At 37.1% G+C, this 72,089-nt stretch overlaps 1 protein-coding gene across 15 annotated transcripts; it reads left to right on the plus strand.

Annotated features, from left to right (window-relative positions):
• The first annotated feature begins 32,356 nt into the window (after positions 1–32,356).
• pax6a (paired box 6a) lies at positions 32,357–50,405 on the plus strand. Of its 15 annotated transcripts, XM_084094395.1 has the most exons (15): positions 32,396–32,746; positions 36,676–36,821; positions 38,983–39,054; positions 39,277–39,330; positions 40,146–40,169; positions 42,324–42,454; positions 42,815–42,856; positions 42,947–43,162; positions 43,461–43,626; positions 47,455–47,613; positions 47,742–47,824; positions 48,363–48,513; positions 48,639–48,751; positions 48,947–49,088; positions 49,537–50,405. In XM_084094395.1, the coding sequence occupies exons 4-15, from the start codon at positions 39,318–39,320 to the stop codon at positions 49,620–49,622; spliced, it is 1,326 nt and encodes a 441-aa protein (XP_083950521.1). In that variant the 5' UTR covers positions 32,396–32,746; positions 36,676–36,821; positions 38,983–39,054; positions 39,277–39,317; the 3' UTR covers positions 49,623–50,405. The 15 variants fall into 15 exon arrangements, with proteins under 15 accessions (XP_083950513.1, XP_083950518.1, XP_083950511.1 ...); XM_084094385.1 differs by lacking the exon at positions 38,983–39,054 and having other exon boundaries at positions 32,375–32,746; XM_084094398.1 differs by lacking the exon at positions 40,146–40,169.
• The last annotated feature ends 21,684 nt before the right edge of the window (positions 50,406–72,089 follow it).

Genomic DNA, 72,089 nt, shown 5'->3' on the forward strand with positions numbered 1-72,089 from the left:
CCACCCCTCTTAGGCCTTGCCGGGAGATATCGGCCTGAATCAGAAAGAGAAAGAAAAAGAGAGAATAAAAGACTGTAATAGGATTACATCTGTTAACATCATGTAGATAAGAGTTTGAGCGAGGGCTGAGCTCAAGGGGACCCCCCTCCCCCAGTTTCATCTCTCCTTCTTCCTCCATCCTTGCCGATGGGTAGCAGACACAGAGAGAGGGGCGGCTGGGGAAGAGAGGGACGAAGCCTTCTGGCAGTGGCCTCATGTGTGGAAAAAAGCCTGTCTTAGAACAGAGAGAGAGAGAGAGAGAGAGAGAGAGAGAGAGCGAGAGCTGGTCTCCTGAGACTAGTCAGATCCCTGAGCTCATTGTCATGCGGACTTAATGAAAATGTTTGGCTTGCTCTCTTAATTAAAGATCATTTCCATTTCCATTTGGAAATCATGTGATCCATACACTCAAAGAGCTCTCAGAAAATCATCCTTTAATGGCATTAATATTTGATCACTTAATGTCCTGTGTAATTATTCAGCTCTTTCAGTCTGGCTAGTGAACAAACAAGTTTCCGTTTGTGTTGAGCTGCAGTTTTTAGTTTTATGTTTTGGAGTCTTTTAAATGGGTCAAAGAAAGTGATGCAGATCTATTAAGTTCCATTGTATAAATTTTTGTATAAATATATGAATACAAATGTATCATATTTTTGTGCAGCTTAAGCTTTATATATATATATATATATATATATACAATTGTACAGGTCAAATTGACAATTTCATGATATTTGTAATGATAATAAAGATAAATACAGTTAAAAACACAATAAGTACAGATTAAGGACACTTACATATTTTAGTATACACTTGTATTACACACATTCTTTTAACGTAAAGGTTAAAAAGCTTGACGTTTTTAAAATCATTTCTTCATAAAACAAACATTGTCAAACGTTACATATATTCCATTTCTAAGAACTTGTCGTCAATTGCATTTCAAACAGATTTTCGAAGATTTTTCTATTTGTATCATCTCAAACATCTTTATTTGTTGCTTAAAACAAAGAAAGGCTCATTTTCATACGGACGTTTGTGCAGCTTTCAAATGGCTTTGTGACATCACAATGCTGATATGCCGAATATTCAAATTAAAATGAGCTCTTCTCGTTTTTGTCTGCTTAAAGCTCATTAAATAATATTGTTAAAGAAAAACAATAGCTGAGCTAATCATGCTCACTGCATGAGAGAGGAGATTTCCCAAGGGAAAAGGGTATGAATTTTACCAACACGGTAATTCAGTCCGTTAATCAGCTTCTGAAAAGGCCTTGCAAATGGACGGGTGATGTAAAACCATTTGATATCAAATCAAACCCTCACTAGCGTCTCTAAATTGGCTTTCTTCCCTAAAGATGGTAAAAGTTAATTAAGCACTCAACGGGTTTATGGTGTTTAAATTAAAATATATCGCTCTCATTGTGTAGCTATCACGGGAAAAGACGCCTGGGCGGCTAATGGCTGGATGAAAATGCATAATGTAAGACAAAAAGGCTTGTTCTGCATGCCGGTGAGTTCGTGTCCCTCAAATGAGCGCCTGTCATTGCTATTTCTGGTCTATAGGAGGAGTGGAGGGTCAATGAGAGCAACCTTTATTCAAATGATGAGGGAGAAATTAAAGATTCATGCAAGACTTCAAGTCTCTCTGTCACACACGCATTCGTGGAGAAGCGCACAAACTCTCTCACACACTACAAGGCTATTTATTAGCATATACATGGATTGCAGAGTCCAGAATATACCTTTACAAAGTACATTTTAAATCTGATCCAGAACTCATATTGTTGGTTTAACTTAAAAAAGTAAGTTACCTGAACATTTTGAGTTCATTGAAATAAAAGGGTGTAAAAAGGGTGTAAAAATGTTGTTACAGCATGGTCATTTTAATGAACATATTTATGTGGAAAAAAACATGAGCGCTAAATCCTCACAGATGTAGATGCACTTAAATATTACATTTCAGTAATACGTAAAATAGAGAATTTCAGCAAGTGTTTCACCAAGAGTAAGTTTTAGGTGGAACAAGGTGGCTGATGTGATATGCAAATGCCGCTAAAAAAGCATTAATATGATTCAGTGTTGTGAACGAGTTAATATTTTACTCTGCAGGGCCACGAGGGGTGAGAACCACTCTGCTTCGCCACTGTCCGTCATTCACTCGGGGTGGGGAAATGCAAATCAATTAAGATTAAGGACAGTTACGATCAGCTCACATGAAATTTATGTCTTAAAACCCTCTACGCCTCTATTAATATTGTGAATGCCCAACATACAGTCTAAAATGGAATATCTAACACTTTGTCTGCTGCAAGCAAATGATCTTCACTTGTGGTGTAAATGGGGTGTAATTATGTATATGTGGATGTTTTGTGATGTTGGTTTATTAAATAAAAACAGGAGCATCAAATATATTTAAAGGGACAGTTCATCCAAAAATGTAAACTCTGTCATCATTTACTCACCCCCATGTTTGTCCAAAAAAACACAAAAAACAACAAAAAAAAACTAAAAAACTTTAAAATAAAGCCAAATTGTTAATATTTAATATTGTTAATATTTCAAGACAAACACTTACTAGACTGAAGCAACCTAAGTTTACTTGTGAATCCATATATACTTTTTTATTTCTAGAAAAATCATGTTAAAATGCGAGTACATCAGGCATAATAAAAATGCAAACTTTAGATTTTAAAAAATATATATTTTTAGTAGATTTTTCAGACCATCATATGTCAGCCTTTACAGAGTTAATACAATTGACTTTCATTGAATGGATACATTTTCACAGACTTTTAGGTGAACTGTCCCTTTAAACATAAGAATGAAACGGTTTTCCAGTTTGTAGCGGTCTTACCCTTTGGATTTACTCCAATCCAATTTGTTTAAATCCTTTATTGGATATGTTTTTAATATTATATTTAAAAAACAGGCTATTTAAATGACAAATAAACGTAAAGTTACAGCCCTTTTGCCCAATTCATCTAAGTCTCCATGCTAGTTTTTGCACAGAACAGCAGTTTTCACCTATTCATGAATTCAGATCTTTGGAATGGGCTTTTAATGTGACCACATGGCGAATCTGTAATTAAAACACCTTAGTTATCAATGTGTGTAAACAGTCTCGCTCATGCCTCCCCAGAAAATGCTTTGTAAGGACTTTCTCTCGCTTTTTTTCCCATTTAGTCAATTGACCTTGACTGTGCCAGCACATTCCTGGCAATATTACACCCTCCACCCCTCTACCTCTCTTTCTCCATCACTCGTTCTCTGATCATCCTCTCTCTGAGCTTTAAAGTCCCATCAACAAAATTATCCCCATATCCTGATTATACCAGAAACTGGCTGATATGGAAGCTGCCACATTCAAATATTAATATTCAAATTAAAATATAATTTATTACATTATCTCGCTTCTCAGACCGACTCTGTAATTTTTATTGGAGGCACATAATTTACATAGACGTTCGCATAAGACCTGTCCACAGCCATTAAATTAGCCTTGCCTGAATAATTAGATACTCATCTTAAACTGAGAGAGCCTGTGTAAAAGATAAGCGTATGGTGAACTGTGGAAGACCTCTACGATTCACACATACACACACACACACATTCCCAGTCACATGTGACAAAGTACATATGCTCGCAGTGGAGATGTGGAAGGAAGTCTTTTAGTACCAATTAACACTGCTGGCCTGCTAACGAACACAAATGGATTACACAGAGAAATAACACAGGCCTTAGGCGTCATTAAATGAACGTGCACACATTTGATCAACATCGCCAATGGACTGTGCTTAAATATAAATGTACACAAAGCCCAAAGTAGTTTTCAGAAATCTCAGGAAGTCAATGTGACATATAAATAGAAAAGTTTTTTACTGAATTTCACACTGCTAATTTGTATTTTAACAGTTGGAATTTGCATGTTAATAAGTCTATTTATAATTTATTGTTTAATAAATGATAATAAATAATCTATATATTTTGTTTTATTTTAATAAAAAACATTTGTTTTAATTTATTTTTATATTAATTTGACATAATATTATGAAATAGTTTCAGTGGACAAATTCAAGCAGTTCAGTCCAGCACACGTTTGTGAGACGTGCCGTCATGTTGACCGAGTCCAACTCCATACCGAGAAAGACATACTCTGCACAGATGTAGTAAAGCCCCAGATGGCAGAGGTTCCGGAGCACCAGGTCCCTGTGTTCGCAAAACTGATCTCGCGAGTGGGCCAGAATGAGCCATTTATCGAGATAGTTGAGGATGTGAATACCCACTTCCCTTCGTGGGGCAAGGGCAGCCTCCGCGACCTTCGCGAAGACGCGGGGCGACAGGGACAGCTCGAAGGGGAGGACCTTGTACTGATATGCCCGCCCCTCGAACGCAAAGAGCAGAAACGGTCTGTGTCTAGGTAGGATTGAGACATGAATGTACGTGTCCTTCAGGTTGATTGCTGCAAACCAGTCTGCGAGGGTTGCGTTTCTGCATTAGCTTCTTGAATGGAAGGGTGAACGGCATGTGAAGGGCCCGATTCAAGACACGAAGATCCAAGATCGGCCGTAACTCACGCCTTTCTTGGATACTATGAAGTATGGGTTGTAAAACCCTGACCTCATTTAGGCTGTAGGGACCGGCTGTATTGCGTCCATTCTGTAGTAGAGGTCGTGAGTGTGGTGTAACACTTACCTGGCTCCACGGTTACCGCGAGGGAGTGGCTGGAGATGCGTGAGGAGGCGTCGCGTCGTTGGGGCGTAAGCCTTGGATGGGAGGCGCGAGTGACCCCACCAGATGGTGTTGGAGAATTTTCCCTTGATTCGTGTCTAAGTATGATGCAATGAAAATGACAAGCATGAAAAAATAGGTCTGAAAAAGGATGAGAGAATGGAAAATAACCAGTATGCATAAGCAATGCAAAGTGTCAAAATACTGTATGAAACAAAGCACCATTATGTGAGGTTTGACCAATAGAGAAGACATTTCTAACTGTGTCAAGGTCACCAGGCGTGACAGAGGGGAAGAGATAGATTTGAGGGTATCCATTGGAGACTTGATGATATGAAAAAGGTATAAAAAAATGAGTGCTGGATGTTGTAACTTCAGAATGACCAGCTGGCTTCTCCTTTATTGTTTGTACAATAAAGTTAATTCTTCTGACCTGGAACCTCGACTCTGAGAAACTTCTTTGAGACCTTCTTTGATCTCCTCGTAACCTTTGATGGCCCCACCATCGAGGGTAATGAGAGTGGAGGAGTCAGCGGAGCGGCTTCGGCCAGAAAAAGGATCCTTCCATGACTTTGTGACCTCCTCATGCACCTTCAGGAAGAAAGGAACCAGGTAGGGACACTAGTGTTTAGCATGCCCCACGCCGAGAAACCAATCATCCAACCGTGAGCGTTCAGGACAAGGTGGAGGGTTCGCTTGTTCCTGACGTTTGCGGTTGCCCAGGAAAGCATGGCAGTCAACTCTGGGTCAGACTCGAACAACGCTACTCTCCCAGAAGGGGGCAGCGCAGCCAAGTCTTCATCCCCAGAGATCTCCAGCCCGCCTTCCCATGCATCGATTGACATCTGGCCCTCCATGGGAGCCCCGAATAAGACGCTCGGTCCCCCATGAGAAGGAACAGAAGCCTTACCAGGTAGCTCTACAGGCTGCGATGTGAAAGAAGACTGTGAGGGCTGCGGGGACTGACCTGGTGGGAGAGCTCCTACTCTTACCCTCAGATCACCCTATGTATTAACTGAAGTAGTCCTCTGCGGGGCAGAGAAACCATTGTGTTGGTCATCTACCCACAGTGGGTACAAGACTCTTCAATGATCACTACCTCAGCTTGCTTGCAGCCCAAACACGTGAGGCAGTGATCGTAGCAGTCAGATGGGGCCAGGAAACGACAGCATCCAGAAACACATGGATGAAATGACATCTTAAAAAAGACACAACGTCACACTCGTGTTTGCTCTTTTAGGGAAATGCTCTTTCAGTGCTAAAGTGCACAGGGTAAAAGGTCACTGTACAGTTATTGTGCAAATGCTCTTTTTTTCACCATCACGCCATTACACCAGAACTTCTTCCCTCTTGTTCTCAACACGAACGATGATTGACAGAGCAAGTAATCAGATGACTGCTCGGCTCCTAAGCGACAGCTTAACTGTGTGAGTGTTGCATGCTGCCTGATATACCCGAATGTACGGGGAGTGGCTTGCGATGCAAATCTCACTCGTCAATGTGCATTGGCTTGTTTTGTTACCACTCGAAGGTGATTGGGCTCTCAGGCGAGATCCAAATACATCAGTCACTTGTGACTTAACGTCGAACTTGATTGACTAATGATTGACTAAATGAATTAACATCTGTCATACAATTATATTAAAATGTAAATTTTATGACTGAGTAAAGTTAGGGTTAAACTATTGGCACTAACCTGCATCTGTTTACACAATTAACCAACATAATACAGTTGTAATGAAATGTATGTAATTTCTATCTCAGTTTGAACATGAGGAGTGTGATCGGAGGGCTTCTCACAGGGCCGTCTCATCTCTTGCACACATACCTTTCTGTCCTGCTGCCGACCAAATTTAGTGCCACTCTGGCTGGGTTCAATTAAGCGTGAGTTTTTAACCTTTCCTCCTCTGAATCGGCCTGCCTAAAAGGTCGGCTCTCTTTGGGCCTCCACATGCCCATCTGAAAGCACTTTGACTATGCATTATTCATAGGACAGAAACTCTTACTGTATATATACTGCACTGCATGAAAACACCATTTTGGGTCATTTGGCTTGGTGGCACTCATGCAGGGAGTCAGAGCACCTTTTTGAGGGGTTCCAGTGCTAGTCCTAAATACTTAACTTGTAGTACTACTAACACTTAGTAGTGCTTCTTTTAAAAGGAATGTAGTCTAGTTTTAAGTGAGGACATACAAATTGATCTCTCTCTCTCTCTACATAAATACATTTATATTTTAAAATACATAAAGTGCTGCTTGAAAGTTTGTGAACCCCTTGCAATAATCTGTGAAAATGTGAATAAATTTAACAAAATAAGAAGGATCATGCAAAATGCATCCTATTTTGGTCCCATCCTATTTTGATCCATATCTGTTTTGTTTTTGTTTTTTTGTTTTTTGATGTTTTTTTTCCCCTCTTGAGTCCCTTGTTTGTCCTGTTAAATACAACTATTAAAAAACCTTTGAACAGGATGAAGATGTCCAAATTTTTCTTATTTTGTTTAAATATAATTGTTTTTCATTTAGCAGTAGCCCTTCGGAAGCAACAGAACACACTTACATGTTCCCCAAAAAGTTCTCTCTCTCTCTCTCTCTATATATATAAAGATAAAAAATATTATGATATGAAGAAGTTTGTGAAACACATAAGATATGTTAAGTAATTTAAATGTATAATTACACTGACACAAGTATAATTACACTGCAACAAACATAATTACACTGCAACAAACATGTAAAGACATTGTAACAAATGTATAATTAGTGTAATAAATGTATAATGACACTGTAATAAATGTATATTTACATTGTAATAAACATATAATTACAATGTAATTAATGTATATTTACAGTGCAATTATAAGTACAGTGTAATAAATGTATAATAACACTGTAATAAACATAATTACATTATAATAAACAAATAATTTCATTGTAATAAATGTATAAAAACACTAACAAATGTATGATTACAATCTCGAAAAGAATCGCTACATTTCTTCAAATGAATCACTACATTTCTCAAAAAGAATCCTTACATTTTTCAAAAAGAATCGCTACATAAAACTGTAGCAAATGTATAATTACAATGTAATAAATGTATTACATTGTTTTAAATGTATAATAACACTAATAAAATCTAATCTTGAATGAAATAAAATCTTGAAAATAATCGCTACATTTCTCAGAAAGAATCACTACATTTCTCGAAAAGAATCGCTACATTTCTTGAAAATAATCGCTACATTTCTAATAAAGAATCACTACATTTCTTGAAAAGAATCGCTACATTTCTAATAAAGAATCACTATATTTCTCGAAAAGAATCGCTACATTTCTTGAAAAGAATCGCTACATTTCTCAGAAAGAATCACTACATTTCTCGAAAAGAATCGCTACATTTCTTGAAAAGAATCTCTACATTTCTCGAAAAGAATCGCTACATTTCTTGAAAAGAATCTCTACATTTCTAATAAAGAATCACTACATTTCTCGAAAAGAATCGCTACATTTCTTGAAAAGAATCGCTACATTTCTCAGAAAGAATCGCTACATTTCTCGAAAAGAATCGCTATATTTCCTGAAAACAATCGCTACATTTCTCAAAAAGAACCACTACATTTCCTGAAATGAATCGCTACATTTCTCAGGAAGAATCACTACATTTCTCGAAAAAAATCGCTACATTTCCTGAAAACAATCGCTACATTTTTTGAAAAGAATCTTTTTTGAAAAGAATTTGAATTTCTTCAAATGAATCACTACATTTGTATAATTACACTGTAATAAACGTATAACTACACTGTAATAAATGTATAATTACACTTTAATAAACGTATAATTACACTGTATTAAATGAATAAAAACACTGTAATAAACGTATAATTACAGTATATTAAGTGTATAATAACATTGTTATAAACGTATAATTACATTGTAATAAATGTATAATTACACTGTAATAAACAATCACACTGTAAATGTCTACTTACACTGTAACAAATGTGTAATTACATTGTAACAAACATGAATACACTAACAAATGTATAATTACACTTGACACACTGTAACAAACGTATAATTACACTAACAAATGTATAATTTGCATTAGACAGATAGATATATAATCACTAAAATCCATCCTCTCCACAATGAGGTCCAGAGTTCCTGTTAATTCCTAAATTTCTTCCGTGCTACTTGAGCGCTCATCTCCTCATCATCATCCCGGCACATTTCCGACACATACAGCCCCTTCCCTCAAGAGAGCACCAACATGAGCTGATGGCTACCAGGCCCAACCCGGTCCAGCCTCCAGGCGAGGAAGACAGAGACTCACCACGCTATAACAAACGCTGACAACTACCCGGTAATTATCAGAAGGTAATTTCACTCAATGGACCTTAATTACAGACCGGGAAAGTGTACTCCTCCATTGTGTTGCTAGCTCATGGAGAGCGTTCCAAATCGGCCATCTTAAATTGTGGCCTGACGTGCTGGGCTTGAGGAGCTGTCATCATTTCTCCTCCTTCTGTAGTTAGCCTCCTGGGGTCATTACCAGGTAACTCTTAATCACTTACCTGCAGCAAGCTATTAATTGTAATCCTGCAAATTAAAGATAATCTTAATTAGGTGGCAGGGAGGAAATAACTCAGAACTGGGAGACATAGGAGGTGAATGTGAGAATAAAGCGATGAGGGTGCTTTGACACGACATCCTCAATCTATCTACTGGAGATTCAAAACACACCGAAAGAGCACTAATCATTAATGCTGCACACAGAAGAAGGCTAAAACAGGACTGTTTGCATCTCGCTCACTTAAATGCTCTTTAAATCCATTAGAAGCTGGTAATTTTCCTCCTACTGCAACTTAAGAGAGTTTAACTGGTGATAATAAAATGGATAAGTGATTTACGACTAAACAGAGGAGACAAATTTAACGGTACATTCAAGTATAAGATACCTCCATCAACTACCCCTTCATGTCCTTATGAGCTAATTATATTATTCTTAAATTTAAAGTTGTCATGAAACAGAAGTTGCAATAGTCTTTTCTTCCCTATTGTAATACATTTCCAACTGAAACGGCTTCTCGAACAAGAAAACGTAGGCCGGGACTTGGTTTTGTTATCAATCATTTGTAACAAAAACGGCAATATTCCATAAAAAGACAAGGGTTTCCACTTTTGATTTCATGGTTACTTTAACAATAATGTAAATCTAGAGCTGCAAGCAACATCTAAGCAATAAATATATTATATTATACTTTCTAAATGACAAATTTAAAAAAGAGGAACTAAAAATATTTCACCTCAAAAAGGCAAAAAGAAGAGAAAACTATCTCAAAAAGATAATTTCCCCTCCGCTTTGATGTCACTACGTGTGGGCGGGGCCTCGTCTCATGGTTCCCATATTAAAACAAATAAACAGTGCAAACACATTTAAACATAGATACCTTTAAGTTCAGCCAATACCATAGTTGTTATGGTTTTGAATTGGCTAATATTGGTTTATTTTTAGAATAGTTTTAGTAATTATAAAAGCATTAAAAGGATAGTTTACCTAAAAATGAAAATTCTGTCATCATTTACTTCTGTCTCAAACCTGTTCTGTTGAACAGAAAAGAAGATATTTTGAAGAATGTCAGTAACCAAACAGTTGATGGGCTCCATTGACTTCAATAGTATTTTTTCCCCATACTATAAGTCAATGGGGCACATCAAGTCTTTGGTTACCGACATTCTTCAAAATATATTCTTTTGTGTTCAGCAGAAGAAAGAAATTCATGCATGTTTGGAACAACTTTAATTTTTGGGTAAACTATCCCTTTACATTGTCCCCTTAAACCACCTAGTCCAAACTTCTCATTGATAAATGAAATGAAGGGCTCGACGTTATGACATCTTTCTCTTAGTACACAAACCCAACGTTACAGACTTGTCAAAATAGCCTGAATATTTAATGGAGATCACGCTTTCATAGACTTGAATCTGTCTGAACTTACTCTGGTCTCTGTGAACACTTTAGCTCAAACGAGGGGAGCTGTTTTATCATGGAGTGAATACTGGAGCAATAATCTTGCTTTTTTGTGTAACATGTTTTCACCGATATGAATAATTAAGACGTTAAAGAGGGTTCTGCAGTTTTTATGAAATCTGAAGTCAGAGTGCATTAGTCCAGAACATGACACGCAGCCTCAAACCCTGACCAGATATCTGTGAGATATAACCCAATTGACATGCAATTCAAGAGAAAAACTACAAAAATGATTGCACTCTAACACCTTCCCAATGTTTAAAACAGATTTACATTACATCAAGTACAATACTCCACAATAAATACTTAAATACATTTAGTCACCCTGATGTCGTTCCAATTCTTTATGACATATTTTGAAAAATGGTGGTACTAAATCACTTGATCCATACTGTAGATATATAATGTATATTTAAGTTCAAAATATGATTGATTGACTTTCATTTCATGCACAAGATTAAACATTCTTCAAAATATCTTCTCTTAGACAGAGATAAACATTAAGTTGACCATATTTGACAGAAAAATCTAGCTAGCATTAGCTAACCCAATATGTTTAAGTGAACACTGCAGTGACGTTCACGCTTGACTATATTAGTGCAAAAAACAAATTGATTTGAGACATAAATATTTCCTAAACCTGCCCAGGGTGACCTCTTCTGCTCTGGGAGTACCTGTCTCCCGCAAGCCCATCACATCCTCTGACACAGTCCTTTACTTTAGCTTGAGCCGATGCTAGCGGCGCCTAAATGGGCTTAGGTACATGGACCTAAATATCTCCATCTCCTCTGGGTGGAACAAGGTTCTTCACGGATGACTGCCACACAGAGCTGATCAGCCCTATACGCACACTACACTGACAAAAAAGTGACAGTGAAATACAACTATTTATTACGTTTGATAAACAACAAAGGAAAAGATAACCGCGTCGCACGTTAACATGCGTTCATATGCGTGTGCACGAAATGAAACGCGCACTTTCCAGCAAAACATCTGTGGGGACCAGTACAATATGGGCTTATTATAGACGCACATACTGTGTGGCAATGGAAAATGGTTTACATGGCTCATGGGTCAGTTAGGAGGGCCCCTTAACAGAATTTTGCTTAGGGCCCCAGGGAGGTCAGGATCGGCTCTGCTGCCACACTATCATCAAGGTCACAGTATCACTAAGTTTTCCCCTTTACTCCTCATGTTTAGGGCTGACAGGTTGTACCGTTGGGATGTTGGATCATGGGGAATCTTGAAAGACTGTCACCACTTCAGGACTGGTTTCAACCATTTTCTACACTAAGACATGACATAACTTCACGTCTGAAGATATTATACGTTTTTTTTGCTAGCTATTTCACAAAACATGGCATTTATATGATCACTTCTGTTTAATTTCGTGGCGGCACATTCCTCAAGCCACAGAAAATGTTACTTTATGAATGAACGCAGACTTTTAAATGGTCAATTTACATCAGGTTACAAGAAAAGAAAGACACAGAGGTAATATTCCTTGTCTGAACGGAGCTAGCATAATTAAAAGATTGTATAATCTCTGCTGTTTTAATTTGATTCAGGCCTATCTCATTTGGCCGTCCAATCTAATCCAGTTCACTTGCGCTGGCTGTCAAACAGACGAACGATATGACATAAAATGTCGCTAATCACCTTTAGCGGGGGGACAGCAGAGGTTGAGCGATGAACAGAAATGAAGGAAATACTGTATCGCTATCAGAAGCTATAATTAAGAGGTTGACATCAGACAATAGCAGCAATGACATGATGTTAGCAGCCTGGATAAATGTGTTCTTTTCAACATGAATATTTCAGGGTGAGAGCGGGGAGGGGTGATGAGGGGGGCTGGGCGGAAGGAGTGTGTGATTCCGCTAGAGAGGAGAACACTGTAAATCAGTGATTTAATTAAGTGAAAAGTTGTGTTTAGAGAGCAGAGTGGCTTCTATTTGGAGCAGTGTGGTGTTTTCACGTGTCACTTTAGGATCAGGTTCACGCTGGGATCGTTTGGACGCAACATATGTCCAGGGTTTTTGGGGAAAGCGCAGATGTAGCCTATTGAAAGTGCTACTGTGAAAGGAATGCTGGAGTTTTTCTTGATTTAGACACTCTTGGCAGAGACAACTGAAGAACACTGATTAACTGTCCACAGTTAATCAGTAACAAAGCAATTACAAACTAACACCAACAACAAGAAGCAGTGGCTAATAGGGATGTAAAATTGCTGACAATAATCATTCAAAGTAAATTTGATTCAGTGATTACAGAATTTAATTATCAAATATAATTAATATATTACCCAATATATGCATTCATTTGGAAGCTACTGTGAAACTACAGCTACAATCTAATCATAATTTAGCAACTGTTTTGAAAAAAAGAAAAGTTAACAGCATGCTACAAGCTACAAACTATCATAAGAGGGCTTTAAAAAAGCATTTATATATAAGGGTGTAAGGGTTTTCTGTAAAAAAAATCAAACATACCGTTCTCCACCCACGGTTTGGCACGCACTTGCACTGCAGTTCATCTTAAATCTGGTGAAGCATCTATTATATGGTTTGTTTAAAATAACAACTCGTAAAACAGACAGACAGAGTTTGGCTAATGTATGTTTCTGTCGATAGATACACATTCTGGCTTCCCAATAAAAAAAATAAAAAACGTGGACTGTTTTAGTCACTCTTTGTAAAATTTGTCCGATGCGTGAGACCTGAACAGCACACGTTGCTATCTTTGTTTAAACTAAACTCATTTAAACCTTGCCAATTTAAACATTCAAGCACAAGAAGACGCGAAAGAGATCTCAGGCATGCTGTAAGAAGATTTTTGTGTGCACTCATCCAAGGAAGTGTGCAAATATTGAGTTCTCTTTCAAGTCTTGACTGGACAAATTCACACAGAAATTATGTCAACATTCCCATTGAGCCGAGATTGATGATGAGCGACACCTGCGCGACGCACCGGTCTCGTATCTCTCACGGAGGAGCTTCGGAAGCATAAAAAGAGGAGCGACGACCGTGAAGGACGAGAGAGGACCAGGCCTGGACTATTTATGTTATGTTTTGTTTATATGTGGCCGCAGTTGTCCATGAGGGGCTGCCGCCTTTACTTTCGTTTTGTGTTTGTTTATTTTATCATTAAAAGTTTGTTGGAATGTTCACTGGTTCCCGCCTCCTTCTTCCCATAACAACTAACCTCGTTACACCTGTCTTGGCGAGTATCCTAGCAAACAGTTGGTTATGACTTAAGTCAAGAAAGACAACGTATGTGTAACAGTATAAGTATTATGGATCAGTGCATTGTTTTAAAGTGACAGCAGCCTAATATTCCTGCTGTCTCTGTTTTTAATGTTAATCAAACAACAAAAGACTTGAATGATCAATTTCACTTAAGACGACAGCAGGCCTTTCAAAACTGGACAGGTATGTATACTAAAAATACAACAAAAAATACAATTACATGGCTTAGAAAACGGCATAGGATTGCAACTCGAATCTGTTCATTTTACATGAACCCTGCAAAACAAACCGACCAACGAGAATCAGACTTTCCAACGATACATTTGATAGAAAGAACCAAATAAGGATGAATCGATTCGCTGGAATGAATCAAACTTTGCAATACTAGATATGAGAGGTCAGTTTTGAATGAACTGATTTGAATGAATCAAACTTTCCAACGATAAGAGAAAAAACATATGAGGACCAAATGATAACTCAAACTTTCTAACATTACATATAAGAGAGGTCTGTTTAGGACGAACCGATTCACTAGAATGAATCGGACTTTCCGACACTACTTACGAGAGAGAGCGTGTTTGATTCTTCTCTACTGCAGATAGCCTATTAAAAACAGCATTTGCTCAGGGTAAACCGCTACTTGTTGGAAAAAGCAGCTCATTACCAGAAAAGCAAAAATACTCTGAAAACAGCAAACAACTGTCACACTACTGAAATATCTAGCTTGCATCCCTAGATACAGCAGCAAAAACAATTGATGAAAATATCTGGAATATTATATAGTTGATTTCACGACAGCTATGAACGCACATAATTGCACATCAACACATGCTAAAACACTTTTGAAAGTCACCCAATAATAATCTTAAGAGGAATGATTTAACCCACAGTAGCATTACAATACTTGGATTCATAATTTATTGCTCGTAAAAGTTGATATATCCAAATGTTATTGGTACTGGAGATGCCCTAACCTGGCCCCTTACCAGATCTTCAAATAATAAGCAGATCAATTCCGTTTGACGCATATGTTGATTAAATGGACTGAACTCAATATAATTTGTGCCATAAAACATGTAATCGGGCTTGTGGGGTAGGGCTGGGGAGGTCAGAAGGACATGCTGAGTTGACGTGTTTATTGGATGGTATAAATTAGGTCTGGTCAAGCACGTTTTACCTGCCAGAAGGCTGACATGAACCATGAGGCCATTCCACTTGATGTGATACTTCATTGAATAACTTAAGCAAGTGGGCCAATGCTGTCAACGCTGCAGAGAAAAAAGACTAGATTGTTACATGCAAAGCCAAATTACTATATTAAATTTTACGTGTTTTTTCAGACAAGATTCTCAGAAACAAACATTAAAGTGCCCATATTATGCTTTTTTGAATAGTACCTTTCATGTAGTGTGTAATATAGCTGTTTGTGAATGTAAAAGGTCTGCTGAAACGAGTCATCAGCAATTCCAATCATGCTTCCTGGTATACCTACGTGACAATGTAATAAATTTGCATGTTGCCAGCCTATGGTCTTTATTGGTTGCCCTGGGTCTAATTTGACCCGCTCTCAAACACTCTAGTTGTATCAGAGGCCTTTGGTTCATGTTGTTGGCATGTTAATGTTGATGCTGTTTTCAGGGCTGCAAATCCACTTTGTATGCACATCAAAAGGATGAGGACGCGCTGGAACTGAAAATCCGATGCCATCGTTACTGTTCGTATCACTGTGTATCAAGTGCTGGGGAAGCCACCGGAGCTAAAATTCAGATATGGTAATAGGCGTTTTGTTTCCGACACACACTGTAAAAGATAGACCAATCACAACAGACTGGGTCATCTGACCAATCAGAGCAGAGTAGGCTCTCGGGAAAAGTGGGGCTTAGAGAGACTAAATCCGGCCAATACTGAGCCGGCGTTCTGACGTAGAACCTGGAAGCGCTGATTTACCCTTTTAACCCTTTAATGCAGATGAAAATAAGGCTGTGAGATATAGAAGTACAGTCTTTACAATGGCACGCACTGTATAAAGGTCCTAGATCACGTCATTTTCATAACACACAACTTTTAAAACGGTTTTATGGATTTTTTTCCCCGGAATGACATGTATTCTATCCTTCACAGCCTCATTTTCAATCCTGTCAAAAATTACATATGGCGCTAACCTGGCTAAGTTCTATGAGTAGCAAACTTTATGACATTAAAGTCTTGACTGTATAAGATTACAAATGATAACGTAGAAGCAACCTATTGCCAATTATTAATTTATTCTGCTCAAGTAAATAATATTTTGGCTGGGCCCCAGTGTAGTGACTCATTCCATGTAAAATCATTTAAAAAAATATTTCTTTGTGTAAAACTTTTTAATTAAAAATGACTTTTCCTATATCAAGAGCCCCTTCTTCATCTGTTTCCTCCCCCCATCTTTCCACATTTCTAACCACTGTCCCGTCCTACTCATTTGAGAAATGTTAATGAACTTCTCTTCAAAACTCCACTTCTGGTTTAATCGCTATAGTAAAAACTGCAGTAATCAAGGGCCGTCCTCCTCGTGACATTTTCAAGCTTCCCCATGCTATCGGCTCCACTTGTGGGAAACAAATGGCAGCCGTGTGTGCGCTATCGAGATTGAGTTTCTCCCCCTCCGACTCATTACTTCTGTCAGCGGCGGCCATTTCTAAATTGAAAAATCTGAAACAATAAATGATAGCGACGCCGTTAATAACTGTTAAGAAATCGCATTTGGAAAATTGCGTTTAAGCAATAACCTTTTCTCCCTGTAATTAAATGACAGAAAGGTCCCAGCTTTTAATTAAGTCAGCAATTTACAGTTATGAAGCTATACTTCACTATGCAGATTAGTGGATGATAGGTCACCGAACACCCTGCCTGCATTTTTAGCAGAGCTGATCTGGTAATTACTCCCCTGTTTCGGCAGTGACCACGTTGAACCCGGACCGCCGCTTGCGCACTCATTTAACTCAGAAAAACAGAGACTGAGAAATTAAGGACAGGGATGAGAGAGAAAGAGAGAGAGTCCTTTACTCTGATGTATAGCGAACCAACATTAGTCACTCTTCCGCTGTTGGCATGTCAAGCATCTTTAAATTGAAATAGATTTGAAAAGAGGGGCATCAATGGAGGGAATAATGTTTGAGGAAGAGTGTGTGCGTGTTGGGATGAATGGCCCGATGGGTAGCGGGGGAATATATCATTGTCCTACTGGGGTTTTATTCCTCGGGTCCTGACTGCGGTCGGCTGCAGATTTATGGGGAAGTAAAATCCTAATGCCGGAGTATTTATAAACATATGATAGCGTTTCATCTCTAATTCATCCCATTTCGATGAATTATGTCGCACATGAAAAAGAGATTAAACAGTTTTGAACAGTGTCGGGGGTTCATTTATACCACCCTCGCAATTTATTTGACTAACCTCTCTCAACTCCTACAAAACACTGATTATCCAGTTGTAACTTTATACTTGTGGAAAAATTAGGCTTGAGGGTTTATGTGGCCTGAATGTGACGTTGTTTAAAAAATTGGCAAATGTGCAATATTTTGGTACTCTCTTGGAACACAAGACTCATAAAACTATATGCACAAATCTGTCTAATAGATCTTATTCAGAGCAACGCCAATATGAAAGTAAGCCTGTGAGGGATAGACTCACTGTGTTTTCAATGGCATCCACTGTGAAAATCTGTATAAAGCTCCTAGATCACATAACTTTTCACAGCTCATGTTGTCTGGAGTTTTTTGTCAATGAAATTTCTTGAAATTTTTGCAGTGTTTTGTCAGCAGAACAATCCAAAAACATTAAATAACAGTTCAAACCACTGAAGAGATGTATGTCTATCCCTCACAGCCTTGCTTTCATTCCCTGTTAAAAATCAAAGATGGTACTGCTGTCTATAAAGGCTGGCAAAATTCATTTGATGAATTAAATAACTGTTCAGTGAGTTTAATATATGTTGTAGGATGCAGAGGTTTTTCATTTTGTAATTATGTATAATATTACTGTTAACTTGCTTGACTTAGATAACTTAGGGTGTGTTTGCACTAGTAGTATAAACTATATATAATCACGAAGATAAAAGTCAAAATTTGAACCATTTTCAAGTTTTATTTTAATTTTACATGTGTCATTACTCATTATTAGATATTTGAGTAAGATGAAACCCAGTACTTACGTTTGAAAGTGTAATTTGGCAATCCCCCCCCCCAAAAAAACCCTGTTGAATTATGGGGTAGGCAAGGCCACGAAGGATCCATCTGCTGTATCCTTCATTTCATGGGAAACGAAGGATGCATTTGGAGGACGCATTTTGGGACAGCCTTAGTTGTGGCGCAGTGACGCAATCGGCCTTCAAATGCGCCCTTCGAAGGATGCAGCCTCTGAATTGGGACGCAGCTATACTTTTTATCGGATAACAGACTACCTGCTCTACTTACCTTTTGAATACTCCAGTGATCTCCTGTAAGCTACTCACCATACTCATGTGAAGAGGTGTGTGTGCTCTCTCTACACAAGTCATCTTTGCACTGCTATCACCCTGGTAAAAAAGAATATATAATATTAAGCAAATCTCAAAATGAACATCCATTTTTCATTCTGTACAATATAATGTTGTGACGCCTACATTTTATCGGTGCATCCCTGTTATATACGTACAAGAGAGATTTTACAATATGAGATAGTGGGCATAAGTTGAAAAAGTAAAGTGGATTATTAATTCAGACAGCACCATCTGAGATACTACTCAGGCAAGTGAAAGTATAGCTGTGTTTGAAGACTTGCATCCTTGAACACCTGCTTGCAAAAGCATCAAAGGCTTACAATATGCTGAGCAGAATCTTCTGCTGACGAGAGCATGTGTGTGTTCTCCTGTCTGTTTACCACCCATAATGAATCTGGCTCCGCAATAAAGCACATCAGGAACAAATCTCACGAGTTCCTTTGAAAAAGAGAAATCATTAGACTTAGCGTGCTGAAGAGCATCAAGCTCAACAAACGAAATCATCTCCTCGTTGCAGAAATCAAAGGGTAATCCATCTTGCCGCACAGCCGGTTGTAGGCAGAGTCAGAGGCTGGTGGTTATTACCTGACAGAAGAACCTGTAAAGAGTTGTCGGGCTTGCAGTGATACAAAGGGCTGCAGCTGGCAAACAGGGTGCGGGCAACATATGCGCTATCCCAAAACCATCATGTCCTCTCTCAGCTGTTCGGCTCCCATGATCACTGATCAATGGAGCGTTACAGTGCTAAGAAAACAAACACATGCAGAGTGAATGTAAATCAGAAGTAAAAAATGTTAAAAGACAAACTGCTGCTCTTATATTATTAGCTGCTTTCATAACAATCAGCCATTCATTAATAATTCTTCTCTAATTATATGCAGTTCACTGGCCAATCAAACCTTTTTAACTTTAAAGCACAAATATAACTCCTGCCAACCCATTTGCAATCTAAATTTCTCTTAAGGTGTGTTCACACTTGGCAGGTTTGGTGCAATTGCTCTGTTAGTGCGGTTCATTTGAATAAGTGTGCGCGCTCCCATCCATCCATCCACATTTTCAGGGGGTCTCAGTCAGCTTCTAAACAAACTCTGGTGCGGTTCGACTGCAATAGGAACGCAACACTGACCTAAGACAACTAAACGTACCAAAAACTGGACAAGATGCGACCTAGAATGAATGTGTCTAGTATGAATGTAATCCAGACATACTACATTTATCATGTTGTCACTGTCATGTGGCCTATACCACTTATGTCACTTCATTACCATTCACAAATCCTCTCCCGCATCCTCATTAGATAAAGTGTCGATCGTATGCACACTTCAGTCATCCGGGTACTTTTTGCCTACTGTTTTATGAATACTGTGAATTTGACATACTACTCTTCACTTAAAAAAAAGAAAAAAAAGAAAAAAAGTTGCCTTAAATTTTTTAAGTTCAATCAACTTGGATGCTTAAGTCATTTCAACTTAAATTGCATTAAACTAACTTAAAAATGTTTGTTGAATCTTGAGTTGAAAATCACTTAACTTATTTTGACGAGTTAAAGCAATGTAAAAACATATCTTGTCAACTTCTTGATCATATAATTTTTTATAGTGTTGTCACATAATGTTTTTCACCTGCTATATAGTAAGGAAATATGCTATTTCAGATGCAGCCCTACTTTTTCTCGTCATAGGAGCTCCGTTGCCCCTTACAGTTCGGCACAGGTATCAGAACCACCATCTTCTTCCAGCAGATCCTCGTTTGTGTGCAACGGAGGAATTCGGGCACTGTTTTTTAGCTGTTATTTAGCCCAGCGCACACAGCTTTGATTTGGATGTACAGTGAGTTCCACCGTTTTTTTGTTTTGTATCTTTATTTTTGGTGTTAACAATAAAAGTGTGAATGCAAGCAAAACCAGGATGAAACGAATCAAAAGAACCGAACTACAAGTGTGAACGCCCTTAGAAACGTGATTTCATTCAACCACTTTCTTCACCATTCAAGCTCCATCATAGTCCAATCCTGCTGGACTCAGTGCCCACTTTCATAAGATGTGTGTGCGCAGTTGAGCCACGGCACATCTGGCTTTGCAGGGCTGAGCAGCGTGCTGGATATGCAGCATGGCGGGAACAGATGCACGGTTGGTGTTGGAGGTAAATGTGAGTGATAGGATCAGAAGTCCCATATGCTGATAATACTCCAACCAGAAGGCCTTCTACAGCCCATAAGCTTTTCAGCATGAGCACACTCTGGCTTTACACACCTACAACCCTAGTTTATTTCTGCAGGGGGTGAATGGTCAGTGGCTGTTCCTGAAAAAAAAAAAAAAAAAAAAATTGTTTTATTAATTTATACAAGCAAATGTATAGGTATGTACCTGAAATTCTGGCCTATACTGATAAGTTGTTAATTATAAATATTTTGTTTAAATATCAATCATTTTAAATGCTACAAGTGAAATTTAATTGTATTTTACAAGTGTGTGGATGAGCAGTTGAAACAAAAAGGTTGTGACTCCCCTTAAAATATTAGTTCAGGTGAGGGCTATTCAATCTGACAGAAATCTTCATCATACTGAGGACAATGCTTCATTGATTCCACAAGCTAAGACATCTAAAATGAATAATCACAATTCTGTGTTATTAATAGGTGCTTGGGGCATGGGATCCCCATTGTGCTTAAGGTCACACCACAGAGAGCAATGGACAGAATATATTTCATGGAAACTAAGTTGGTGACTAGACTGTAAGAAATAAGCCTTATTATGAGTGTTAAAAGCATCACTATTTCTTGGCAGGCCGAAACAAGGATCATTTGGAAAGTATATTTGAAATGAATTAATTTTACAGTACTGCTTTCATTGTGACAATTACACTGTTTTATATAATTTTTCTAAGTGTCTATTTTATGTTTTATAAAAGTTTAATATAACATGATATAATATTAAAAACACACATATACACATGAATATATATCATATTATATTATTATATTATACTATATATAATATATATACACTATAAAAGTACTTTAAAAGTACAAAATTATTAAGAATAATAATATGAAATATATCATATTATATTAAAATATATGATAAAGTTTATAATCTCAAATAAAACTAATGTAAAATGTAAGATGAAATACCTACAAAACAATTCCCTTTAACTTTAAGTTTATTTTTAACTCAATAAGTACACATTTAGTGACCTAGTGACTGACTGAAAACCTCAATCTTTGAATACTATAGGCAGCCAACAATAACGGTTTGTCCTTCCGTATCCCACACAACGGAGAGTGTTCTTTATACTGAGAGGTGTTCGGTATGTGGTAACAAGAGACGAGAGCTATTTTTTGGGCATTGAGCGGCAGATCTGACTGGATGTGTGCTGTAGGCCTGTAGGGAATGGCAGTGTGGAGGCATATGCTGCCTAGCGGGTGAATCCGCTTTTGTTCCAAGTCCTTCTCCTGCTCCCTGCATACGTGCCTGGCACCGAGTTCAATAACATAAGCATGACCTTAGCCCGTCACCAGAGCAAACTTTTCCCACTCATACATCAAAATAGACTCAGCTCAAGTAGAAAACTGAGGGTTAAGAAAGTGGAGGACAATCTTAAAGTTGTTATTTCTAGAAAGACTGCTCACACTCAATAGCAATATATATATATATATATATATATATATATATATATATATATATGATCAATAATCAAGGTAAAAAATGAAAGTTTGGGTTCAACTTACAGCTTTTTTAAATGTAAGCAAACTTCACCCCAGCTTTCTGTAAAGCGTGATGATCCACATCCATCATGTTCTGACAATTTCCTATAAATGTAGAAGAACATTAGTGCTGGATCTCTTAGCATCTCAGTGAAGATTAAAGAAATACTTCATCCAAAAATAAAAATTCTGTCATAATTTACTCACCCTCATGTCGTTCCAAACCTGTATGACTTCTGTGGAACACAAAGGAAGATTAATAAAGAAAAATGTATTTCTGTCCAAGTCAGTGGGGCCCAACAATGATGTTTTGGACCCCATTGACTTTCACATGGACAAAAATAGTTAAAACTTTCTTTAAAATATCTTCTTTTGTGTTATGCATGAGGATGCGTATAATGATCCATTTAATCTGGTCACATAGATTTTAACATAATGATTTGACAGCAGACATTTCCACTCAATGATGTTTTAGCCGACGTGTAAAGATGTCTCAGAACAAATTAAAAAATAACTATGGAACCTTTTTCTGCAAATCTTTCGATTTGAGCCTCCTCTACTGATATGAATAATTACTTAATTTGGAGGGGAGGGGGGACACTGCCGGGTGGACAGTTATTAATTTATAAGATTATTTAATATGTCCAGTGAAAGAACTTGATTAATTTTTCCTTTTCCCCTGCTGTGTTTATTAGTGGTTGAATAAAAGATTAACCTTTTAAATACGTCTGACATTTTCCATGCCCTCTCAAATGCAAAATTAATGTATATTTTTTCATCATTAGTTTAATTTTCAGCATGATACTTTTGTTCTTTGGGCTGCTGAGTGGTTGAGTGTTACAACCCTTCAGATTGTTTGCCTCTTCCTGACACATTTTTTAATGATAATTTCACTTTTCTGAATACTTCATTAAGCATCATTAGCCAAGCGTAAAGCACCTCATTTAGTAGACATCATCTCTGACTTATGCTATAGCTTGACACACAAAGTTTCAGTGAAGAAAATCTGCAATCTACCATAAAACAATTTAAATATAATGTGGTTTGAATTCAATAAAACAGGAACGGCTATCATGCCTTAAAGGGAAAAGTTGTACCTCAGATGACTGATGATAAATGACTAAGCAGACTGTGTATATTAGAGGTGAAATCAACAACAAGACAAATGTCTCATATAATTCCATCGTTCCTACAACATGTAACCATTTTCTAACCAATTACTCTTAAAAGTACATCAGATCTAGTATCACTTTGAGCTCAGTTCCTCATCATTGTTGAAACAACAATGTATTTCATGCATGTCATCCTACAGAATTAATGCAATGCAATGAATCATGAAACGAATCCAGAAATCAATTGCTCTCTCTCTTTGTAATTTACTGGGCCTTGAACACCGAAACATGACTTAGACATTGCAATTCTTTTGCTCACTATAGACCGGTGCACGGCTCTCATGTCAGAATCCAGAAGAAATTGCATTCTAGTTACAAGACAGCTGATGACTAGTGAAGTGCATTGACGATATAGGGTGGTTCACCTAGTTTAACATGAAAAAGTGTTGAAATGTGCAATTTTATGTGTGAAGAAGATCACACAATATTAAAATATACTGTAAAATATAAAATGAATATTATAAAAACTGTGTCTGAATATTATTAGGCCCATCATAAATAATCTTAAATCCTGTTATTGTTGATCGTTAAAATGATATGATCAATAGGTTATGACAACAAATGTTTTTACATTGCTTTAACTCAAAAAAATAAGTTAAGCCAAGTTATACAAGATTCAACTCATTTAAAAAAAAAAAAGTCAGTTTAATATCCTTTAAGTTCAAATGACTTAAACATCCAAGTTGATTGTACTTAATTTGATAGTTGATTGTTACAGCAACTTTTTACAGTGTGTTACAGGGTAAGAATTCGTATTTGCTCAAAGTTTTGGGATAAGCAAAACAGTCTATGCTAAACAGTGATGCTGCATGGGGGGGGTCCATTAAAAGTAACTCTAACCTTCCATGACCCTCATTAAAACACGGGAATGCCTTGTTAAAAGACAGGCCGGATTTGTGTTTAATGATCTCGAAGGAAATGTAATTGACTGGGCATTACCATCCAAAAGGTCCCGAAGCACACTGTTTACCGTGGGCGCGTTCAAAAATAGTTCTCCAAACTTCGTGGATTAGTTGTGAAACTCAACTGACGCAAAGAAAAAAAAAAAGGAAAAAAACCTTTAAACTGCAAATCCCGGTTTCCTTGATGAGCAACACAACACATCCTCATAAGGTGTCACGTGATTTTAAATCGCCATATTGTCCATAATAAAAAAAAACGACATATAACGTTAAGGTATCAATAGATGACGTAAAAGGCAGAGACTTTAGACTCTTAAAATAAATCTGTCAGTAATTTTAAAGGCGAATTCAACGTAACCAACATAGGTCATGAGCGCCTATAGGCCATTTACGTTTCTTGGATAATAAAACGTTGTTTTATGTATGCCTACTTATATGTTAAACAATTCAATTCTTTAGACACCTCCAACCTATTATTTTTCTCCCATCCCCCATTATTTGCACCCCGTTCGCTTTATTACTTGTCGCTGTCCTTTCAGCACCACGAGCGCCTCAGCCATTGTAGAAGTCAACAGACATCAACACGTCCACGATACTAATTACTGTAAATTACGTAACATACATCTTTAAAAACTTATTATGCATATGTCAAAAACGCAGAATTACGAAAGCGCGTGCAATCACACCTACAATAGGCTATAGGCTAGTGTGTGTGTGTGTGTGTGTGTGTTAGTCTTTGTTTATTTCCCATTGGCTATAGCATAGGTGGTAAAGACATTTGGCCTCAGTAAGTTTGAGATATACTTGCAAAAGAAACAACCATTTTGGTGTTTTTACATTTTGACTCTATTGTGTTGGAAGCAGAGGGATGCATTAAAAGTCATTAAGTTGGTCTAACATTACATTTGAGTGCAATTTGAAAACGCATTTGTGTTCGAATGTAGGCTATGTTTTGTTGTTACTTAATTTGATTTGTGCAAGTGTGTTGACAATGTTTTAATTCATTGTGCATGCTATAATCTATATTTCTCTCTGTTCCTCTGTTGCAGATTAACCGCTAGAGGGCGATCAAGCATTGTTGAAGGCGATAAACCCACACTGACTGAAGCATCGGTTCCGTCCAAAGTTGAAGGATGCAGAACGACAGAGATATGCATATTCTCTAACTCATCATTCACCGCCACCTTTATATTAGACACTAACACATGCAACAGACAAAAACTGCAGTAACGTTATGAGGGAAAGTGGAATTGATTTAAAGATGCACGTAATCTAATGTAATTAATCTATAAAGTAAACTTCTAAACACTACTAAGCACGGATTCTCACGGATTTATCATAACACACTAAAGACGGTGACTTAATATAATCTAAGAACGACATACATCTATGTCTAAAAGGCAGAAATATAACAGCAAAAAATTTACAAAATGTTTTGCATTCAGTAATTCATACCTCTACATTTCACTAAGTAGAGAGTAGCCTGTGTTTAAAAAAACTTTATATACAATATTTACAAAAATGTCAGATTTACTAATGTCAAGGTTTGTTTGATTAAATCGCTTAAAATGTTTTAAAATATAGGCTAGAATTATTAAGTGTATTTCTTAGACTACAAATTAAAAGTACAAAAGTACTAAAATAAAAAATAATAATAAATAGACCTAAATTAACGTTTACAGTCCAGCCATTTTGGGCTGGTTGGTTTCAATTATACTGTACATCCTCAAAAATGATAATACAAATTAATTTAAGCTGAAAACAACCACATAGACATTATTAGTAAACTGACTGGATGTTATGCGTGTGTATTCTATTTTTATTTTTTTCATGAGTGAAACTGAAAAAAAAAAAAAAAAAAAAAAAAAAGTCTTCCTCTGCCACTACACATTATTGATAAGAGAAGAACTCAATAACTTCAAAACGAACTCGGAATTTAAAAACGGTCCTAAATTCAAAGCGGGGTTTGTGCTAGTAAAACCTGTGTTTCTTTGTAGATATCACCCATAAGGCCAATAGGCCTAAATCATACCATATTTTACAGTAATGAGTGATGAAGGCGTCAGAATTGAAATGTTCCTATATCAGATTTGTAACTGACTAAAAATTGACTAATTAGACCTTTTATCCATTTATGTGGGAGCCAAGACAAGCCATCACATGGTCTCTCAACATGCGCTCTGTAGGGCCCCAACGTTCGAGTTATGCCATCAGACTAATGCGTTGTGACTGCTCCTCTCTCTTGTGACGAAGTCTTGCAGCTGCCTCCAAATCAATGGATGTCAAAGAAATATGAAAACAATCATGACGGAGAAGAACAACAAATCCTGTCTGGATAATCAAAGACGGTGTTTTGCACAACTTCCGTCGAATTGCTCTTCGTTGTCTTTTATTTTCTCCCTACAGGCAGACGAAGGCCCCTTGTCACATCTGTCAGATTTGTAGTGTAATTTGTAATTATTGCTCATCATGAGGTCTACAGCTTTATCCCGTCCTTAATTAAAAGCATATTTAAGGTTCTGTCAGAGGCAAGAACGTAAACAGATGGTTTTCTGTCAACAGCGCGAGCTTTTAAGAATTCATCCGATGGACGCAGATTGTGATCTCGTTTTGTACCGCGAGAGATCCTATTACTATTACTACTACTAACAACAACAACAAAACCTTCATTCAAGTGTTATCGTAAAACGTAATTTTTATATATATATATTTAAAATTCGTTAAGGGCAAGTGCAACTGATATTATTTAGAGTACTGTTTTAGTCCATAATAAAGTGTCTAGAAGTTTATATTTGTATTATTTTCAATATTTTGAGCCTCACAGACACTCAGTGTTGAAAAACTGGACATTTATTTTGACTTAAATCTAAATGCAATGGATGCGAGTGAACTCGTGACATTATTAGTAATATCACTTGACAAACTGAATAATGATTTAAATTGTGCATTGTGGGAAGTGTATTCTGTTTTACAACGCTGTTTTCGCATTCAAACATTCAGATGAGCAAGCGAGCAGTAATCAGTTCAATTATCTTCAAAATATTTACTTTAGGACAAAATTTGTCAGCTAGATAAAACCGGAAAAATCTCATTACCCCATGAATCTATTTTCCGGGTGGTTTGTCGTCGTTATTGCCTGATTTAGTGTTAGTATCCCTGTTATTCAAACAGCGGCGTTGCAGCTGAATCTATTTAAATGTATCAGCCAGATTTGTGTTGAGTTTGTCACTTTAGGTGTTTTTACATTTCGTCTTCGCTTCGCTGGGAGCAATGCGGCCCGATTTAATGACCTTAGTTTTATTCATAATCTCCTCCCTCCTGTTACGCAGGTTTCCTAGAAAATTGCCTTGCGGTTTGACGAAACATAACAATCCTCGGGTTTTCTCATCACACGTTTAACGAGATTTCCAGACAGACAATTATAGCTAAATGGGCAAAAGCGTAAAGATTGTTTTGGAATTATTTTTTGTTTCCTCATTATCATAATGTGGAGGTTAAATGTACAAATCCATATAGGCTACTAACACTGTATGTGTTCTCGCTTAATTTAAAATGACACTCATCATTCCATTTGCAGGGAATTCTTTGCTGGATATACAATCCTACTTCATAAATCCTTCTCAAATATTCATTATTAATCACATATATAATTGACATTACTTTTAACATTCATTTGCCTCCATATCTTCTAAGATGATTATCTTGTAAAGAGAGAGACAGAGAAAGAGATGTTTATTGAAATCTTATCTAATAATGAGAACTGTGATAAAAACTTAAATTCCCAGCAGGATAAAAATTTCACTTCAGTCATAATATCACTCCTTGAGGTGCCCAGCGTGCAGCTTTATTCCAATGCATGCATTGGGAAAGAACACCTGGAGGTGCGCAGGCCAAATTAGCATGGATTAAGATTGGGATGGAATCCTTTCAGTTATTGGCAAGATGGGGGATGCTAATTATAAGAAATTGCCAAGGGTCCTGGTCTCAGTGGATACTCGGATGCCCCAACAATGGTATAAAACACCCAGCGATGTAGCATTTGAAATTATAATGTAAATGGACAGAGTCACCAGGGAAAACAGGCAAAAGGGAAACCTAATTCTCTGCTTGATGTCTTGCTTTACATTGCTAACTCTACCTCTGCATGGGCCCAATTTATGGGAATGGACTCATATCTACCCACTGTTGAATGGCAGCAGGGAATGTCACTTGATAGGACAGTGTATGTTTCAATTTATATAACCTACAAATAAAACTAATAAATGAGGCTGGTATGCTTATAGAAAAAGAAAATATAGGATCTAGTGGAGCTTCAAAAAGCTTTCAACACTGATATAAAGTGTAGAATATATAAGTTCACAACCATGAGAAGAAACCATATGCATATCTTTCAATTATATCTAGGAGCAAGATTTTAAAAAATCTGCTTATATCATTTATGAGAATATAATTGCATAATGCATATTTCTCCGCACTCAATTGCTTGTGAACTTGGATGGCTTCCAAGTCCAGGCCTTCATTGTGCTTTCATTGTCTATGAACAAAACTTTGATTTGTGCAATGCACAGCTGTTTATCAATAGCAGTTACATGGAAAATACGTTTAGAAATCGAGACATATACTGACATATAACAATGTTTTGGTAAGACAAAAACTATCCATCTGTATTCAATTCAAACTAATCAGCAATGCAGATTTTTTTTCCCCATGCCAAATTGATCTGTTTTTGCTTCCTTTTAGGTATTAACACTCCACAATTGTTAAGGGGCAACTAGGGTCAAGAAAAGAAGGTAAGAAAAAAATGCACAGATATGGATCTAAAACCAACAGTGCAGAAGCACGAATGATTATGGCAGCTCTCCCCATGATGAGCACAATGATCTCAGAAGAAGGCAGTTTTTTTCCAGAGGCACGAGGCATATGTCTGACCGATCACAAAAAACACTGAATTTGTCCATTTATGGAGAGGAATTTTGGACTGAATATAGTCTGCCCTAGCTCATCATTTAGACATTACTCAATTTTGTGATGTTTTACATCACTGTCTGCAAAAGAAATTCTCCTCCAACTCATTTGATAATCTAGTGTTGAACTTGTTGATGGACTATGTTCTGAGTAGAATGGACCTCCAAAACGTCATCTTCATTAGGGGTCTATACTCATATAAATTAAGTACAATCAACTTGGATGTTTACTGTAAATCATTTCAACTTAAATTTTACTAAACTGACTTTTTACAAAAAAATCTGTGAAATCTTACATAACTTAAAAAAAGTTGAAAATTGCAATATAAAAACATGTTGTCAATGTATTGATCATATATTTTTTTACAGTGTTGTTTTACTTTGACGTGGCTCTGTAGATAATAAGTAGTAGCCTACCATAAGAGTAAAAAAATAAAATAAAATAAAAAAACCTGTATAAGGGCATTTGGATTCCGTTTAAGCACACAAGAAATACATCTGCCATTTCACACAACCAAATGGATTCAAAATGATCTTTAATTTTAATTTGCATGCTGTAAGCACAAAAAGAATACACATCAGCCTATGGGATAAAGCATGATTGGCCAGTCAAAACGCCCGCGATATAAACAATATTTTTTGTGCACAAAAAAATCAATTACTCCATTAATGTCAGTCATGTAGGTACAATGGTGTTTACTGTTGTCCTTTTTTTCTTGACAAGAAAATGACAAATGTGCTCTATCCATTCATATAATTTTGTTGTAGGCTACTATGCAGGTGTCAGTCTTCGCTTTATGCTATTGGTCCCTGTCAATATCTAATCTCAGAGTCTGAACTCTCTCTCTCTCTCTCTCTCTCGACACGGTTACGTGCAGGCTAGTCTACATCTTTCTTAGTGCCTCTGAATGCTGCGGTGAGCCTTAATGAAAATAACGAAACGTATTTTGTTGCACTCACACACGGAGTCTTTTAATTTAGGATTAGGCGAAAATAATCAAAGGTCTTTCCGCCTGACGCGCCTTTAAATACATTGAATATCGAACTCCGTCTTGTCGCGTTGAGCAAAAATGAATTTCCAACACACAAGACGTAGCTGTCGACTTTAAGTAAGCTGCATCCAATCGCCCCGAGGGAATTCAACTCGTTTGAACAAACCGTATATACACACACACACACACACACACACACAACCAAGCTTATTAAATTACTTCATAATAACCAAAAATCCACCTCCAATGAAATCACGATTAGTACCATAAATATTTTGTCAGGTGTTTTCACAAGTCAGGAAAGCTTTTGCTATGGATAAATTACCCACATGAGTGATTCTGTGCTCATGATGAATTAAAAAGGCCTTAACGGTTTTTTTGTTTTGTTTTTTAATCGAAGTAGTTTTTGCTTTGATTAGCCACTAATTATTACAAGAGCACAGAACCCACAAGCATAAAATTGTCTTTAATATTCAGCAACACGAAAAAAATAAATCTTCAGAGCAGAAAAAGCCAATACGTCGATTATTCAATGATCATAAAACAAGTTATTAAGGCTTATGTAAAGGCAAACTGTCCCAATGTAATACTTTTTATTCAGAATAGCCCATCTTTATCTGTCACTCACACATACATTTCAACAACAACAAAACAATAACAAAATATAGCCTAATTAAAGACTGACTGAGAGCATGAAGTCTTCAGTAGTAGAAGTTAATGTTTAAAAACGATGTTTTATGTATAGGCTATATCTCTATATATATTTCTTTAAAAAAAAGAAAAAGTAAATAAATATCCATAAGATATTTTTACTGCAACTTTAACTCTCGATGGTGTTCTACTAAAGCCAGTGGAAATAAGATTGTTTGATAAGTGATAAGTGATAAGTAGGAATGGTTATGTGTGTAGGGGGGGCTCCCCTTGCTTTCCTCTCTCTCTCAGACACAAACACACACACACACGCTTGGAAGCAGAGGGTCGGCGTAAGGGAAAGCTGGCTGGACAGATTTAAGTTTCCGCCTGATCGCGCTCTGGAGTGCAGGCCAGCGGAGAGAGGGAGAGACAGCACCTGGCCCGGCTTTAGCATCCCCATCTCGCTTTATTGACAGCCTGATAAGCGGGGCCAGAACGTGCGGTTTCCAGTGGAGATCTCAAGAACTCTGCTGGGTTGCACCGGATTCACGGGGTCTAAACGGTGGCAGCACTTGATTCTCATGTGCTCTCCCTTTTGAAAATGTGCATAGGCCTACTTTTATGAAACTGCTGTGATCTTTAGTACAAAGATATTATCTTTATAGTCTTTAATTAGACTACTATTAACAGTTACGTTGGTTGCATTGCTCCTTGATTCAATAACACGCTCCCAACTGCGGAATAAGCCATTTTAATTGGCTATTTTATATATGCACATCTGACAACATGATATAAAGCGTTTGTGTTATTACTGCGCGTGCATATGGACAAACATCAATTCCATAACATATATAGGCCTATGGGGTCCCATGACACTAAACGTCATTTTGTGTTGTCATTCAGAATACATAATTAAAAGGGCAATAGCAAACATGATGAGTTTTAAGTTGTTATATTTTCTGGTGACAGTTTTTAAACAGCATAAATGGTAACTTTATTTTACATGTACTTCATGTAACCCTCAACCAAATCCTAATCCTACCCTTACCTTACAGTAATACACAGTAGGCTACTTAAATATATAATGTAACAATGACACATTAAAATAAAGTGTAACCGCATAAATGAATTGCAATATCGCACGTGCATTTCATTTTAATCCTATTTTGAATCTATAGGTCTATCACAACAAAAAGTGCTCATTTGTGTTTTAAAGAAATCATAGGCTACAAAAATAACAACTCACTATTCAGACATTCTTTTCATGATGGTTCGTTTTAAATTGTTACATTTAGATTCGGAGGAACCTCAAAGAAACTTCTTATGGCTTATAAACGCACACAGCAGACAGCCGTTCTTTCAAATTCCCGGTCTGGGGAATGATAAATGGCGTCAATTGTGACGTGGCCCGTCACTCTAGCCAATCACTGCCAGGTTGAGGTTAATATTTAGAGAAAGTTGATGGTGAGACGAGGACGTCTTTTTTATTCCGAACCACGTTTAAAGTGAGGTATTTTGAACTCGTCAAGACAACAGTTAACGTGCGACGTTTGCGTGTGTCGTAAGAAACACGAGGGAGATGAACACTTACATCTGTTAAATAGGCTAGTATTTTCATCCATACTACAAAGAGGGGTTTACAATCTCTCTCAACTTTTCCCGTGGTTCCCTTTTCGGCTTGTTGGACTGGATATCGTTTACTTTGGGAGTAGTTTTGTGAAACGGATCCGGAGGGGTGCTTTCTAGACACTCTTTACTCTTGTCTCGTTTGGAAACGTTCCTCTCATAACGAAATCACTTAAAGGCTATAGCGTTTATTGAGGTAAGTTTACGACGTTTTAAATTCTTCTTTATACCATGTAGATCACATTGTTGCGCTGACATCATTTTGGGCTCTGAAATCTCGAGCAATAACAAATAGGATTGACATGCAGCAGTTTTTTTTTGCCCTAAAACTATGCCGTGAAATTCATTTATTCTTCTTCAATACTTAATACTCGTTTTTGACACCATGCCAGAAAAATTGCTTTATGTGCAACGTTAAGCCTTGAAGGACATCTGTATGTATACAGGAGATCCTCACGAGGAATGATTATGAGAAATATGTAATCTGTCAGATGAGAGTAAATATCATTCAACCAAATAACTAATTAACAACCTTTTCATTATTATAAAAATATGGGACGTCGCGCATCTGTAAAGCTTAATTTAATATTAGGCTACTAAATAAACAAAAAGTCGAAAACGTATTTGAAGTATTATACCTTCGCCAGTAAGTTACAGAATCAAATTATAAATATATATAATAGACTACTAAAATAAATGTAAGATAAATAAAAGATACATTAATGAATGATCTTTTAATAATATTGTATTTGCCAAAAAGGGATATTTTATATAAGATATTAAACTTCCCATAATACAATATAATTCTTCCCATAAAGCAGAATTAGTGTAGTTAAAAACTGTGCATTTAAATGTAAGAGAATACATATTTTAACCATTATCAATGGCTACTATGCAAACTGCACTAATTCACTATGGCTACCGATAAAACAGTCGTTAGATTAACATTAATTTTAAGATTAAAGTTCCCAATTGACCTGCAATGCATAAACTTTGCCCTGAATGCAGATTACACGTACCATAAACTCTGTCACAACTGAAACACGTCATGTTATCGAAATAATTTAAATCTTCACACCAGGCTGATGCAAAACTATTCTCCGGGTTCTCTCCTCTCCAGTAATCAGTAAAAGAAAGAACGGAAATAACAATTAAAATTATCAGCCCAAGACAACTTATGTCCATTACAGCCTAATGAAATGGAATAATGTGTAACTTGCTTCTTTTAGATCCTAGAGTTACATACATAGCAGGGCCCTTTGCCAGTGTGGTGGTCTGTCGCTGTGGGCAACCACACACACACACACGCGCACACACACACATACACACACACTTTAGCAAGTCCCCTCCCCCAGAACATGGTGACTGGATGTGGGGCTTGCACTGGCCGATAAACTTTTCCCACATTGCCTTAATAAGAGCCAGTCTTTCTCTAGTTCTCTCTCTCTCTGACGTCAGCTGCATTCAGTGTGTCCCCGCCCCTTATTATTAGTTTTTTTTTCTCCCTGTTGAAAACTTTTAGGGAGAGGCGAGGCACCGTCTATTTTGCCTGAGGGAAATAACGACAAGATTAGGTTCTTTTTCATGACCAAACACCACTGACTGCTAATCCGAACTGTGCTAATTGATGGGAGGACTACAAGAGTCCATCCGTGTGAAAAGTCTCGAACTAGTCAAATATTTGATTTAAACAAGTTGTATCTTTAAAAGCTGCGTGGTTAAACGATAGCATAAATAGGCAATTATTTTCCATAAGGATGTTTTGATTTACTTTATATAGGCCTATATACTCTTAAAAGTAAACGTTCCAATTAGAACCAAAATGGTTTTACATGATGTCATGGAATCATCAATAAAAACTTTTAATTTAACGTTAAAAACAAATAGGCTAGGTGGTTCTGAAGAACAGCTAACGAAACATTAATAACTTTTTTAACTTTTTAAAACAATAGCTAAATTTAAGACCTCTGATTCTAAAATAAGATTATTTGCTAAACCCGGTTGCTCAAAAGAACCATTGAAGAACCTTTTTTTTTTTCTTTTCTTTTTTTTTAAGTGATTAAAACTGATCTATTTTATGAACAACCATCACTTAGCTTGCTACGAATATTTTAAACAGTATGGGGTCGTATAGTACACACACACACACACACACACACACCAAAACACTAATAACAAACGTTTGAATCAGTGCAGTAGAACAACGTGTTGCATTAAGAGGTGAATCCTTCACCAGCAAAAACTTGAAATGGCGAGGAGAGGGAAAATATTGGAAAATATCAAACGGTGTGGAGGGGTCGCACCGCAGGACCCGAGATGACAGTGCATGACGGTCGCGCCAGCTCATTATCCGACTCCCATTCAAGCGGCCTTTCATTGCGATGCAGACTCTTTGGCAGTGTCGTTTGTTTCCTCATTGTGCTATAGTGGGGAATGCAATGGTTGTCAGAGCTCGCATTCACTTTCGCGATAGTTTATTGATGAGCTCCGACTTTTAGCACTTTTCACATGTCAAAACGAAGTCAAGTGTATGCAACCACAGCTTAATTTTATGCTCCGTGCGTCCCAACACATTTTGTCTCTCTTTAAATCTGTCCCACCATGCTATACTACGTCCCCCCCTCCCCATCTCCAGTTCTTGTATCCCAACCCGGAATCTATTCCACTCCAGTGAACGGGTGGAACACCCCAAGCTGCGAGTGGCGAGCTGAGAGTGCAGCGCATGTAACCTCGAACACAGGCGCGGAGGGGTTGCTTTGGGGTTTACCGAGGTGTGTGCTAATGTCCAAGCAATCAACAAATGTAGTTTAAGTGTCCGGCCATGGACGTAATGATATTTTCATTTCCCCCTTGGCAACCCACGACACGGAGTTTCTTTTTCTCCCGCTGAAAAACGACAACAAATCACGCTATTAATGTAAATAGTATGGGGTCTCCAAACTGATCATTGAGCGCGCGCCCTAAAGGCTGATGACATTCTCAGACACCAAGTCAACAATGACACGTGGAGAAAGTTTGCGCTCGTTTCAGTGGACAAGAGTAGCGTAAATTAACACAATATTAATGGGGTTAAGTACAATGTATAGAAGCAGGCCAACACTTAAAAAAATGATGGTTAGGCCTAGATTTTGTTTTAAGGTGTATTTTACAGAGTAATATTAAGTAACTACACTGTAAAAAATATATATGATCAATAAGTTATGACAACATGTTTTTACATTGCTTTAACTCGCCCAAATAAGTTAAGCAATTTTCCACTTTTTTATGTTATACAAGATTCAACTAAATTTTTAAAGTCAGTTTAATGTAATTTAAGTTGAACATCCAAGTTGATTGTACTTAAAAAATTGAAGGCAGCAACTTTTTTAAATGCATTTTTTTTTTTTTTACAGTAGGCCTACATGTAGGCTACTTATTATAGGGTTAGGATTAGGGTTTGGTTTAGGTTTAGATGTAATTATGCATAATTTGTAGTTATTAGTAACTACATAACATATGCAACAATCACATAAAATAAAGTGTTACCGAAATTATTATTTGTAGCCTGCTCCCTTTAATAATATTTGACTACAAAAAGTACAGTTTCTGTACCATGACAATGCTCGTGTTAAATCGAAATCATGGTAGGCTACTTTGGTAATTCCAAGAACATTTTGTAGCTTAGCCTATGCCAAAAACTTTTTTTCCATAAAAGTGTCTAGTCACCCAGAATTCAACAGCCCGATCGCCCAAATGCATGTCAATGGAAAAACTGGTAGAGAATCATCTGCTTATGAGGAGTGATTAAGTAGGGTTAAAAACTAGATTTTTTTTTTTGCTCGGCCCTGTTTCCCGCTCTGTCACCGGGGCAGGAGGAAGTGTTTTGCTGGGAGATGATGACAGAGGTCAGGCTCAGCTAATGGGCCACTGAAGAGGAGAGGAGGCGAGGCACAGACCAGGAACACATACATTAATACACGAGTGCTATCACCAATCAGCATAGGTGCGCGCCCTCTCTCTCTCGCTCCCTCTCCCTCTTTCCCCCCTCTCTCTCTCTCTCTCTCACTCACTACCACGAGCGCACATTTTTCAGTCTCGCGCAGTCTTGACATCCCATTTTATTGTCAATCTCTGTTTCATTCGCAGGGAATTTAAATTTTCCACACAGACCATCAGTTGGAAACTATAAAAGACAAACTGTTTGAGGACGATTTTCTTCAGAGTCTTCTCCTTATTGTAAACGAAGTATTTCAGCGAGGATACGAAGGCTGTTGGAACTATGCCTCAAAAAGGTAAGTTAAGACATTCTTCTGTTTTGAGCAACTCGCACGCATGCACCGCTTAAGTGGAAATCTTGTTAAATGTACAAGCCAGCTTTAAAAAGAAAAACTGTTGTAAATAATAATTATGAGGGGAAAAAATTTGACTGCTACTAAAGTTATTTGTGTCCTTGAAAAAAAAAAAAAAAAACTAAAACAGAAAACTTAAAGCTGCATGGCCTCGTGGTGGCAAACTAAATCATTGATTTTCACAGACGCTCTTTGCCTTTTTGTGCTTCAGCTATGTCGAGTTTTGTGCCAAGCAAAGTTCTTATTTATGACAGAGAAAGCAAAAGTCACAGTAGGCCAAGACCGCGATCAGTCCTGAAAATGGGAACGCAATGACCCGATGAGGTGGAGTGTCAGGTTGAATCACACCATCACATTCAGCCGGGCGCCAGCACCAAATCGCACCGTGAACTTGGTGTTTTGCTTTTCAGTCGGGGCACTGCTGCCTTCTTTGTCCAAAGACTTACTTTTAGCAGAATTACATTAAAGTCTAAAATTCAAACTTAACCGTTAAGGTTACTGCATTTTGTTGTTTAGTTTGTATTAAAAAAACGAACTGAAAAATATTATCGATATTATTATGTGTAGCCTATACGTTGATGTATAGCCTACATAAATATTCAATTCTACACTTTTTAAATGCATCTGATTCTATTTTAAACGGTGACAGTATTTTATATCCTGCATTATAGGTTACGTAGGCTATAGCAGTTTTATAAATCTGTTACGATATAAATCCGCATCGTTTCCAACTTTCGAAACTTTCACTCGAATGTACTTTCCGCAGAATATCAAAGGCTTGAGAATAAGTGTGCTTAATTAAGAGCCTTCATGTTGCACATTAGAACGAACAAAATGCAGATTAGGCCCTGTCAATTACAGACAGCACTATTAAAACAGATCATTAACTAAAAAGATAAGTGCAGGCAGAAGACCTTAAATAGCCCACATGGGTAAGAAATACTAAATAGTTTACTTAGTAAAAATGACATAAACATTTATTTGCAATTTAAAAAAATATTTAGATTTTCCGTATTTGTAGAAATTTGAGAAAACGTGAAATGTTAAAAAAATAGTTACAAATAATTTCAATTAAAAGGCAATACAGTACATTATTTAAAATTATAAATGTTATTTAATGAAACACGTGCAACTCAACGCTGGCAATTAGTGTATGTATTTATTTGTTGCTGCACTGTAAACCGCGCACACAATCCATCTACTTAAAAAGAAAAAGAAAAAATCAAAGCAGGGAGTATTTCTTCAGTGGCCTCCTTTTCGGTAAATGTATTGAATGGGTTCTTTATTGCAATTGTCTTTTACCAATTGAGCGCCCCACTGCGCTGTTGTACATTTTTTTACAGCCCTTAACGACATATACCAGTAACACAATTACCTCCAGATACTTATAACAAGAAATTACTTTTCTATTTCGCGCAACGAGACAAACAAAAAGGCATTGAGGTAACGGGCACCGGGTCACAGTGAGCTGCACTGGCTGATGCGGGTGAAGGGGGGGGGGGGGGGGGTATGCTGAAGGAGGAGGAAGAGGAGGAGGAGGGGGACTCGCTCCCTTCAGCTCTTTGTATTTTCTGAGAGTTGTTGGTACGTTTAGTTGGAAGCGGTGTAGCTAGTTAGGGAGCCCGGGTTTTACTCTCTGGGTTTTGGTGTAGAGGGAGAAAGAAAGCTATTGTTAAAATTCAGCGGGGCTTTGTCGGGGACCCCTCACCCCTCCTGGCTTTACTTTTCCAGCGCAGCCAGGCGAGGTAGACAGCGTGTGTCACCAGAAGAGAGGATCTGAAGGGGAGGGATAAAAAGTAGGCCTTGCCAACAACATTTGAAGTTTTGTAGGGGAAAGGCAGATGTACATGTCGAAAATATTCTGTATAATAATAATTATAATAATAAAAACACCATTAATAATTATAACAAAAACAACAACAATAATATCGATTATTAAACTTAAAATGAGAAAACTTAACCAAACAACTTATCTTAACTATAATAAACACACAAATTACTGCATTAGTAATAAAAACAATATCTAAATCTATTAGATTTAGTTGTAATGCTAAATAAATAATTACAGCTAGGTGTACTAATAAATTGTTTTGCTTTGTCCTAGGGATATTTTAATAGAGTGAAGCAGATGCGAGTCTATAAATTGTTTTAAGCGGACAGTCAACTCTGTTTCCAGGCAAGTTTAAACCCTGGGCATAAGTGTATTTGTGGAGACAGTATTTTTTTTGTTCTCACTTTTTGCAGCATGAATGCAAAAATAAAATGCTGAAGCTTTAGCCCATGCACACAATATTGTCCGTAACTTTCTTGCACACAAGTCTTACACAAATTGCACTGCAATACACGTGATTTAAAAATGTGAAACTGACCAATATTATTGTTTCTTTATGACTAATAGAATACTATAACCGGGCCACGTGGGAGTCTGGCGTCGCGTCCATGATGCAAAACAGTAAGTGGAGTTCTTTTCTTTTTCTGAAATGCGTTTTTGTCTATTAAATAAAATGGTGAGCGAAAAAATAAACACGAGGGAAAACGTGAGAGGCGTCAAGCCAGAAAGGCATTTGTTTTGGTATATTAGTGAAGGCAGTTTACACTGTTCGTCAGGGGTGTTGGGCGCGTGCATGCTGCCAAAATTTCTGCCTGTCATTCATACAGCTCCCTCAAAGTAGCTGAGCACTAAGCTAAACTCACTGCTAAACTCAAGCCTGACTTTAACTATTTTACAGTTTTATGGAACTTTATTCCAATATTTCAATTCGCACGGCTACATTTGAGAGAGCAATAATTACATTATCTGTGAGAAATTTCCTGAATTAAAAAAAAGTCACATAGAAAGCCTGCATAGCTACACAACCTAGTTAGAGTGTCTAACCCATATGCTCTTTGCATAATTGTGTGTGTGTGTGTGTGTGTATTAGAGAGAGAGGATGTTTCTGCTTGACTTGCTTTTAAATAATTGCTGAATTAATGTTAGCATCGGCGGCCAATCCACCTAGTCCATTAGCAGAGACGAAATTGACATTGCATGATTCTGATGGAACTTCTCTCATGTTTATGAAACACCGCGAGAGTGAAATAATAGACTGAGCTTTGATGCAGCATTGAGTGTTGTAGAGCATGAATAAATTACATGCGCTTATGTGTCTGTCTTTGAGATGTGTGAAGGCCAACTAGCAAAACATATACTTAGTCATTTGTAGAAAGCACTGAGTAAGTTATGATTACAATAAATGAGACATATTTTCTCTCTTAATGCTGGACAAGAGGTGTATGACATCTGTAACGAAGGTGTGTTGAATGTCATCCTCTCATTTCTATTCCTTTTGTTGTTGTAAGTGCCAGTTATTTGCTCTGTCCTCATGTACTGTTTTAGTCACTAATTTTGACGTCCATAGAAAAGATGATCTATTTTGGAAGGTGCAAAAATTTGGAGTAACGAAGCATTTCAAATTAGGTCAGCAGAAGTAGAGCACATGAAACAAAATGAGCGATAAATAAATAAAAATCATATCCCCACACTTTAAAAATATTATTGGAATAAAATCACAAAATATTACGCGGCGTAAAAAAAAAAATTTTGTTTGTTTTTTTTCTCTCTCAAGGATAATCAGTGTAGGCTACACAAATGTTGCCGTGTGATTTCTCGCGTGTATTAATAAATAGATATAATTCGGGTTAGGCCTTTGGTTTGTTTAAAGGTCACAGGCGGCAACCCAAGCTTTGTGCTAATAACTCTTGGGTGTATATAGAGTGGAGCGTCCAAATTGACACCATATGTCTTCTTATTAATTGATTAGAAACAGAGTACCGCGCGCGCAATGATTGCCACTGGGCGAGACCCACACCATTCACCGTGGGGAATTATAGAACGATTAAGACTTAACCTTTCAAGCGAAAGTTTTGATTTTATATCCTAATCTGCGTGTTGGCCAGCTCAAAACAAGTGGATGCATTTAAGAGCCATACGGCATATGGTTTCAAAGCCAATAAATCCTCAATGCGTCTATTACGGAACTGAAAAAGACTGTAATTCCGAATTCCGTTTTTCATTCTGCATTTCTTTATGTTAAGAGTACTAGACATATTAGCAGATGTAGTTCTCAGGTAGAATAAACTATAAAGCACGTCGTTATCTTCATAACGCGCAATAAAAATAAAACACTCGTGCATAACACAGATTTTATATTTGGCTTTGCAGATTTACGCATTAAGCTGCAGATCAAAACAGCATCCCGCAAACTTGCTCCCAGTGCTTAAATATAGGCAATGGAGGTTTGTCACTTGGGGAAAAAAGAAATGTCACTTTTAATATATTAAGGGCGAGGCGCGCCCCCGTGAACGTTCACGCGCACAGCCCCTGGCTACCTTAAAATTAAGCTTCCCTTAAAGGGGAAATGAGTAGAGTCCAATTTAGTCTGAGTGATATCCAAATGCAGACAGAAAGGGTCGTTTTATCATGCTACTATTTGTCGTGACGATGCGATTTTCAAAAGCAGAGCGATGTCATAAAGTGACATGCCTGCCACAAGTGCTCCAACTGATCTTTTCAATTAGCCTTCCATGCATGATCCAGGGCGACTTCCGCCTATTTCCAGAAATTAAGCTCAAACTTGACATGCAGCTAGCTTTATTTTAAAGACAAATGTCAGGCAGGCTCATCATATTTTCCCCCTCTTCTATATTTGGAGCTTATTTATTGCAAAGGAGCTTGTGCTCTTGGACTCAATTTAACGCGAGGCTTCGGAGGGAAGGGAGCTGAGAAGTAAAGCAAACCGGGAAGGCTGCTTTTCCGTTTTGGCTTCAGGTTTGGTGCCTTTGGTCTGCTTTTGGGGGGCTTTAGAAACATAAGCCAATTGCTTACATAGGAAATGCTGTGCATTGCTTGATGCTTTTTTTTTCTTTCTTTTTCTTAAAAAAAAAAAAAATGTTGTTTTACTTAATGTGTGGGGCTATGCTTTAAACCATTGCAGCGTTTAAGAAGTTTTAGTGTAATGCCACAAATAGCATTACGCCATCTGATCCGTTTAAGGCTTTGCAAAGATGCGCAAATCTCGGCTCAGTGGGTTGGATATGTTTTGCTCCAGATCATACGAGAGCGCTGACGCTTAATCAATGTTCTGCATGTGTAATTATATTACAATTGTGTATTAGGAGATTATGATATAATACGAGCACATCTGGAGAACAGTCGAAAACATATGACAGCTGAACAACAGCAATAATTACCGGCTATGCTGATTTAAAAGCGATTTACACTGGTCTCTGCTGAATATTGAGATTTGTTGACAATGCTCTAGTAATGCTTGACTCATTTTAGACAATTGCGACTTGAAAGCTTTTATTAATAAAAACAGATGTGATTGGATTCTGTTTGAATAGAGTCTGTTTTTGGAGTCTGGTTTGCTAAATGCTGGGTGAATTACAAGCTTTTTCTTTTTTTAGGTCACAGTGGAGTGAACCAGCTCGGCGGTGTGTTCGTCAACGGCAGACCGCTGCCCGACTCCACGAGACAGAAAATAGTTGAACTCGCTCACAGTGGCGCGCGGCCGTGTGACATATCCCGGATTCTGCAGGTGATGATAAGGCATTTTCCTTTCATGTTAACTCTTCACCAAAACAACTGCAATAACTTTACAGTAGTTTTGTTTCACATTTGTGCTGTTTCATACGGCTTTTCCCCAGCTGCATAGCAACTATTTTTTTTAAATAAACCTTTGCATTATTAATGCCAGCGAGCAACGAGGGTTCATTTCAAATTTCATTTTGGAATGCATAAACAGCGGTCTTGTGGAATGGATCGAAGCACTTCTCATCTTTTTTTCCATTTGGCAATTTTTAAAATTTGGCGAGCGAAATGCATTTTTAAAAAGTGCATCATTTCTCGTACCACTGAAGACATATTTTTTGTGTTAAAGGTATTTCTTGTGTTATAGACCCATGCTGATGCAAAAGTCCAAGTGCTGGACAATGAAAACGTAAGCTTATCATTGCTTGCAGCATACACTTAACATTTCACACTAGTTTTAAATAATGTATGTGAATTGTTTCTTTTGTTTTCCATCTAGGTGTCGAACGGCTGTGTGAGCAAAATCTTGGGTAGATACTATGAAACAGGCTCCATCAGACCCAGGGCGATCGGAGGAAGTAAACCACGAGTAGCGACTCCAGAGGTGGTCGGCAAAATTGCCCAGTACAAGAGGGAGTGTCCGTCAATCTTCGCGTGGGAAATCCGAGACAGGCTGCTATCAGACGGGGTCTGCACAAACGATAATATACCCAGTGTAAGTTCATTCAGAGAAGTTTCCATGAATTAATTAACAACATCACGAGTTAATGCATAATAATTTGATTGCTTTGTTGCTTAAATGCATGCACTATGACCTTGAACGTGAACATTCTCCAACATCAGCCACCCCCGGCCACTGCTGTAATCTCCTCACTAGAGGACAATGCAATGCGATGTAATGCTCTGGCATGTAGGCCTGTGTAGAAATGGGGCCAATCGTTCCGAAAGCCAAGATTCCACTTCGCGGACGCGCGCTTTAATTAATGTGCCGCATCTTTGGGTTCGTCTTTCAGGTGTCATCGATAAACAGAGTACTGCGCAACCTGGCTAGCGAAAAGCAACAGATGGGCGCAGATGGCATGTATGAAAAGCTGAGGATGCTGAACGGTCAGACCGGCACGTGGGGGACCCGGCCGGGCTGGTACCCCGGAACCTCAGTGCCAGGACAGCCCAATCAAGGTATGGCTATTTTACTTTCCATAGAGGAAGATGGTGCAAAAGGGGGCATTGCATTCGCTGATTGTTATTTTGCTATCTGGATTCAATTCACATTTTTTTGCATAGCGCTTTTCACTATACATATTGTTTCAAAGCAGATTTACAGAAAATGCATGCAATTTAGAGTGAACTGTTACCAGAGGTGGTTGTGTCCAAGTAATGTATTTCAGAAATGTACATGTTACAAATCACGCAGTTAGCTAACGATGTATTATGAGAAACAATGAGCTCATTGAAGTAAAGTTGTGGACATAATGATTACAATATATGGAAAGTTTAGCATTGGTGCATGTTGATTCAGAGTAATTAATGATGAATTATTATCTAAAAAGGTAAAACAATTAGGCTACCGTAATAATAATAATAATAATAATAAAGAATGTTTTTAGTTTTTAAATTCCATATAGTTTTTTATTTTATTTTATTTTTTACAATTGTTATATATACATTTAAATAAATGCTTCATAAATGATATGTTGCACGGGGCTTAAATTACTGTTATAATATTAATAATTGAATTATTAAATGATATGCCATAAAGATAATATAAAAATTACGAATAGTAGCCTAATTCGAGTTGCAATCCACATTCACAGTTCATAAGAAAAAGACATCGAAATAAACAGGGAACCGTGTGTGGATTCCCTGTGCAAAATATGTTTCTGTCACACAGAAAAATGTGTTATGAGAACAGTTCTGTCGCTATGTAATAGCTCATTAGAGAACGTTTTGTTTCCCATTAAGGTGACTTAAATACGTGTTTAGTTCGAGGAGACAGCTGTGGAAATGTTCCACCGGAGACACCCTGGACATGACATGGCAACGTTTGCCAATTAGAGTTGTTATAGTGTTAAAGGCGCTACTCAACGAAAGACAGACGTAAAAATATACAAATATAGAGAATTAATGTCTGTATAGCCTAACATCGGCGTGTCAAATCAGTGGTTGCAGCAACTTTCTTTCGAGCTTTGCCAAGGAGAGTAGTCTAGGCTATCCTAAAGCTGGTTCACATGAGCAAAAACACGTTATAGCCTATAATATTTAACATGTTTTTATGAGAAAAATTAGAGATGTTTAGCCTACTAAAACTATATAGTAGCCTACTGGACTATTTGATTTCGCCTGACATGCTACATAACAAGTAGCCTACATGTATGGCTATGCATATTTAATACGGTTTATTGTCATGTGGCCTCGTATACTAGAATGTTTTAGACGAAAACGCTAAAAACAAAACATACACGCGAGATAACATGCTTATTTACTTTAATAAAGTGCTTATTTTTTATTTTAGCGATTAATTGATCATTTATATTTAATTGCCACATTGTTAAGCATCTAATTTCTGATTTATGACAAACTCAAACCTTTGGTGTTGGGCTATTTTTGAGGCTTTTTGTAAGTAGCTAAAATACTTGTATCGATCCTCTCTTATATAGATGTCATAGACATTAGTCTGGGTGAGGTTTCTGAGCGAGAGAAATATGGTCGCAATCTGACGAATGTCACGCAACACTGAATAAAATCGCGGATTCATCTGGGCTGACAGGACGCTAAAAGAGACAACTCTATAGCATTCAGAGGAACAGCCCCTCCCTCCGCCATAGGACCGGGCTACTAAAGCCGTCTAAAGGATTTGGACACTTTTCCTTTTCCAAGGGTCCTCGCATGTTTTGATCAAGGCCTCCACAGCTGAAAGATGCCGCGGTTGTTTTGCCACATTTTTTGCTTGCCTTCCGCCTCACCGGTTACGACAACGCCCCAATAAGGAATGATTTTATTTCCCACCGCCTTTCTCAGAGAAAACAAATCCTAAATCTGGCGACAGTTGGTCAAGCTTTTGAGAACAGGCCACACATTCGGATTAGCTCTTGAAAAGTGTGGATACTACACACAAAGACCTTTTAAAACTTTTTTTTGAACATAGAAACGCACTGTCTTTGATGAATAAATTACTTTGAGAAGAAAAGGAAAGCTAGTAGGCCTGATATGTAGCCTAATATTTCACATGCTTGTCAGTAGATTGGGTGACCATGTTAAACTTACATCATACCAGTAAAACAGTATGGGAAAATGTACAGAATATTTTTATTATCTGTTATTGTTTTAGTCTGAGCTTCATACAACCTATGGTTATATCACTGTAAAAAATTATTAGCTGCCTTAAAATTATTGAGTTATAAACCATGCATAATTAAAAAAAAAAAAAAAAGTTATGTGAACTTGACAATTCCACATGCGGAAACTTAACTTTTTAAGTTAAGTCTATGTACTTAATAATTTTAAGGCAAAGGGTTTCCTCACTTTTTTTTAAGTTAAGTCAACTAATCACTATTTACAGTGACATGCTATGAGCTTAATTTCTTTAAGGTTATTATTGTTACTTAGTTCATCACCTCTAGAAAAAATACCTAAATAATGTACTGATTAGTCAAATCATCTACTTCCAAAAAATACTCATATGAAAGGTGAACTAAATTTCATAACACGGTTTTAACTCATTTATCCTCAAATATTTTGATATGTCTTGTGTGAAATCAGTTAAATAAACCTGCATGTTTAAAACAAATCTAAAGGGTTATATTGCTGTAACCTGTGGGAAACTATAAAAAATGCTAATTTGCTCTATAAGACCCCAAAAAACAAATTGTAAGCTAACATTACTGTAGCCTATATATATTTAAAATATTTTACTGACAGGCAGACTTTTTTTTCCACTATAGTTTACATGTCCTGTGAACATTGTTTAATAAATTCATAAAAGACCCTTTAAATATTATACATTCCAAATTTTTGAAACAGACTGGAAGTTTGGCCTGTGGCCACGTGACTATTTAAACCACCACCCATGTAAAAGTCCATTCAGTCTATATTAGACAACTGTGTGTAAAATATCAACAAGTTTCTTTAGACTTTTCAAACTCAAATATTTAGCCTCAAATGTATCTGGTGGGCTTAATTAGGCAATGGTGTCCAACAACACAGCAGGGTTAAAGCTTATCGACTCAAAACTGGCACTCCTATCCCCTTGTCTGTGACAAACAAGAGCCTTCGCATTTCGATGTCTCATTCACGGTGGCCTGGCTGTTTTCTCCCTGTGCCTATAAGAAGGTATAAATCCTAACCGGGGTTGAACGGGCCGGCCCTAGGGACAGTGATTAATGACAGTAGAGCATAAAGGTTAACACGCCGAGCTGAAAAGTCTGTTGACTGGAATCCTCGTGCTACAATGACCGCTCGAGAGAATCCTTTTGTCGCCTGGTCCAATTGTGTCCTCAAAATTCAACCCACGAAAGTTTGCCATCCGTCCTCACAGCCAGTATTTAAGAGTTACCCTACTCTCCCGCATTGTGTGACTGTGAAAGCATCCCTCTCCTATTCAAGTATTGGTGGTCACCTCAATAGCTCTGCAAACTCCCATATGGTGGCCGTAGCCTAATTGAAGAACTCTGGGATGAAAAGGGGGGAGAGGGTGTTTGGTTTTTAAAAACATTTGAAAAGATTTCTGGGACATTTTAATCGCGTTTCTGTAGAGCCCTCGAGCTCGTCAGCCTTTGTGACTCGATGCTGAAAGATCTAAGCGAGCGTGCTCGAAATGTTTTCCCACAACATTGCAGAGGGCGATACTGTAGCCTACAAAACGCTCCACTAATTTTGTGCCACATTGTCCCTACATAAATATGACAAGCAAACTCTAAGCTAACTCTTATTTAAAGCATGGAGTCCAAACTGAAAACGAGAATCATGTTTTTAGACAGAATTATCTTACATTTTATATTTCCTTTCCAGATGGCTGCCAACAGTCAGACGGAGGTGGTGAGAACACAAACTCAATAAGCTCCAATGGGGAAGACTCGGATGAAACACAGATGAGGCTTCAGCTAAAAAGAAAACTGCAAAGGAACCGCACATCTTTCACACAAGAACAAATAGAAGCACTTGAAAAAGGTAAACATTGAGATTATTACTATTGAAGCATCTAGCGAAATTTCGAAAATATTACTTTTTTGGTACACTTTTATTTGTTGGATTTAAAGATAGCTAAATTTAACATAACTTTTTAACGTTTCCACCAGAATTTGAGAGAACGCACTATCCTGACGTGTTTGCGCGAGAGAGACTTGCTGCGAAAATAGACTTACCAGAAGCAAGAATACAGGTGAGCGAAAACACTAGAATCTACAAAAACAGAATGAAAACTGGTAAAATGGCACACTTTCTAATAATTTTCCATCGCCCTAGTTTTAAAATATTATCATAAATGTCATAAATAGCTGCTCAAATGATATCACAGTTTTGTGGCTTTAAGCACTTAAAATTTAGTCTCTCTCTTTTTTGGAAAAAACAGTGCAAAAATATTGATGACTCATCCTGTACTACACAGATTTTGTCCAATCAAATGTCTTCAATGAGAATGTCCCACCCACTAAACCTTCAACGGATTATCAAGTAGCTGTGATGTAACTAAATCATATATATATGATAAATATGTCAACAACACAGGAAAGAAAACTGCCATCAATAGATTTAATGGGGTTTTTAAATAGCTGAGGCCTGAGGGTCTCCTCTACACTGCAGAAGGAAAATATTAAATACTAAACTTGAAGTGTCCCACTTTATCAGCCTTCATCCTGCTAGATACTAATTGTAAGTTGTTTTAAAAGTCTTTGAAAACTAACTAAAGCATGTCCGTCCAGGTGTGGTTCTCAAACAGAAGAGCAAAATGGAGGAGAGAAGAAAAGTTAAGAAATCAAAGAAGACAGGCCAGCAACTCTTCGAGTCACATACCCATCAGTAGCAGCTTCAGCACTAGCGTTTATCAGCCAATCCCTCAGCCCACAACGCCAGGTAAAGACCCTAAAATGTGCATATTGTTGGTGCATGAAGGCCATAAGCAAACACTACTGAAATTATACAAGAAACTAAGTTTTTAGACTTTTTCGAAACATTTTTTTCTTTTACTTTTTAAACAGTATCCTTCACATCGGGCTCCATGTTGGGAAGACCAGACACGGCCCTTACAAACACATACAGCGCTCTACCACCAATGCCAAGCTTCACCATGGCCAACAACATTCCTATGCAAGTATGTCAGTTTAGTGCTTCACGCTGTACTATATTGTTCTACACTGTTGTGCCTACCTCAGTGTTTCAAAGGATTAGTAATTTGATATTTCCGCAAACTGTAAATCTAATGCAACTACAGCATGCAGGTCTGTAGGGCTGTGGATATTAGATGTGAGTGTTGCTGACAGGTTTGCCCCTCTTTCCCCCTCCACAGCCCAGCCAGACCTCATCCTACTCCTGCATGTTGCCCACCAGTCCTTCGGTGAATGGGCGGAGCTATGACACATACACACCACCGCACATGCAGGCACATATGAACAGCCAATCAATGGCCACCTCAGGCACAACCTCAACGGGTAAGTGTTTAGTCTTCTACCAAAGCAAAAAAATAAATAAAAAAATGTATTTTATATATATATATATATATATATATATATATATATATATATATATATATATATATAATTTCATTAAATATATGTATATATATATATATATATATGTATATATATATAAAATTTTAAAATTTTTTTTAATATTATTAATATATATTTGTATTAAAATGTATAGTATATATACCATATTTTACAAATAGAGAAATGTCTAAAATATCGGAATACACGTGATGCATGATAAGGACAAACTTTTCTGCAAATTATTATTATTATTATTATTTTTAATTCAATTTCATATGTATCATTATATGATTTAATATTTTTATTAATTTTTTTTTTTTTTTTTAATGCTCTTAAGTTACATAATATGACAATCCTAAATATTTCCTTAATTTTTGTCATGCTACAGGTCTAATCTCACCTGGGGTGTCTGTACCAGTCCAAGTGCCAGGCAGTGAAGCAGACATGTCCCAATACTGGCCCAGACTACAGTGAGAACAAGACACACGAGAACAAAAAAAAGAAAACAGAGGAGAGGATAAAAGAGAGGAGCTCCTTCATCTCCCGATGTCTCTCGGCTTCAAGGCAGGGCTGTTCAGCAGTATTTTACTATGGAAGGAAAAGAGGAGACTCTAAAGGACCTTTTTGTACTGGGATAGTGCCACTTCTCTATCATTCTTTGGACACAAAGACTTGAAGAATAAAAGAGAACAGACTTCTGTAAAGTGCCCGGTATTATATCGTAAAATGGAAAAAAAAATCTTTGTTTTTCAGTTTCCAACTAAAGTCATTTTGATGTATTTGTACATGTAATGGCCAATTGTATGTTATGACAAAAAAAAAAAAAGGAAAAAAAAAATTTAACAACCGTGGAGGAACTGTCAAACTAAGTTGGTCTTGCATCGGTGAGCGGAAGAACATTTGTGCTGGCTTATTCATCATTCTTTTTTCATCATCAGCTGATATCAAGAACTTCTGCCCATTTCTGTTTCAAATGTGGACCTGTAGAAACAAACAATCTCTGTATCATTTCAAGACAAAAACAGCAACAGAGTTCAAAGGAAGCCAATCCAGAATTTGTTTTCCAAAGCTTGCAGACAAAAGCAAGCTGTTGAACATGGTGACTGCTGAACTGGAAGAGGAAAATGTTTGGTAGCTTAAAACGGTAGATTGTGTCTTCGATGTAATTCAGTTTTGTTTATGTCAAAATATAAGTATTTGTCTTCCCTAGAAGTCTCGCAGAACAATTTCTATAATAAAAATAATTTCATTTTATAATTCTCTGAATATTCAATACATACAGTACATGCTTTACATGCAACATAACTAACATTAATGTAGCCAAAAATAAGAATGGCGTTTCAGTTATTACACTCTTCAGCATATGTATTTTGTTGTCCTATTTCATGATAAAATCAACGATCAATCATTTAATTTCATCCAATCTCATATAACTATTTGAATAACTAATAATTGATTCATTCATTTTAAATGTTTAATCTGAAAGAGAATCTTCTCAAACAGAAAACTGTTTAAACGTTTATATATAATAATAATAATAATAATAATAATAATAATAATTCAAAAATGACTAAATAGGCCATTTCAGTTTATTTATCAAAAACGTGATTGAACATATATTGGTAACACTTTACAACAAGGTCTCATTTGTTAGTAATGCATTAGCTATGAACTAACAAAACATTTTTTAAAGCATTTATTAATCTTTGTTAACATTAGTTAGTAAAAATCTAAAGTTAAAGTTCATTGTTTGTTCATGTTGGTTCACAGTGCATTAACAAATGTTAAATACAACTTTGGATTTTAAAAGTGTATTAGCAAATGTTGAAATTAACATTAACTAAGATTAATAAATGCTGTAGAAGTGATGTTTTATTAAAGGGTTAAACTGATTAAAACATTTCTGTTAATTGGAATGAAGCTGAAATAAAGTAAAATATAAATATCTGTTGCAAAGCTTAAACTAAACAAAAAAACTGGTAATAAACTGAAATAAGTATTACAATTATTAACCGGAAATAAAAAAGAAAAACTAAATCTAACTAAAACTAAAATATAAATATAAAAAAGCTAATTCAAAATAATAATAAAACATGTTATATGTCATGTTAAATGAAACCTTATTGTAAAAGTGTTACCGATATATAGACCCTTTCCAAAAAATTAGAATATCATGGAAAAGTTTATTTATTTCCATAATTCCATTCAAAACGTTAAACTTCCATAGATTATAGATTCAGGGCCCACAACTTAAACTATTTCAAGTATTTAGTTGTTTATTTGTACATAATTTGGGCTTCCAGCTCATAAAACCCACGAAAACAGGATTTCAAAAAATTTGAATATTACATGAAATCACACAGTAATTACACAGTGATACCATGGTCATTGAACCAGGTTTTGGTTCTTTTGGCAGTGTGGGCAGGTGCAAATCCTGATGGAAAATGAAGTCAGCATCTCCATAAAGCTTGTCTGCTGAAGAAAGCATGAAGTGCTCTGAAAATGTCCTGGTAGACGGCTGCGTTGAGTGGACAGCACAGTGGACCAACACCAGCCGATGACATGGCTCCCCAAACCAACACAGACTGTGGAAACTTCACACTGGACTTCAAGCATCTTGGATTGTGTGCCTCTCCATTCTTCCTCCAGACTCTGGGACCTTGGTTTCCAAATGAGATGCAAAATTTGCTCTCATCAGAAAAGAGGACTTTGGTCCACTGTGCTTTATTAAATCCAGAGTCAACGCAGCCGTCTACCAGGACATTTTCAGAGCACTTCCTGCTTCCTTCATTTTCCATCAGGATTTGCACCTGCCCACATGCACTGCCAAAAGAACCCAAAACCTGGTTCAGTGACCATGGTATCACTGTGTAATTACTGTGTGATTTCATGTAATATTCAAATTTTTTGAAATCCTGTTTTCGTGGGTTTTATGAGCTGGAAGCCCACATTATGTACAAATAAACAACTAAATACTTGAAATCGTTTAAGTTGTGGGCACTGAATCTATAATCTATGGAAGTTTAATGTTTTGAATGGAATTATGGAAATAAATAGGCTAAACTTTTCCATGATATTCTAATTTTTTGGAAAGGGTCTGTATATGTGATTCTTGTGGCATTTCACTAAGCCTGTTGTCTTTAAAATGATCTGCATGTTAATAATTGATAATCTGCATTCATGTTGATCTTGTTACATTAAGGAATGAAAAGCGAAAAGCGGGGTCCCATAGTCGTATTCACTGTACAAGTGCTATCGTCATGCTATCAAAAAACATTTCGGCAAATGCTCCGTTCAATAGGCCTACACCACCATTGCTATCGCATGAAACAGCAAAGCAGCAAACAAAGAGAACTCAAGCAACTGTTTACTCTAAAGAAGAAATCAAAAACAATGCATTTATCTTACCAGTAAGTGAAATGATTGCAGGGTAAAATATGTAATTTTGCCCCCTCGGTAGACTCAGCAGGGAGGGAAATGTAGAGAGGAATCCTTACAGGAGAACGGTCAGGTACGTGTGACAGCGATTGGCCTGTTCGTCACGTACAGAAAATAAAGTGAAAACTAGTACAGTAACACAGACATCTAGACAAAATGATACAGTAGTCTGGAAAATGTATATAATTTGTGTATAACTGCCCTATATAGGCTAAAATAATATAACTAATTTGAAATGACAATCACCTAAGTAGGCTACATTTACATGACAGCGATGTAGCCTACTAAAAATGGAAATTTTTCATTTGCGTTTTCGGTACATATGAACATTGTCAAAACACATGAACATTGTCAGATCGATTAACACCACTGTATTTTGATGCCAGGGCAGTAGTTGGCGATGTCACTTTGTAAAAATGTGGCACTATGTGCCTATAGACTGAACACGTAATACGCCTGCGCATGACGTCACTGTTTTCACAAATTCATGTTTTACACGGAGACGATAACGGTATCGTATTCAAAAACGTGCACTTTGAAACCCGTTTTCAAAAGTTTGTTTTTTCAGGCCCCCAAAACACCACTGTCGTGTAAATGAACGGCCAAAACACATCAAAAGTTTCCGTTTTTAGTTGAAAATGGTGTTGTGTAAATGCATGCGTAGCCTATTATGTGTTCAGTCTATTGGAGCGTAGCCTAGTGTTTCTTTACAAAGTGACATCGCCAACTGGCATGACGGCGTTTTTAATAATTTTGTGTTAGTGTGAACGGGAATCGTTTTGATAATGTTGTCATCTGTAGCCTACGTGAAAAAAGAAAAAAGAAGAAAAAAAAACCTTTTCCGTTTTTAGTACATTGTGTAAATTTACCCTTAGTGTATCGATTGAATTAGTAAGATCTGAGTTGAAGTTAGGATCAAATTTGTGTTGATGTCAAAGGCAACAAAAAGAAGAGAGCTTAACTTTGAGCTGAGGGTTTAAACGACTGTTAGATGCATGAATATGCAGGATGGCACTGTTAACGTTAGCATAAAATGTACTATCAACATTAATTGTAGGAAATTGAGTTGCTCTGATATAATATGGTATGAGAGTTTGAGGAGGGGTGGATGAATGAAGCATCTATGAATTGTATTGTCTTGTAAACAGCTGCAAACAATATATATTAATAGTCTGAGCTGTTGCAAAATTTAACAAGTCAAGTTGGATGCCATGTATTGATTAAAATCAAACAATCCATGAAATTTTACTGATTTAATAGTATTTGGTTAATTAATAGAGTATGTGGAAGTTGAACAGGAGTGTAAAATAGTGTATAATTCAAATTAAAAATCAATTGTAAACAGAATGTTAAATAATATGTTAAATGACCCCACATTGATAGTAGTACCAGTCATTTTGTCAGGACTTTTTTTGTCCCATGAGTAAAACTGCTTATGAATCATAGAGAATGATGTTTTTTGAAAATGTAAAAATGCAGGAAGTTTTCTGTGAGGGTTGTGTTAAGCGTTAGGGGATAGAATATATAGTTTGCACAGTATAAACATCATTATGTCTATGGAAAGTCCCCATAAAACAAAACATTTGTGTGTGTGTACAGGAATTTGAAAATCCCTCTAATTTAAGGTTCTGATAAGTGCAATTGCAATTTTGAAACTGAAAATACCAGTGAAGATATCTGGTGAATGCATCAGTGCCAAACAACAACTTTCACAACCTAGAATATTCATTCAAAAACAAGTTTGTTGCACAAAAGCATGACATATCATACTCTCTTTTTTATAGCATACCAAAAGTTAACCAAAGCCATCCATGTATGAAAGTTGGTCAGAAACAGCCTTGTCGGGGTGTGTTTTCACACCACTAAGCACAATGCAAAGGAGACTTGTGATGAGATGCGTGTTCAGCCTGCAGCAATCACATTTAACCCGCTTCGAAATGGAAACCCCAGATATGTCTGTTCCATGAACATGGTTGTGAGAATTTGAGTTGATTTGGTTGTATGTTTAGTCACAAGAGGACTTCAGAGGTGGAGGATACCTCTGATCCAAAGTGAGGTAAAAGTTTACCCTCTCCTGCTGAGGAATAAGCAACAACGGACCTTAAATTTAGGTTCATCTGTATTTCTTGAGAAAGGCCATTAAGGTTTGGAGACGTGTCTTTGTGGTTTGCGCACGTGACCATGAGCTGTGTTGCTCATTTTGAAACACAAGTTCAAGTCTAGCTTGTGACATTTCCTGATCTTACTTTGCCTTCCTCTCCCTAGTGCAGTATCAATGAAGTGGCAAAAAGCTCCAAAATAAAATGTAAAAATACATTAAAACAAAAATATTTTAAATAAAATACATAAAAAAATGTTTTATCAATATATTATTTGATAATTAAATAATAATATATTTGATAAATAATATACTTGATAAATAATATATATATATATATATATATATATATATATATATATATATATATATATATATATATATATAAATTAATCACAAAATAAAATAATAATAATAATAAATTCAATTAAATAAATACTAATTTTAGAAATGTTGGGATATTTTATAATACAATTATACAATATAATAAATTATTTAAAATAAAATACATTAGCAGAATACAATCTATAAAAAAGTATAAAATAATAAAATAAAAATAATGAAATATAATAATGTATATTAACAAACAATTATATTCTATATTAATCAAACCAAATAATAATAACAACAATAATAAATAATAATGAGTACTAATTTTTATTTTATAGGATATTTTATATACTTAAATTATAAGATGTTATTATATATGAAATAAAATACATTAGTAAATATATATATATATATATATATATATATATATATATATATAAAATGGCTAAAAAATAATAAAATATAATGATATATATTTGTAAAATATATAAAATAATAATCTATATTAATCAAACCAAATAATAATAATAATAATAATAATAATAATAATAATGAGTACTAATTTTATATTACAAGATATTTTATATACTAAAATTGTAAGATATGTTATATTTAAAATAAATTGCATTAATATATGTATTAATACAAATATATAAAATGGATAAAATAATAAAATATAATTATATATATTAATGAAAATACATATATTAAAGAATAATATACATATTAACATAATCAAATAATAACAAAAATAAAATTTAAATAAAAAAATGAAATAAACTACAAATATGAATTGCCACTAAATAAGAACAGTGCTGCAAGATTATTGCATAATACATCTGTAGTGAAGCAGTCTGTTATTATAGGGTGTTTATGTGCTAATTGAGTGTGTCTGGCTGAGGTTTAAAGGCTTGTGAGGTTTGAAGCACAGGCCTTGTTTACATGAAGCAGTTAAAGAGGAGCAGAGGAAACCCAGGTGCTTCTAGCTGCCCCCCATCTCAACCCCAGCACTTACCGAATTCTGCCAAAGCCTGTTCGCTCAAATGCCAGGCTGTTTCTGACAAGTCTAGAGGCCAAAGCTGCGTCTCTGCTGAAAGAGAGAGAGAGAGAGGATGAGAAGTGAGAAGGCAAAAAGACCAATGAAAGGCTGGAGAGAGGGAGATATTTGGTCCCTTTTCCGCAGTTGAGGAGCATTTAAATATGACAGGACACAATTATGCGTCGCTTCGTTGTTGGCTGCAGATGCATGCGCTCTGTTATAATTTTACTCTGAGCATCTCTCTGAAGGGTCTCTGCACAGCGGACCCCTACAATAGAGTTAATGCAGCTGTGTTTGAAATGATAAACACAAAAGGAAACGAGGCGAAAACACAAAGCCACAAAAAAAACCCAAAACCAACCAGTGAACAAACTGTCCGTAAGACTGTACTTTAGTCTGCAAGACTACTGAGAATGCTTAAAAATAAATAACAAAATAACTAAGTAAAAATATTTTATATATACACGTCGTGACTCCACACAGAAATATATATATGTATATATATATATATATATATATATATATATATATATATATATATATATATATATATATATATATATATATATATATATATATATATACATACATATACATATACATATACATATACATATATATATATATATATATATATATATATATATATACACAGTATTTAATTAAAACCATCTTTAAGTAATAATGTTATCCCATTTTATATAAAGAGTCTGGATTAGGACTATATCTGAATTATCCTTTGTGCATGCTTCAAAAAAGATAGATAATGAGAGAAAGAGGGAAATAAAAGAAGAAACTCGTTACACAGAACGAGGTTTATAATGATGGTAAGCTCCATCAAAATGCTATTAGTCTAGTGGGAGGCTATCCAATGAACGCCCTGTGCGTAAATCCACATAATGTTTTCCAGAAAGTGTAAAGAAGGGTTATCAGTCTGTCTGAGAGGGGAAAAGACAAGTGGCTGTTGGTACTTGAGCAATAATGCTTCAGTATTGCTTTGTACGAGTGTGTGTATCCTTTGCCTGCCAGTGCTTTATATACTGAAGCTTGTAATTTAGAGTAATAGCCACTTCACACGTCCTCAGAAGCCCCAAACCCCTCCTCTCGATGCCCACTTGCAGAGACGAGCTCTGCTGACCAAATACTGCTACTTATCGCTCTCTGAATGAACTAGCACAGCTAAGCTTTATTGAGAACCTCTCGGTCCACCACTTGTGAGTCAGCAGGTGAAGTGACACTTCAGCTCACCTAAAGTGGAGGAACGAGCTTCATTCATTCAAACACCCAGTCAGAAACATACTGAGATGATGGAGGCTTTTATATGAGGGCCTAAGTCCAAATGATTTGCAAAAAACTGTGCATTAAAAATAATGTAAAATTAAAAAACTGCATCTCTATGCAGACTGGGAAACACTCTGTATCTAAATACAGCATTGTCTTCTGATTGCTAGTGACCTTGAACACTGACATCCTCTCTGTGCTGATTTTATTATGTTGAAGTGGTGGAATTTTCAGAGAAAGGATTTCAGTAATAGTTTGTACCTATAAATGTGTTTAATCATATTACCTCTCCATTCACAAATCCTACAGTTGATTACAGTAGTGAAAGCTGAATGGCCCCGGCCAGGATTTAACAGATAGTGGGATGAGCGTCAATGCTGTTACAGGCAGAACAGATGAGTGACAGAAGCTGGCAAAAAGAGCTGGAGAAACAACAGGCCAGACACACGGAGCATGAATGACACACAATCACATTTGCACACACACACACACACACACACACACACACACACACACACACAAACACACATCGTGGCGGCTGGTGCTTTTCAAGAATGGAGGAACACGGATGTAATTTCATTTTGGTATCAGCACTGCTGCTGATCATTGTTTTTTTAAATAATAATGTACTAAATAATGAAAATAATTGTCCAAGCTCAAAATTGTATATATATATATATCTTCTGAGGACGTGTGAAGTGGCTATTACTCTAAATTACAAGCTTCAGTATATAAAGCACTGGCAGGCAAAGGATACACACACTCGTACAAGTAAATTTGTATATAATATAAAAATGTAGGCAAAGCTGTTTCCGTCATACGGACACATGTAAACATTCGCTCACAAACTCAACTCAAATACAAATACACACTCAGCAGATGGAAAGGGGGTCTAGTCTATACACCTCACCCTTGACTCCTCTTTTTGGAGCGTCTCAGGACGCCCCAGTCAGTGAGACAGACAGAAAGCGGTGTCTTTCTGGACCAGAGCACAGTCCTCTGAGCCAGAGCCCGTCATGGCGATGGCAGCATGGCACTGCTTCTCTATTGTGACCACCCCCCACCTGCAACTGTGGGATGGGGCAAAGACCCAACTCTCCTCCTGAAATAACCCTTGCCACCCTAAACACTCACTCAGACCAGAAGAAGAAAAAGCATGAATAAGCAGATCATGCTAACAAAACTAGCTATGCTAACAACAAGAAATGACCTGTGTTTCTAGAGCAAAACCTCAGGCCCAAATCTCACTAGAATCTTCACACTTTTGGTGGCTCAGCAGTGCATTGCCCCGAACATCTGTTTTTGGTCTTGACATAAACAAATCCCTCAACAAAAACACTGCAGGAGCGTGAGGATTGCGTGTTAGCGGGAGATCAGGAGGGAGTTCCACGCTAACACCTTTGTGTAGTTTAACGGTGTTTAGATCACTAATGTGAGTGAATAATTTGTGACCCAAATACCATGATTTCCTCAAACAGAGATTAGCAAAACAGGCACCATACCATACGAACAGCAAAGGAATTCCAAAGCTCTGGCAGGAGTCGCTAATGATAGAAGTATTAGGTGCTAATTCGTGTCATTTTTTTGTGAGTTCCTGGGGACATTTTACACACAACAATCAAGCTAGTGAGGACGTAGTAATCATTTGGCAAAATTCTTACATTAGCATTGTGAGACAAGTTATAAACATATGTTATACAGTGCTATGCATAAGTTTAGACACCCATGCTAAAGTTGACTAAAAAGAGGAATAAAAAATCATCTTTTGGAAATTGAACTTAATGCCTTAATTAAAAAATTTTGGAAAAATCCAACCTTTAAGGACACCAATTTTCTTTGTGAATGAATAATGTATCGTAAATAAATAAATGTTCTTCCTTAAAATACAGGGTGCATAAGTCTGGACACCCCTATGTTAAATTCCCATAGAGGCAGGCAGCTTTTTATTTTTAAAGGCCAGTTACTTCATGGATCCAGGATACTATGCATCCTGATAAAGTTCCCTTGGCCTTTGGAATTAAAATAGCCCCACATCATCACATAGCCTTCACCATACCTAGAGATTGGCATGGAGTACTTTCCATAAGATCATCTCTCAATGCAAATCAAACCAGCTATTAGGCTAACTGAAATAAAATCATGCCAATCTCTAGGTATGGTGAAGGCTATGTGATGATGTGGGGCTATTTTAATTCCAAAGGCCAAGGGAACTTTATCAGGATGCATTTTAACATAGGGGTGTCCAGACTTATGCACCCTGTATTTTAAGGAAGAACATTTATTTATTTACGATACATTATTCATTCACAAAGAAAATTGGTGTCCTTAAAGGTTGGATTTTTCCTAATTTTTTTAATTAAGGCATTAAGTTCAATTTCCAAAAGATGATTTTTTATTCCTCTTTTTAGTCAACTTTAGCATGGGTGTCTAAACTTATGCATTGCACTGTATATATATATATATAATAAATTAATAAATTGTGGATCCCTACTGTCAATTAAAGGCAAAAAGTCAATTGTCAATAAATACAGATTTAAAGATTAAAAGTTAAATAAAGATTCATGTGCATTGTATTACTTATCTGGGACACCTTAGTTTATACTCTTACTTTACTTAATTTTTTTATTTACTCACACCATAGTTAAGCCTTTCAAGTTGTACAGAAGAAACTCCCAAGACACATCTGTGTGTGCTCTTGGATTTCCTTTGAAACGGATGATTAAACTTGTTTTTCAGCAATCCAAGCTTTGTGCCGGTCCTACCACCTCTGTCTTGCAGTAATCTCGAACTGAAATTCAACCCTACTGTTAAAAACACAAAAATCTCTCGGCCTGCCCATAAGCCCTGGTCATCTAGAGTTACACAGCATTGTTCCCCGCAGCTTCTGAATGATTCTGCACTCCTGACACAGGAACAGGACCTGAGCAGATGTTTAGGGTGGAACGGTCTTCAAGACATTAAAACATTCTGACTGGTAAATTAAGGTCTTCGGGTGCTATGGATCCTAAAGGTGAGAGGATAATTAAATCAAACAATACTATAATAGAAGATGCAATGAATGTTGTCTTAAACAAATCAGACTATAGCAAATACACGGATCAGGAAGCCGAAATGCATAACTATAAATATTTACCTGTATGCCAATCAGACCTTGTAAAGGGCACACTGCTTGATACGGATGCTCTCTTCTTATTGCTCACATTTGAAAAACAGATTCCCTTCAGATTCTCTATGGATTGCCTGCATGAAAAGGTCATTTGTAATATATCAGGAACATATTCACCTGGAAGTAAAAGGACCTTTGGAATATGCTGAAGTGAGCACAGTTTTGGCCACATAGGTAGAGAAAGTTAGATAAAAGAGCATGCTATTTCCTGTCGAGACAGGTTATTTAAACCGAGAATGGCTTAATCTATGTGTGTGGAATGTCCCATGTGAGAGCCTGTGGCGGCATTAGAAAATTACTGTGCAAAATATTACAATTATGGGTTTAATACATTTGGGAACAGTACTGATGAAATGATGATGAGAATATTATTTTAATAAACAACAGTCCAGAATAAAAAGAGTCTCCAGTCTTGGAAATAAAGGTCCCACTTTATATTAAGTGTTTTTTACTGCTATGTATTAACATTTAAATTAATAATTTCATACAATGCAGTCATTGTGTGCATACATGCTTTTCCATTGTACTTGTATTTAAAAAAAGTCCTGTACGCAATTACATTTGAAATTAATTTCTGTAATTACATCTAGTATAATTACCCTTCCTTTACCTCTAAACCCACCCTTAAACCTACCCATACCACCAAACCTGCCCCTAACCTCACCCGTATCCCACCTCAATAGCTGCAAAAGTGTTTTACAATACAACATGAACACAATAAGCACATTGTATATCTGCATATTATATACAAGTTCATAGTAGTTTAAGACACCTAATATGAATTGTGTAAAATTCTGGCTGATACAGATTATTAAAGGGATAGTTCGCCCAAAAATGATATTTAAGCCATGATTTACTCACCCTAAAGCCGTTCGAGATGCATACGTCAATCTTTTTTCAGACGAACACATTTTCAGTTATTTTAGAAAATGTCTTAGATCTTTCAGTGGTTATAATGTGAAGCAATGGGGTCCAGCTGATTCAAGTCGGAAAATGTACATGCATCCTTCTCAAAAATAATCCATCCGTCTCCAGGGGGATAAACGAAGGCCTTCTGAGGGTAATCCGTGCGGTTTTGTCGTAAAAATATACATATTTAAAACTTTATAAACTAAAATAACTGGCTTCCGGTGGCGGTCGGTGCGCGTTCACAGAGATGAATGCGTCGTGACGTAGAACGAACGTGACAGCGGAGCCAGAGAGCAGAGCAAAACAAAACTCAACGTTCGTTCTACGTCACAATAACTGAAAATGTGTTCGTCTGAAAAAAGATTGACGTATGCATCTTGAACGGCTTTAGGGTGAGTAAATCATGGCTTAAATATCATTTTTGGGCGAACTATCCCTTTAATAATAATGCCAACAACTATTTTCTCGTTACGGCCAATAACTGAAAAATGGCTAATATTAAAAATCAGTAACACTTTAGTTTAGGCTCCAATTCTCACTATTAACTTGCTTATTAGCATGCATATTACTAGGATATTAGCTGTTTATTATTACTTATAAAGCACATATTAATGCCTCATTCTGCATGATCATATTTTACACCCCTTAATCCTACCCAATACCTAAACTTAACAACTACCTTACTAACTATTAATGAGCAGTAATTAGGAGTTTATTGAGGCAAAAATCGTAGTTAATAGTGAGAATTGGAACCCAGTCTAAAGTGTGACCTAAAATTCTATTCTGTTTTGTCCAAAAAAATTACAAAATGAAACACTAAATTAGTGTGAATGTGAAAGTGAATCTAGGCATCACAGCACAGTACAGTACAAAACAAAATAGATATTCATTTTGAGATTTGCTAGAAATTACATTTAAAATGAATTGTTTTTTAAAAGATGAACTTAAAGTGAGCAGACATTAGTAGTCATACATACATACAAAAACTAAACACTCATGCAAGCAGTGCATTAGATTTGTATGTCTACTAACAATATTTTCTAACATGATGCAATTAAAATCATTTTTAGATCATGTGCTTTGAAAACAAAAACAACAAAAATAAAATAGTGGTGGAGCAGCTGCAATTCAGCACAATACAAAAGATGGTTAAATGCCATAATACTTTGTGTAAGAGTGTACTGTGTGTTTGTGTTTGGTGCTTGGAGCTGAATCAAGGGCAGCATGGGCAACAGCATAGACAGGCCAGATAATGTGTGTGTGTGTGTGTGTGTGTGTGTGTGTGTGTGTGTGTGTGTGTGTGTGTTAAATATTTGAAGAGTGTGAGGCTTGGCCTTGGGGTGAGAGCAAGACACACTCCATGAGCAAAATACATGTAAGTGCCGCCTTCAGATTAAATACAAAGGCACTGCGAATGTTACAATGGAATGAACTATGACAACATATCTGAAGGCTATTTACATGTTACACACACACACACAATAATCCAGTGGACAAAAACAACCCTATTCAAAATTATTACTGCTTTAGAATTACATTGATCAAAATACATATAATTATGTTGCCTTAGAAGAAATAACAAAATATTTAAATTAAACAATTATATATGTGTGTGTGTGTGTGTGTGTGTGTGTGTGTATATACACACATACATACACATACATACACACACATACATATATATATATATATACACTGTACACACACAGTATATATACTGTATACTGCATGTATAAACACATGCTCACACACACACTTTTTTTTTCTTAAGCAGATGAAATGTAAAATGTCCAATTGTCAATAAACATTAACATGGTTTAGTAAAATAGAAGTTCAACTCTCAGACTTTACAACTGAAGAGATGAGAAAGCCATCTAAACATTTAAAACAGGTGTCGAGAAGGACCGGCACGCGGGAATTCATGAATATTAATGAGCAAGCATTTATGAAAATGAATATTCATAGGACAAATCCAATCTACTCCTCTTCAGTCACACTTTCTGTGCATGTTGACGTAAAATGCATATAGATGCTAATCTCTGTTAAAAACGTGTGATATAGCATGTAGTAACTGCCACAGAAACAAGCTTTTTAATGACAGCGAAGCAAACGCTCCTCGTCTCACGTGTGTAGATCCAGTCTAAAGACGTAGGCTTGGGGTTAATTAGCCGTAAAACACAAGGCTAATCTAGTCTTTATAAGGTCACTGTCGTGGTCTGGTGACCTAAAGTTAGAAAGGATCATGACAAGGATTTGTTCCACAAGGAGATCTAGGCTCGTTTGTTTTAGTGATATATAATGTCTTTACGACAAAATATATCCCATGGGAGTGTAGAAAAAGAGACATACAGAAAGCTTTACAACGTGAAAAATGTGTCTGAATGGATGTAACAAAATGTTAAAGATAAACTTATGCATCAGTTTGCTTCTCATCATGCAACATTTTGCACAGGTTTACAGTCACATTTCTGCTTAGACGACATTCATGAGGCATACAAGCAGATTCTGAATAAAGGTGTCACTAGTTCAGTTTGAGGGAATCAGAAAGAGGCTATTTCAAGCCAAAAACCATCACCACAAGTGGCATGCGACAATCTCACTCTCAGTTATTTCACAGAAACGCATTTCTGAGGGAAAAAAACCAACACTTCTATTTGTATGATCCTCCTACATTTTGTACATAGTAAGAAGTGTATTATCTTGAGTTGACGACAGCGAGGAGATGCATTAGATGGATGTTTTATTTATTCTTGGCTTTTCAGAGGACAGGCTGGTTCTAGAAGTGACAGTTTTTACTAGCTAGACGATGCAAGGAGGCGACTGCGAGTCCTGTCAGAAACTATAGACACCACAAATGTACCAAACAATGTTCGCAAGCAGATCTGTTGCCGTTTTACAGTGAGGAGGTCACGTTTAGGGTTTTGTGCCATCCTCAAAAATAAGGTCAACATCTGGGGCCAGTTGCATAAACATAGCCATTATGTTAAAGTCCCTTTGTAGTCAGTCATTTTATCCATTAAAACTCACCTTTGATCACCAAAATGTAATTTTTTTCCTTGATTTTTTTTTTGTCATGCCTTAAAATAGCTTGAATGTAACTCTACACCCTTGCCTCATTTAGTATACACGGTTCTATGAATATGCAAATTAGCCCCACCTCCACTCACTCGCACCAGCTCAGAGATCCACTCATTGATGATCACATGTTGACCTGATTGGTTACAAGGTAGTTTATGACGTCAGAAACACCAGCGATTTCAAACCGTGTTTTTGAGACTGTCTTTGGTTCACCGCAGTTTTAAGGAGAAAATACTCTGCAATGGTGTTGACTGATGAATTTGTACATGGTTTACATTTAACAGCTCTGAGTCTTCTCCTATAATGCCTGATGAGTTTGGAGAACACCTGACAAGAGATCAGAGACCATTCCTCCATACAGAATCTCTCCAGATCCTTCAGATTCCCAGATCCATGTTGGCGCTTCTTCTCTTCAGTTCAGCCCACTCATTTTTTATAGGGTTCAGGTCAGGGACTGGGATGGCCATTGCAGATGCTTGCACAGTTCAATAACATTAACCAGTTGAGGCCAAACAATGGTCTTCTGGGTAATTTATTCACACTGTCACTATCCTCACCAGAAATAATAAAAAAAAAATATATATATATTATTTTGCATTATAATGCTTGATTCTTTTCACAACAAAACTCTTTATGGAAGGATGATTTGGCTGATAATGCTAAATCATTATTATAAATAGTTTAAGAAAAAACAGCATTCATTTTTGTCATAACCTACACTATCTCTGCAAATTTAAACCAGTAAATTCCTGCAGGGATTGGTGACTAGACACTAAAGTGATTGTGACAAGTCCAAACCCTCCAGCACATACAGAAAACACATTTACTGTGTCCCTTTTTGACTGCCATTTGTTGGGCACAATCATTGTAAAACGGCTTGCTGCACCAAGAATATGGCATGTTACTGGCAAGCGAGACTTCATTCATGAGATTCTGCATAATGAATCAATGGTGTTTAACGCCTCAATGCTTAATTTTCCCAATGGGAAAACCTATAAACATTATTTTTGCTGTTAGTTTGAGGTTCTGAAATCATTACATACATCTTCAAGTACAAAAGTGTCAATGTGTCACTGAATCTGAATAGCCTTGTAACATTTTCCCCAGATTTTCACTCAAGATGATACGCTGTTCAGAGCAACTTAAAGGCAATGCTATTTTTTTGAACTAAAATACTTTTCCGTATTCTAGCCTAATATCTACCAACAGTTACACTACCATTCAACCATTCACTAGCGTTTGGGGTCGGTCTTTTTTTTTTTTTTTTTAAGATGTAATGCTCACAAAGGCTGCAATTATTTGATCAAAATACAGTAAAAACAGTAGTATTGTGAAATATTTTCCTAACTTAAAATAACGGTTTTCTGTTTTAATATACATTTAAAATTTAGTTTACTCCTGTGATGCAAAGCTGAATTTTCAGCATCATTACTCTTCAGTCTTCAGTGTCACATGATCCTTCAGAAATCATTTTTGATATGCTGATTTGGTGCTCAAGTTCAATGCTGAAAACAGTTTTGATGCTTAATATTTTTGTGGAAACAGTATTACATTTTTTCAGGATGCTTTAATGCATCCTTGAGGAATAAAATTAATTTAAGAACTTACTGAACCCAAACATTTTAACTGTAGTGGTGGTGTCAAAACATTGTTCTGTTTGTTTAAACATCTGACCAGCCACAGTATAGCAACGGTGGCTCAACCAATGGCGTGAGTTTGGGGCGGGGCCATGGGCGTCGAAGAAAAAAAAAAAGTGGGTGGGTCCTCCCCCAGAAAAATGTTTACTGGAGTAACTGTTAAATACCATTTCATGTATTTGCAACGCAATATTTGACTGGAAGGGTACAACGGGCGGTTACTTTCATTTGCGGCTCGTTGAGAAATATAATGTAGCTATTCAGCGGAAATGGAGTTTAATTTATTAGGGAATTCCTCAAGTGGAATGGATTTTGACTGACGGCGCTATGAAAAGACAAATGCGCTGAATCAGAGAGAGATGGTAAAAGTAAGTGGGTCCAATATCATTGGTTTTAAAAAGTGGGTGGGTCTTGTCCCACCCATATACAATGGTTCCGACGCCCATGGGCGGGGCTATCCGTTTGGCCATCCAATCGCAAACTACAGGAGTGTTACTACAGGAAACCTGCTTGGATCAGTCATTTGTTTATACAGAAATTACACTTTTTTTTTCATGAACCATGCAACATCAGCCATTGCAAATAAATAATGTACGTGACTCTAAACCAAAGCTGCACATTAAAATTTGAACAAAAATACAGTGAATCGATGTTTGGTGCAGGATGAGTAAAAGTGTTGCAAAGTATTTTGAGTAATGGATGTGTGAGCATCAAAAACTCAGTGGAATGCTGTTATTCCACTTCAGCAATCTTTGATTTGTAATCCAACCCCAAGCAGCGCTCCTTCACCCTTTCTCTCTCTCCCTTTCTGTATCTCTCAACACCCTTTCACAAAGGCCTCGACCATTAGCGTTCCAGCTCGCTGTTTTCAGTAAACCTTTCCTCACTGCAACATCATACACCAAAGCCCAAAACCACTCTTTACAATGAATGTCATAAGCACATTTCCCAGCCCTGAATAACAGTTTTCTTTGCTGGGAAACTGTTTCTGAATCTAATAATTATCCTCTTCATCCTCCTAATTCAGACTTTAGTGTTTGGCTGAGAAACGGGCCGGCTGCCAGCTCAAAGCAGAGTCTGAGTTGTCAGGTGGATTACAGTCATATGAATCGCTCCGCAGGAGGCCGAGCAGCCTGCAATTACAGCGTGGCGGCGCCTTTGATTTAAAAGAAACTTTCAGAAACTGACTAAAATGTTGAATAATAAGCCATTAGAGATTCCGAAGGCTGGAACCCGAAAAGAAACCCTCCCTCCCTTAAAGTTTCCTCCATTTCCTTCGCATAAACACACACACAAAGTTGTTTGACGTCACTAAACGCCGAACAGGGTCTGCGCTAATCAGTCAAGCACCTGTGACTAGCTGCTTTCACTCATAGTCAAAAGTTTCGACAAATCTTTACGGCACGATTAAGAGCGGTAATCGCTTTCTGCGCAAAAAAATATCAGTTTATTCCATTGTACTAAAAGCCCTGAATGGGATCCTTTCAAAAGAACGTGAATCTTTTATATGACGGCCTTTGGATTTTTAAATGAAAATGAGGGGTCAACTTCTCTCATTTTCCTCACAAAGGACTGAAAGGAAGGGACCAAGCAGACTTGAAGGCTACAGCAGAAGGTGATGAGATAAAAAGAGACACAGCCAGCGCCGCCCCGGCTCACATCAATGCCGCATTGTGAGCCCCGCCAGAGACAAACGAGCACCGGCCACAATCGGAGCGGGGCCGTAATTAAATTTCACACAATATGAGGCAGCAAATGACATGTAAATTATAAATGGCTGATTCCTTGCTTTCCATGACAGTGTTAAATAAGGGAGGTGTAAGTGAAATCATTAGATTATGCCATTCAGTGATGGGAGGGAGGGGGTTTTCAAAAGGTTGCCGTCTTGGAGGGCCCGCAGCCAGCCCTGGCACAAATGATGCACTCGGAGACTATTTCAAACAGCGGCGGGGACAATGCCGAACCAGCCCTTGATTGTGTTTGTCCACCTAGGTATAAAACAGACATTATGGGCATTTTGTCCCGCTCACCGAGATGCTCGGGCGGGCTAAAAAAAGAGAAGTGAGATAAGTGGATGTACTTCACTGGCTCCTTGTATCTCCCACCAATTACCCTCTAAATACATAGACACAGCCCACTAGCGTCAACAATGAAATATAGCTCGAAAAGAGAAAAGAGGGCCATTTCAAAAGCGTCGTCGCACGCATGGAGGAGTACCGTGGGGTAATTGCGGAGGGACAGATGAGGGACCGCTTCTTTTCACGGAGGGAGAGAGAAAGACACACAAATACAAACAAGAAGGGGTAATCTCACTTCAAGAGACTTGAAAAACTTTGAAACAAAAAGCCCTTTGAAAGCTGAATTTGAGAGAAAGAGAGAGAGAGCTTGCATATACGTTCAGTTGGTGACTAAATGTAGAGGGAAAAAACAGGGAATGTTGTCAGGACGCAATTAAACATGGAAAACAAACAACAACAAAATTTTTAAATATATATGTATAAAAATGATAATCATCATTGGCTTCCAAAAGTTTTGTGAACTAAAGGTGATTAAAAAGTAATGTGTGGGCACTGTGGGCTATCACATACATGTCCAACCTTCTTAATTAGGACAAATCCCCTTTTAGCCAGTACTAGAGAGAGAATAGGCGGCCCTAGAGTGTTTGTGAAGAAACTCATTAAAAATGTGGAATGCTGCAGAGAGAGAGAGAGAGAGAGAGAGAGAGAGAGAGAGAGAGAGAGAGAGAGAGAGAGAGAGAGAGGGAGAGAGAGAGAGAGAGAGAGAGAGAGAGAGAGAGAGAGAGAGAGAGAGAGAGAGAGAGAGAGAGAAGCTCCCGTTACAGCTTTCTGCTTGAGTAGCCACAAGTGGCCTCTAGGATAAATGTTCCCCTCTCGTCTCAAGTAGTTGTCTTGAACCAAGTGCCGAGAGGAGAAAAGAGCCACAACTTGTTAGTCAACAAGTTAGCTTAGAGGGGCCAGAGAGGGATTTGGAAGAGCAAGAGCAAGGTTGTGCCACATCCAAACACACACACACACGCAGAAAAAAAAAAGTCATGAGAGACTGCAACATCCTCAACCAAACAAATGAGATCAGATAAACCGCAGTGAGTAGAATCAAGAAGAACATGGTCATCAAATGTCTTAGTACTGAGAGGCAGCTTTATGTGCGCGCACTTTGGGTGCGAGCACAAAATCTGCAGGAATGGGTAAAATTATGCGCAATACGTGCAATCCCACACTGAAATTCAAGCCCTGTAAAACCAACAATATTCATGTGGAGCAAATGAAACGAGTGAGTGAGGGGAGGTGGGTTTGTGTGTCAACTCGCTGTCATAGAGATCAGAGAGCGAGAAAGCACAGCTATTCTGCAGAAAATTAGTATTGGAAGCGTTCCAGATATCGATATTGAAAAATCTATACTGAATCTGCACTTAGTTTATTCTTTCAGATGCCTTTTTAAAAGACTACAATTGAAAAATGTATTGTATATATTATACACATTTCAACCGGGTTGGCAGGTGTTAATGACAAACCCCCTCCATCCATCCATCCATCCGGATTTGGATTACATTAATAAAAAAATTAATAAAAAAAGTTGTTGTTGCAATGTAAAAAAATAATAATAATCATATCAGAAAAACAGAGATGTGAAAATCTCATATAACACACACAGACATTTATACAGCTTCAGAAAATAAGGCCACATATACACAGTGAAGGAAAGAGAGGACGCCTGCCTCTGGCTCTCACCCCGTCAGCTCCAGAGGGCTTAGAGGCAGGCCCCAGCCCAGATTAACCCTGATCGGGCCGTCCGCCCTGGGGCTCTCCTTCTCTAGCTCGGGCCCATGGTTCAGCCAGAGAGTCAACACCACCTCCCCACTTCTCTGTCCAAAACACGTGCACCGCAGCTCAACAAAACAAAGCCTGAGACAGCCAACATCCATTAACTTAGCCAAATAATCCACTGGTCCCCAGAGCATCTAAGATAGCCAAATTTTGCTCGTTTGATTAACATTTACTTTATGATACACACCCCACAATTAAAAATGGAAATCAAATTGACAGAAAAAAAAAGAAATATTGACATGGCTGTCAATGAATATGTTTGTGTGTGCACAATAAAACATTAGAAGCACTGTTGCAAGCTTCCCAAAGAGGAGAAAATTAATTATTTCAAATACATGTGGACCTTTCATGAGCACAGGCTTGATTTGCATTGAGAAATATTCAGCAGAAGTAATTGGTGCACACTGAATGAACTCAATTTTCATTCCAAATTTCCTTGGAGTCCCAAGGCACTACTGCACGGGATGTGAGCGCCAATACAAACAAAAGTAATGTCAAAAGGGAACGCAGGAATCGAGGAACAAAAGGGAGAGCAAAATTGTTTTAGCATCGTAAATGAACGATGAAAGCTTCATTCAGGCGGTGGGCTGAACAAAAAAAACCCCCAAAAAAACAGATATCACATGAAACGTTGACAGTTGATGTCTTCATATAAATGTAAGAATTTACATTCTAATTAAAAAGAATTTACATCTTAATCAACGCAGGCTTAATTGTTCAGCTAGTGTTTTCCAGTAATGAAAAACAAAATTGTTCTCCCAGAAAATGAATGAATGCTATATTAACATGGCATACCATATAACCTATATTACCATATTTTGACGCTTTATATTCTAAGCGAGTTAACGGACTGCTACATAAAAGTTGTCTTTTTACAATGCAAAGGAGAAAAAAAAATAAACGTAGGTATCCTTATCTTCTATACATCACATACAGAATTACACTGGCACAAGACTGCATACTCAATCAGTGAGTCGCACCCAACTACCAAGAGTTTTGCGAAGCTTCATGCTGGTTACCCAAAGCCAAAGCTGAACCCTTTGGCATCTTCGTGTGGAGGCAGCTGGGGCTGATGGGGGTGGTTAGGAGGTAGATACTGAGGGAATTATACAGCACAGCCCCACACTCAAGCCTCCAGACCTTTAGAGCTTTAGCAAGTCATGTAACATCCCACATGTCTTCTTGTTTTTGGAACAGAACACAGTCTTTATGCATTTTTACTGCAAAGTGCTTCTCCTTTAAATGGAACTCGTTTCTGCCATGTAATAAAAAATAAGAAAGGTTGCATTTTTTTTGGTGAAATTATCTCTCACAATTCGGATTTGATAACTCACAATTGTCAGTTAACATTTCACAATTCTGGGATAAAAGAGAATTGTGAGTTATAAACTTGGAATTGCAAGAAGTAAAGTCAGAATTGTGAGAAATAAAGGTATTGCGAGAAATAACGCTGTAGCAGTGCGAGGCCAAGAGCCGTGGGAACGGAGCGAGCGATTGCTTCTGAATGTCACCTGCGCGCCACATCGGCCTCGAGTTTCTCTGGAGGACTGACAACGGTGAAGGACGAGAGAGAGGACCAGGCCTGGACTTTACATTGTGTTTTGTTCATGCTTTATGCAGCAGTCGTCCATGATGGGCTGCCGCTTTACTTTCGTTTTGTTGGTTTATTTTATGATATTAAAGTTACGTTGATCATTTGCCGGTTCCCGTCTTCTTCCTCCCTTATCAACGAACCTTGTTAATAAAGCCAAACTCACAATTCAAACTTTTTTTGTCGCAATTAGGAGTTTTATCTCTCGCAATCGTGACTTTATAACTTGCCACATGTAATTACCTTTTGTGATTTTTTATTCAATATCGGAAAACAAGGCTCCATAGCTTTAAACCTCAAACATTTAAGAAATTTTGAAGCTTAACCTGGCTAAACGTAATTGTAATTGACAAATCTTACCTAAATCATAATTATGATGTCAGGTACGTTCAAATCACTTAAGTAGGAGCAAATTGGCGATCTACCTTTTCTACAAAAAAAAACAGCAAGGTTTTCATCTCTACTTCGACAAAAAATAAAACTAATATTTCTACAATATAATTTCTTTATACTTTTTTTAAAATCATTT

Source organism: Abramis brama (genome assembly GCF_963993115.1).
Source record: "Abramis brama genome assembly, chromosome: 20".
Lineage (NCBI taxonomy): Eukaryota > Metazoa > Chordata > Actinopteri > Cypriniformes > Leuciscidae > Abramis > Abramis brama.

Coding starts and splice junctions, on each gene's coding strand:
- pax6a (XM_084094385.1), top strand. Junction 42,455..42,814: donor ACATATCCCGGATTCTGCAG/GTGATGATAAGG, acceptor CTTGTGTTATAG/ACCCATGCTGATGCAAAAGT. Junction 47,825..48,362: donor TACCAGAAGCAAGAATACAG/GTGAGCGAAAAC, acceptor ATGTCCGTCCAG/GTGTGGTTCTCAAACAGAAG.